Source organism: Lactuca saligna, chromosome 3 (assembly GCF_052625555.1).
Source record: "Lactuca saligna cultivar CGN05327 chromosome 3, ASM5262555v1, whole genome shotgun sequence".
NCBI lineage: Eukaryota > Viridiplantae > Streptophyta > Magnoliopsida > Asterales > Asteraceae > Lactuca > Lactuca saligna.
The window spans coordinates 65068723-65140811 of NC_136419.1; the positions used below are offsets into that span (position 1 = coordinate 65068723).

At 35.2% G+C, this 72089-nt stretch overlaps 2 protein-coding genes and 3 long non-coding RNA genes across 9 annotated transcripts; 1 reads left to right on the plus strand and 4 right to left on the minus strand.

The window, feature by feature from the left end:
- Positions 1-17503: 17503 nt before the first annotated feature.
- On the minus strand, positions 17504-19649 carry LOC145033729 (trans-cinnamate:CoA ligase, peroxisomal-like). The gene is made up of 2 exons (XM_078982285.1): positions 19338-19649; positions 17504-19188 (listed from the first exon to the last, which is right to left on the minus strand). The coding sequence occupies exons 1-2, from the start codon at positions 19533-19535 to the stop codon at positions 17695-17697; spliced, it is 1692 nt and encodes a 563-aa protein (XP_078838411.1). The 5' UTR covers positions 19536-19649; the 3' UTR covers positions 17504-17694.
- Positions 19650-25812: 6163 nt separating this feature from the next.
- On the minus strand, positions 25813-27404 carry LOC145033730 (uncharacterized). 2 transcript variants are annotated; one of them, XR_013677673.1, is made up of 4 exons: positions 27186-27404; positions 26880-26973; positions 26713-26792; positions 25813-26047 (listed from the first exon to the last, which is right to left on the minus strand). It is a non-coding gene; the product is annotated as an uncharacterized LOC145033730 (long non-coding RNA). The 2 variants fall into 2 exon arrangements; XR_013677672.1 differs by lacking the exon at positions 25813-26047 and having other exon boundaries at positions 26204-26792.
- Positions 27405-33825: 6421 nt separating this feature from the next.
- Positions 33826-43318, plus strand: LOC145036732 (uncharacterized). Of its 3 annotated transcripts, none has more exons than XR_013678536.1 (6): positions 33826-34208; positions 34302-34458; positions 34542-34865; positions 35253-35372; positions 36068-36138; positions 43151-43318. It is a non-coding gene; the product is annotated as an uncharacterized LOC145036732 (long non-coding RNA). The 3 variants fall into 3 exon arrangements; XR_013678535.1 differs by lacking the exon at positions 43151-43318 and adding an exon at positions 36291-36538; XR_013678537.1 differs by lacking the exon at positions 36068-36138.
- Positions 43319-50985: 7667 nt separating this feature from the next.
- On the minus strand, positions 50986-52290 carry LOC145035626 (uncharacterized). Its single transcript, XM_078984142.1, has one exon. It carries the CDS (start codon positions 52288-52290, stop codon positions 50986-50988), a length of 1305 nt encoding a protein of 434 aa, XP_078840268.1.
- A 16231-nt stretch (positions 52291-68521) lies between these two features.
- On the minus strand, positions 68522-71937 carry LOC145033732 (uncharacterized). 2 transcript variants are annotated; one of them, XR_013677674.1, is made up of 4 exons: positions 71569-71937; positions 71066-71170; positions 69269-69395; positions 68522-68723 (listed from the first exon to the last, which is right to left on the minus strand). It is a non-coding gene; the product is annotated as an uncharacterized LOC145033732 (long non-coding RNA). The 2 variants fall into 2 exon arrangements; XR_013677675.1 differs by having other exon boundaries at positions 69269-69410.
- Between the last annotated feature and the right edge of the window lie 152 nt (positions 71938-72089).

Consider the following 72089-nt stretch of genomic DNA (forward strand, 5'->3'; position numbering starts at 1 on the left):
ATACATACCTCTTTGATGGTGCTTTTCTTCATGAAGCTTGAGTGCCTAGTGCCCTAAGTGTGACACCTCAAATGGTTCACAATCATCAAAACACTTAGAATAACTTAGAGAGAATTCTACACTTCATGAAATCGGCTAGCCCTTTCTTAGTCTCACTAGTGGCCGATTTTCCTCAAGAATAAGATGCTTATATAGTTATACAATTAGGGTAAACCCTAATTGTCATGACTTTCCATTTCCTTGGATCCATGGGTTCAAATACACCATGGAGCATCCATGGAGCATCATATGGGTTTTGGCCCAACTAGATAATCCATGGAGCATTAGCCCACTATACAAGTATGGATGATTTACACAATCAACCCATATATTTAATTAGTCTTCTTTTGATCACTCAATTAATGCTAGATTAATTCTTGATCAATACTAATTAAATAATCTCATCATTCTTATTATTAATATACTAGAACTTATAATATATTAATAATCATAAGTGTCTTATTTCTCTCATTTAGTCTATCCAAGTGCATGATGGTATGTAACCCAAATGGACCATGCCGGGTCGGGTCAAGTCTTACCAATTATAGTTATGGACTTAGACATTAATCCAACAGTTTTTGGCCTTTAAGAACTTAGCAACTCAAATGTGATGCATCTAATAAGTCACAAACACCACCAAAAATTGGATGACTTGAGAGAGAGGTTCCAACGCACTAAAAACGGCTATAGTATCTCTAAGTCAACTAGTCCCGAATTTTAGGCTAAGGGTTGTCATATATATATATATATATATATATATATATATATATATATATATATATATATATATATAGTGTGATATACAGAGAGTCATGGGTATTAGAGCCTTGGTTTGAGGGATTTGGGCATTCTCTCGAGTGTGCATGAACTCAAACCGTGGGTTTGGTGAAATTTTTTATAAAATAAACATTTAATTAAAAAGGAGTTTTCAAACAAAGAAAAGGGTGTGATGCGTGTAATCGGGTGAGCTAAAGTAAGTGGTTCCCAGAATACTAGTACACATTTATTATGATATGATTATGTGAATTGCATGCTAGATTAGGGCTAAGGATCTACTAAGTATCATATGATAAGGGAGATGCCTTTTATGTGTAATCGGGTGAGCTAAAGTAAGTGGTTCCCAGAACCATTGTTACTCATTTGGACCATTGCCGCTGTTACTGCAGCCGTTACAGAAGCTATCAATGCGGCGTTTTCCATTGATGGAGGCGGTGGTGGTGGAGGTATCGTGCCCGGTCTGGGTCTTAGGTTAGGATGCGGAGGCATCATGCTGCCAAGAAATAAATATAAAAGATTATAAGTTTTGGTGGTTGAGAGTTAAATGATAATTATTTAACTATATTTAATAATTCAAGGATTTGGTTTGACCAACACAGGACTTTGAGTTTGATTCACCAATGGAGTTTGAATAACAATAAACAAACTCATGAACTCGAATGAAATGCACAAATTTAACACACGAAAGAGGTATGCCCTATATATATTAAACATATGGTTGTGTTACATCCGAAGTTAGAGAATTTTGACCTTTCTAAAGGTCTCTGATTACAGAAAGTTAAAGAAGGTAAGACTTTTAACCGATGGTCCTATTCTATATCAAAATTTAGGAGTTAGGCGAGCGCTACTTGCTGCGTGGATTATGCTTGGAGCTTGACTCCGCGTGTGATTGTTTGGCTCCCATGAGACGCCTGTCAAAGGCAGCTTGTTGCTCCCTCAAATCTCTCATTTTGGAGAGAACTACAGTCATTTTTTCCTGGAGGGATTGGGTGTGGAGTTGAGCATTCCCTTGTAGCATGTCTAGGTGATGAATATCAACTGCGTTCTGTATCATCCTTATGGCAACCTCGTAAATCCGATTTGCTTGGACTCCGGATTGATAAGCCTGATTGGCAAGTTTGCCTACCACAACTGGGAGTGCTCGATTAGCTGAACTTCCTCCACTAACATCGTGGAAGTCCCGACACATACCGTAAGGAGGACGTAGTCCTTGCTGCTGGCTCCAATGGTGGATGTGTCTTCCCCAGACGGGAGTTGGTCCTTGAAATCCCATCCTAAAAGGAGGTCGAACCGATGGAGGTCGGACGGCTGGTGGATTGATTACCTCGGGCTCTGAAGTTGAGCTATTTGAGTCTTCCTCTTCCTCGTCTTCCATGGGTTCCTCCTCGGGGTCGTATACAATCCATCCTTCATTACCTTGGTTGGGGTAATAGGGGTCGCCGGGGTGATGAAATCCAGCCATTGCGTCTATACGTGAATAGGATTAAGAATTGACTATAAGCTAAAGCACGTAAAAATTACCCTTGAGTTTGACGGTTGACGATACCCAAATACTCCCATAGTATTTAAATTTGTATGTTTTATACTAGTGTTTATTTTTGGTAAGTTTTGACTTGTTTACGACCATTCCTCGACATACGTTAGTCCAATCTCGGATAAATATAGTTGATCAGGCTATATTTGTCCCAAATCCAATTACATATTTCGAGGCCTAATCGTAGTGTCCAACTTGTCTTAATACTTTTTGTATAGTTCTAACCATGAAAATATATTGTTGTATGCATGTATTTTTACTTTTATGGCGCAAAATAATCTAAATTAAATGAAATGAGGTTTTAAATGTAAAAACGTTTTGTCAGAGAGTTTTAGTCCCTTATGCATTTATAGTTTGTATATCTTATGTGGTTCCATATACTTAGTTCACTATAAACAATACTCTGACACCAATCTGTCACACCCCCAAACCAGAACGGCGGAATCGTTTGAGGGTGGATGACTTCATGTAGTATCGAAACAGTTGAATACATAGTAAAGAAATCAACACAACCATCATATATATAATTTAATAATTCACATTGTATAAAAGTACTTGTTTCAAAAGAAATTACAATATGATGTCAAAATGAAATTAAACTAACGCCGCAACATCCTTTCTTTAAAAGTTGTAGTTTACCTGTATTACTGAATCCCTGAGAAATACAAGTGGTTTTGAAAGAGTAGGTCAGTATTTAAGCTGGTGAGTTCATAAGTATTTAGTGACAATGTTTGTATGAAATAGAATGAAAATGGTTTGTACATGTTTAAATGTTCCTAGAAAATCCTGTATTTTCTACTATAGTAGATGGTAGTTTAATTGTTCCAAAATTGTAATGCAATAGTGCTTTTCATGCCTAAAATAATAGGTTTATGTATAAATCGTTAAGGCATTTGAAAAACCCCGTAAATCAATGTGTTTTTAATACTCCATGTGAGTCTTATAACCATACTATTTGACCAGGATGCCTATAACAACGTTCTTCAGGCGTTGGAAAGTTATGATGTTTGTCACCCCAGGCCTGTCGGCCTAGCTATAGCTAACAGCTTAGGTGCGGGATTGTCAATCCTGTATAGATCTATACACAAGTATCACGCTCCCCCTACAAGGGATTATGGTATATAATACAAGACTTAAAATGCATACTCGAAAGTACGTGAAATATCTCACAAAACTTAGTATAAAACAGATTTACGTATGAAAATGTCCCTTTGTTCTTGTGTATGAAAATATCTCTTTGATGTAGTGTTTCTAGTATGTACATGTTCATGATTTTCTCATAAACTATACCTATTATAGTTTTTCAAAGTGTGTGCTTCGTTCGTATAGTAAATCCTAGTGTAATGCTCACTTGTTATGTAAAGTATAACATTTAAAGTGACATAAATGATCACATGTACTTAAAGTATAAATAAAGTGTTTGATTCCTATATATATAAACATGTTTTATTTCCAAAAGACAAGATGTTATCAAGAATATATATTGCATAGTAAAGTTCTCATGTAGTAGTTATGAATCATATATGATTTTCTTGATAAAAAGAGTAGATAGTGAAACTTTAGGTTACACACGATAATAACTGTGTGTTTACTTGTATCCCCCCCCCCCCCTTTAAAAGTGTATAAAAAGCATTGATAAAACATTTGAAAGTGTAGTTTAGAAGGGTATGAACTCAGTTGATAGATTGAAGAAAGTGAGATGAAAATCGAGCAAAACTTCGACTTGGAAAAGTGGATTTTCTCGGGATTCTCGGGAATCTCGAGTGTCTCGGGAGTGTAGAACCTTCCTTCGGAACTTGAGTGTGAAAACCGGGGATTCGGGAGCTTAACATTAGAGTTTCAGCACGAGAGATAGAAGAATGGAGCACCTAAACCCGACACCCTAAGAGTTCTATTTATAGGGGTGGATTTTGTGTGCCACGTCGTGGGGAGCAAATCCTATCCTCTTCCACAATCATATCATCTTCCATTGACAAGACGCCATCAGTCATGTTGCCACGTCGCGGCCAACTGTGCCACTTCGTGGCAAGCCTGACAGCCTCGGATTTCGGGTCTCGAACTTGTAAAATCCGTAACTTTCGCGTACGAGCTCCGTTTTCGAAGTTCTTTATATGCACGCGTAGGTGAGAATATACTCTACAACTCTCGATTAGACTTCGTCGGCTAATTTTTATTTTATTTTTAATTATTGTTTTTAAAAGGCCGGACTTGGAAAAGTCCGTTTAAATTCCATAACTCCTTCATCCGATGATCATATTCGTCAGAATTTTTACTGTTGCGCTACTTTGGTTGAGATCTTTGATTCTTATTTAGGTTGTTTCGGTCAAAAGTCTCTCAATCTCTAATTCGAGTTTTTAGCTGTCTACTGCTATATCCAGATCTTGGAAAAATCATAACTTCCTCATACGAAGTTAGATTTGGACGTTCTTTTTATGTAAGCTCACGGTTTAATGATATCTACAACTTTCATTTAGATAATTAAAGCTAAAAACTATTTTATTGAAACTTCACATTTTTCGTTAATCGGTGTTGCCGGTTTTGTTGGAAATCTTAGAATCATCATAACTGTATAACTCGGATTTTAGTGTTCTTAGTATTTCTATAAACCTTGACACAATATCTAGCATAGTAGATATCCCTATAGAGAGTTTTGTACATTTTATTTTCGAAGTTAATTTCATTAATTCAAAAGTGGTTACAATACTTGACTTTTTAGGTCATTACATAGAGGCGAAATATCGAGTTGTCACAACGGTGCTCTAATTCCATGGGAAGATGACATGGATTTCCAAAAACCAACCTAAATGGAGACATACCTATCGGGGTCTTGTAAGCGGACCGGTAGGTCCATAAGGCATTATCAATCCTCAAAATCCATCCTTTCTTTTCGGATTCACTATTTTCTCAAGGATGGACTTCACTTCCTAATTTGAAACCTCCACTTGATTGTTTGTTTGAGGGTGATAGGTGGTAGAGACGCGATGGGTTACATTATACTTCTTTAATAAATCATCCATCATCTTGTTGCAAAAATGAATTCCTCTATCACTAATCAAAGTCCAAGACACACCAAATCTCACAAAGATATTAGATTTTAAAAAGTCGATAATCCTTTTTGGCATCATCCGATCTTTTGGCTTTGGCCTCAAACCATTTAGAGACATAGTTAACCGCGAGTAAGACATAAACGTTGCCAAATTAGACAGCAAATGGGCCTATAAAATCAATCTCCCACGCGTTAAAAACATCACAAACAAGGATTGGATTTTGTGGCATTTAATTCTATTGCTAAATGTTCCCCATCCTTTGGTACCATTCACAACATTTACAAAACAAATAACAATCGCGCAATATGGTTGACCAAAATAATCCACACTCAAGAAATTTTCTCTAAGTTTGGTTAGGTCCGAAGTGTCTCTTACAAGCAAATTCATGACAAAATTGAAAAATGGATTGTTGTTCTTGTTGGGGCACACATCTCCTAATGATTTGATCGGGACAATGTTTCCACAAATAAGGTTCATCCCACACATAGTATTTTCATCACTTTTCAATTTATCTTTCTAAGCACGAGTGAATGTCTAGATATACCTTTTTGTGACCAAAAAGTTAACGATGTCGGCATACCAAGGAATAGATTGAAAATGGAAAAAGAAATGATCATCCGGAAAATCATCTCTCATCAAGAGAGGAGTTTCATTTGAAGTGATTTGGCTTAGGTGGTCGGCAAAAAGGTTTTCACATCCACTCTTGTCCCGAATTTCCAAATAAAATTCTTGTAATAGTAGGATCCATCGGATGAATCTTGGCTTAGAATCTTTCTTCATCATCAAGTACTTGAGAGTCGCCTGATCCGAATGCACAATGACTTTGGTACCAAGTAGATATTTCCTAAACTTCTCCAAAGGGAACACTATGGCTAATAGCTTCTTCTCCGTGGTAGAGTAAATTCTTTAAGCTTTGTCTAATAGTGTTCTTGATGCATAATATATCATATGAGAGGCACTTCCATTCTTTTGACCCAAAACGACACCAATAGCATAGTTGATTGCATCACACATGATCTCAAAGGATAGATCCCAATTTGGTGCTTGTATGGTGGGGGTGGATGTAAGCAACTCCTTGAGCTTGTCAAAAGCTTCTTTGCACGCCTCATTGAAATCGGAATCAACAATCTTTTGCAAGAGTTGGCACATTGGTCTTGTTATTTTCGAAAAGTCTTTGATGAACCTTCAGTAGAAACCCGCATGACCTAAAAAGAACGAACTTCCTAAATACAGGTCGGTTAAGTTAAGCTTTGAATAACATCAATTTTTTCTTTATTTACCCCGATTCCTTTCTTTGACACAATGTGACCCAAAATAAAACCTTGAGTCACCATAAAATGACATTTTTCAAAATTTAAAATTAAATTCGTTTCAATGCATTTTTTCAAAACTTTAGTGAGATTGGTCAAACATTCTTGAAATAAGTTGTCATATACCGTAAAATCATCTATGAAAACTTCAGTAATGTTCTTAACATACTCCGAGAAAATACTAACCATACAACATTCGAAAGTGGTCGTGACATTGCAAAATCCAAAGAGAATTCTCCGGTATTCAAAAGTGTCAAATGGACAGATATGTGTATATATAACCCTTTGTTTAATATTAATTCTTATCATTTATTAGCTACTTATTCGCATATTATGGACAAAAGATACTTAAAAATGTGTGAATTGTGTTTTCAGTCCAAAAAGAATGTTTGGGAGAAAAAAGAAGCAAGAGTACTCATTCGGAAGCTTTGGAATGATCAAAAGAAGAAAAGGCAAAAAAATGGAAGAGACTCAGCGAGTCGTGTCGTCGACTTGACGAGTCGATACGAAGATTCGAGAAGATAAGGACTCCTTAATACCGTGCACGGGAATTAAGGGATGGACTCGACGAGTCAATCATGGACTCGGCGAGTCGAGTCGAATCTATAAAAACGACTTTTCATATCGACACAAAGAATTCTGGAGAACCCTTGGGGAGAAAAGCTGCGAATAAAAGTCAGAGAAGACCTAGAGAACGAAGATCCAGTCCTAAATCCGATTCCAAAGGAGATTAGAGGCAATTTCCATTACTTTCAATTCAATCTATTATTTCCATCATGTATAGACATATAGATTTCGTTTTTGTGCTTTCAATTGCCTCAATCATGAGCTAAAAACTTGATGTGTGTAAAACCAACTAGTTTTAATCCTACTTATAAAATGTAAATTAATCACACAATAACTAGGAAATCAGTTAATTTAGACAATTGGCCACTGCTGGAGTTAATTTGTTTCCTAAGGATTACTAATAGCGAACGTGAAACTAATCATCTTAGTCGGTAGCCAATGAAGAATTAATTTGATTCATTGAAATCATCCATGGGAACAAATGAGTCGAACCTAAACAGAATTCATCTTTATTATTGAATTTAGTTGATTTTTATTTGCTTAGCTCTTAGTTTCATAGTTTAAGTTTTAGTTAATTGTTTATGTTTCTAGTCTTGCAAAACTAGAGAAACCCCCTTTCTATTACTTGTTTTATTTAGATAATATTAGCATTTCTTTTAATGGTTTACCGTTCCCTGTGTTCGATACCCTACTTACCTGAACTAAACTGCTAATCGATAGGTACACTGCCTTTCGTGTGTTCGTCTTTGTGTTTAAGTTAGTAGGATTAAAACTGGTTCGTTTCACACACATCATGGACATGTAAATGTTTTCTTTTCTTGGTTTTCCAGTGCCACCAGGATTTGGTGAAAACCGGAATACCCGTCTAGACAACAGTAATGAGATTTCCCGACTAAATTTCTAACATTTGCTCAATGAAAGGTAATAGAAAATGATCTTTTCATGTGCTTGCATTGAGTTTGTGGTATTTTACACATACTCTCCATCCGTTTTGCACACGAGTGGGGACCATCATACCTTTGTTGTTCTCGACCACCGTGATCCCCGTCTTCTTCAACACTACTTGCACTGGGCTTAACCACTTGCTATCAGATATTCGATAGATCATCCCCAGATCAAGGAAATTTAATATCTCTTTCTTGACCACTTCCATCATTGGCGGATTTAATCTTCTTTATGCATCCCGACTTGGCTTGCATTCATCCTCCATTAAAATTTTGTGTATACAAGAGGAGGGGATCAATCTCTTGATATTTGCAATCGTCCAACCCATGGCTTCTTTATGTTCCTTCAACACCTTGAGGAGCTTCTTTTCTTCAAATTCGATTAGATGAGTTGAAATGATAATCGGAAGAGTTTCATTCTTTCCCAAGTAGGCATACTTCAAGTGTTGAGGTAGGACCTTCAATTCTAATTCTGGTGGTTGAACAAGGGAAAGGGTTAACTTGGTATGGGTTTGGGGAAAATAAATTTGATTAACATCGAATCTTGTGGATTTCTTCACTTCCAAATTATTGACCAACCTCTCAACTTTCGGATCGAATGAATAAAGCTTCAGTTTCTCGGCTAGCTTCCCTGCAATCAAACCCCCTGCTTGGGATCATCTCCAACATATCACCATTAGACAAATCAAACAGTTCTTGAGTTAGTGGCTCAACAACATCAACAAAACACAAGGATGAAACATCTCTAGGATATCTCATAGCATCATAGATATTAAGTCTTATTGTTTCACCATCAAATTCCCTTGTTAAACTATCCGCATACACATCAATCTTTGTTTTAGCCGTTTTCATAAACGGTCTCCCAAGAAAAATTAGAGTCGATTTGGAGGAGACTTGTTCCTCTAAATCAATTACATAGAAATCTGATGGAAATACCAATTGGTTCACTTGCACCAAAACATCTTCTAGGACACCTCTAGGAAAAACACTCGATTTATCTGCAAGAGAAATTATGACACCCGTCTCAATTAAAGGCCCAACATTCAACGATTCATATACTGTATAGGGCGTAACATTAATAGAAGCACTGAGATGGAGCTAAAATGGAATCTGATTGGTGTTCACGACCTAGTGTTCTTGAGTGATTGAAGAACACTTGATTATCCTAGACCAGTTTCTAAGAATATTCAAAGGTTCTCAGGGGGTTGTTCTTCGTATTCTTCACGTGTTCTTCGTGTTCTTCATGAAGACTAGTGAAATCAAAATTGAAGAGTGTTATTGGAATGATAACGAAATCTAAAATGAATACCTGCTATATCTTGTGAAGAATTAGTGATTAACGCTTGAATAAGATGAAAAAGGATGATCTTGGTGTGTTCTTGAGGAGATATGATATTCTTGGTGTTCTTGACTGATGATACTTGAGAGAAAAAGGCTTAGAAATGTGTTTGGAAGTGTAAAAAGTGAAGAAAAGTCAATTGCCTTGAATATATATATATATATATATATATATATATATATATATATATATATATATATATATATATATATATATATATATATATATATGTGAGGGTTCATGGCCGAAGGGTTCACAGCCATGAACCTCGTTTGCGGTCCGAAGGCAGTGGTGGCCGAGAAGATGATTACGGCCAAGAACAAGATCCGATGCGATAAGGTTTGATTCCCCAAGTGAAGCGATAAGATCAGAAATGATTATGGTCCGAAGCCTGATCACGACCTCGTTCACAGTCCGAGGTTCTCGGTCCTGTTCACGGCTGCAAGGTTTGCAGCCTTGGTTCACGGTCCTCGTATGCGGCCCAAAGGGAAAGAAGAGAAGAAAGGTGAGAAAGTTATTGGTTTTAAGCATTTGTCTTTTAATTTCAAACACAATTATTTTAAGGATTTTTAAAAAACAAAGGTTATTGTTTTAACCTTGATAAAAACCCAAAACCATAAAGAAGTCTTTAATTGACCCAAGTTTGACTTTGGTTGACTTTACAAACAGAAAATAACGGGATGTTACAACTTTCTTAAGGATGTAACTATATCTCCCATTTGTGCTTTAAGATTGGAGATACTAGTCCTTGTCTCTTTTTGGAATTGTTGGGTACTAGTGGTAAGAGATTAGATAATGTCTTCAAGAGACACTCCGGAACTACTAGGTTGGGATTGAGGAAGTTGTTGTTGATGATGTGGAGGATGTGGTTTGGGTTGGTAGTGTGGTTGTGGGTGTTGGTAATGGGGTTGTTGTAGAAGATAGGAAGGTCTAACCAATGTATTTTGAGGCAATGGTCTTGGATTGTAGCCCATAGTGGGATTTGCCTTCCAACTTGGAGGACGGGACACATATCTGTAAGATGTCCCATTGTTACACATATTCCACAAACCATCACTTGTGGAGTTTTTCCCATGGATAACTTTTGGACAACGGATGTTAAATCTTTGGTTTGATACTTGAGGTTTGATGTCACCACTTCGTTGACTTTTCAAGGCGTATCCCTCTTCATGTCTTGGCGCGGCCAAAGTGTTGGAAGTTTGCGCCTATAGTTTTGAAGAGTTGTCTTGTTTGCTGTGAAGTTTTGCTAAATACATCTCCACCACTTGAGGCATCAACTAGTCTCCTCTCCATTGGTAATAACCCCTCATAAAAGTGTTGAATGAGGAGTTGCTCGGAATTTGATGTTGTGGACAACTATAGCACAAGTTGTGGAACCTTTCCTAATAATCACAGAAAGTCTCATTTTAACCTTGGCGAATTCGATAAATCTCATTTCTAATACTTGACACTCTTGAAGCGGAATAGAACTTGTCAATGAAAGCTCTTGTTATATCGGTCCATGAGTTGATTGACCCCAGTGGAAGATAAAATAACCAATCATTTGCTTTATCGACCAATGAAAAGGGGAACACCCTTAATTTGATATGGTCATCAGTTGACCTTTGTGGCTTCATACTAGTGAAAATAATATGGAACATCTTCAAGTGCTTATGAGGGTCTTCATTCTCCAATCCATGAAAAGTTGGAAGGTAATGAACTAAACTTCACTTCAATTCTTTCCAAGACAGGGTAATTGATACTGGTTGGGGTTTGTGTAACATCGCTTTCCATTATTTGTTTCAAGGATCTTTCAGGAGCGTCTTCTCTGTCCCCAATTGCAATTTTTTTTTGGAAAGGGAACTTCCCTAACGAGGGTTTCCGGGCCAGCTTTCGCGTACCGACTAATCCCCCGCTGCAAACATAAAGCTTTGCCTCATGCCCTGGAGTCACTGCAGGCGAACCTCCATGGCCACAAGGGCTGAGTGGTGTCAGGATTTGAACATGGGTCAATAGGTTATCCACCATATCTTCCACATGCCTTACCAAGTCACCACAACCCAAGTGCAATTGGGTTTATGATAGGTGGGTTTTGTGGTAGGGGTGCTGTTTTGGGAATTTCTTGGCGAGGATCGGGGCTAGAATCGGGTTCAGTGTCACTAGAGGAAGCGGTTTCAACCTCCGGGTCCCCGTGAGGATTTAAAGTTTTAACATGTTCTATTCTCTTTTCCTTCGCCAAACGCCTTGCTTCTTTTTCAATTTCCAGGTTATAAACCAAAGAACCTGTACGTTGATATCTGAGCATAGAGAAACAAATTGATTAAAAATAAACCAATCCCCAACAACAGGGCCAAAATTTGGTGGTTGTCGAGGCCAAAAAAATAAATAACCCTAACTCTTTTACACTAAAATAAGGTATAGTGGTAAAGGGGTCGAATCCTCGGAGATTGACTCAAATTGTTACTCAATGGAAATCTTTTTGCAAGATACTATAAAATGACAATAAAAGTAAAAATGGGGGGGGGGGGGGGGGTTTGGTCTTTTGAAATACTTGAAATAAACTAAAACTAAACTAAGGTTTAAATAGACAATTCAACAAAAATAAGAGTTTGATGTAAAATCAATAAGAGAAAGATGGTTGAATTATTGTTTCCTCATTTTGACTATTGATGACCATATCGTTAGAATCCAGTAGTGCAATACTTGTTTTAAATCCTTAATTTGGCTATAATAATAATGAAACTTGAGATTACCTAGACTTTTCTTAGTTGTTAAAATGGTTAAAGAAACTCATAACAATTTTCTTAGTCAAAGTCACAATTTCCATTAAGCATGTAATTATTGAAAGTTAACTAGCATTAAGAACCAAAAAGTCACCAAATCCAAGAATAGTCAAATGTTTTTACTACCATGTTGGAGAACTTTTTTTTATGATTGTGTGAAGAAAAACCAACACAAAAACAATTTTTACTTGCTAATTTGAGGATCCTTTATTTAATCAAGAAATTATCCAACTATCACCCCAAGCACATTTACACTCATGAATAAAAACATACAAGTAATGATAAGATGTTAAAAAACAAAACATTCTCATAAAATTCAAGAACACGTTTATAGAGTCTTCAACATTCAGCAAAAATTCAAAGGATTCCACAAAAGTCAACCAAGATAAGTTTAGCCTAGCATGGCTTAAAAAAATAATAATAATAATAAAAAAAAAGTAAGAAAAGATTGTACCAAACATTTAAAAAATTTAGAGATTAAAATATGATGTTCTTCAAGTGTTCTTGGCCTTCAAAACCTTCAAAATCTCCAGAGAAAATGCTCCAAATTCAGATTTGCAAGAGTGTAGAAAAGTATCACACCAACCTTCCCCATATAGACTTCTAGTTGAAATTCTGAAATTGCCCTTGTAGTACCATGCGCGGCCACACCGCCTTGCGCAGGTGGGTTGCACAGATGGCATCTAATTATGGCTTCTTTGAGTATTGGACCCCCACAAGATAGCCCATTGGCCCAGTTTGAGTCAAATTAGCTTCTAGCCCATTTTCTTCAAGTTTTCTTCATTTTAAGCCCAATTTGGCTTATCCAAATCACCCATAGCTCTTGAACTTGCCCAATTAATAATCTCCACACACTCGAATATTCTTCCGGTTCTTGCAAAATTAAAGTTCATTTTCTCCAAGCCTTCAAATAATCATCAAGTCCGCTCCATGAATCAACTCCATTATTATCAAGCCCAAGATCTTTGTTGTCCTTCAAATCCAATCGCTTTCCACACGTCCCGAACATTCCCGCTCTACTAGTCTCCTTGAAATCTGCAATAAAGCTCAAGAAACTAGAAAGTACTTGAAATAGCTATAAAATAAGAAAAAGGAAAATATGTATGGAAATTAACTAAAAAAATGAATTAATCCTTCCTCTTAACTCATTTCAACGTTCAAACCTTCCTATCCACTCAACCGAAAACATTTCTAATCCTTCCTCTAATCATTGCACCAATTGATCAAGGTGCTCCTATTCAGAATGATGATGATTTTCCTCCTATCCTCTCCATTCCAACCAAATTAGTGACGGTGACTCCTATCACTCAACTCATGAAAAGTCTTTCAACTCCAGCTCTAGGAGCTCAATCAAAAGTATAATGGCAAAGGGAAGGAAAATGAGAAGATTAGTCTGATGAAGTCATTGAATCACTTTAAGGGATTTTCCAAAGAGCAGATCGAACAAGCCATCAAGAAGAGTCTGATCTCTCAAAACCAACGAGAGTATCCTAATCCTCTTCCTGGAATCTCTCCTTATTTTCCTGAATGACGGCTTGACGATTTTCGCTATGTTCCTCGCGAGGCCTACACTTTAAATGTTTCTGAGACATAACAACTAGATCTTCCATTATCTCTTCATTGAACACTCTATAAAATGTTTTCGAGTCTGTATCCAAAGGATCCGATGGAAACTCAAGTCCGAACTGAAAGGGAAAGAATTGAAAGTTTATGTGCTCTCCATGCCTTATTGATTAGATAAACTTGGTCTCGAAGAAAGATCTTATCAATTATAGGTTGTAGTAAGAAATCAATCAACAAATTCAGATTAAAGATTCATCTCCACTATCACCACATCGTTTGAAATCACTATTGAAAAATCATTATCTCGGATGTTGATTTTATGACGATGAAACTGTACGATATTCTCATCATTTCCTATCATTTCCAACAGAAGCAAGTTATAGTTCTTGGCCAAAGTTCCATCCAAACTGCCTCGAACTTCCTGAAGGGTTATGTCATATTATTTGCAAGAACTGATGTTGAGCTTTATATTCTTTTCAAAACAAAAAAAAACATTCTTCCTCCTCTAATCAAATCCACACTTGAAGGCATTGAAGATTTACCTCTCGGATTAACTGGCAAGCATGAAATCAAATTTGTATTAAACATGAATAACTCTCCACAAAAGCATTTCTTCAGACTAAGGCAAATGCATCTTGTTCACAACCATGTGCTTAAAAAGTTTGTAAAAAGAGATGAAAAGTCTCTTATATTTGAGGATGCAAAGAAGGAATTTATTGATCAAATCAACTGGTGGATTGAAGTCAAGACTTGGCTACAGAAGGTGCATTTGTTTGCCTTCAATGATGAAGATTGAAGATGAAAGGATATCTAAGGTTACTTGGGGAAAGGGGGGGGGGGGGGGGGGGATTGATAGAACAAGTAAAGTGATCCTTAGCTTATCTAAAATATGTGGAAAATTTGAACTAAAGTTATTTCTAAAGAAGAGATGTATCTGATATTTTGATCATCTTGTACTGATGTTTATTTTGTCTTGTGTATGTTATTGAACAGGGGATAAGATCAATTGTAATCTTTTGTCTGATGTACTACTGTTGATCTGTCGTTCCCGTTTGTACCTTTTGTTCCCTTGTCTTTAAGTAAACTTATTTCCTATAAATAGAAAAGTCAATTTTTGTAGTCAATACACCTTTGAGCACATTTACAAGAAATACATCAATCATTCTCAAACATTCTTTTTGTGTTTATTGCTTACTTTGACTTATTTACTTCTTGTTCTTTACTATTGCATTAAATACGTTGGTTATTAGTGTTCAAAGCTTGATTGGTTCTTGTTCCAAACTTGATTAAAAATTTATTAATTGCTTCTATTATTGGTTTATCATTTCTATTCCTTTCATACATAAACCCCTCGATTCTGTTCTCGTTGAGTAGATTTGAAAAGGAACTTGGAGAAGAATGACAACGCAAAAAGGAGTTTTGATTCTAATCTTGTGGATTTTGATTAGGAGTTTATTGATCGTAATTTGGATAAGGATCCAATGAAATTAACAATTTGATCTTGTCAAATTCATCGTCAACAGGATTTATGATGCTTGGAGCTGTGAAATGCGATCAATTATGCTATAAAGTGGGGGGATTTATGATGCTTGGAGCTGTGAAATGTGATCAATTATGCTATAAAGTGGGGGGATTTATGATGCTTGGAGCTGTGAAATGCGATCAATTATGCTATAAAGTGGGGGGAACGTCAGATTTCCTATGTTATAAGTTATAACACCGATATTCTTATTTTTAAAAATAATTGTTGATTCATTTTGTGGGAAATAATAAGAGGAAGTTCAATTTTTTTAGTAGCACAAAAACAAATGTGTAAAATCACACCCTAAAACTTTAGTGGTATATAAATGAATATATAATATAAAATATAGAGCTTTTAGTGGCATTTTAAATTATTATATAATTAACAAATATTAATACTATTGACATAAATTAATAAATATCATTAAATCTATTAACTTTACGGACATTTAAAATATGCCATTAAAATTATATTATAATGACATAAAATAAGATGTATCGTTAAATAACATTTTTTAACTTATAGTTAGAGAAAATATTTATCGACTTTTTATATTTGGTTAACGGCAAACTAACTAACCTACTTCTAAATAATCATCTATGTCTCCACCGAGACTTGAACCCATGACCTTTTCTATGAGAGGATTGCTCCTTACCACTAAGCCATTCTAATTAAATTTCTATATGTATATGTTTGTTATCTATTTATTACTTCACGTGCACATGCTTTAAAGTTTTGTATACATACGAAAAATGTTTAGGAGCTTTCTCCTTCTTTGCATCTCTTTTTCTTGAAGTGTAAATGTTTAGGAGCTTTCTCCTTCTTTGCATCTCTTTGTCTCCGATCGATGTAAAGTTCAGCAACCAAGGGCAGACATAGCATTCCACGTTAGGGGTGACACAAAATAAAAAATCTTTGCACTGCATATTAATAAGTCAGGCGGGTGCCACTACTACGGGCACCTATACAAAACCGGCCCTCAAGCAACCTTCCAATTTTTAGGGCATGGAAGCAGCTCTCGTACAGGTAACTCTTATCATTTAGTTTTGTGTTGTTGACGCTTGGTGATCGTTTGTTTACGTATACTCTAACCTCAAAATCCACCCATTCGTGCTCAAATTCAAACCACATCTTATTTTGAATGTGGAGTAGAGTAGCAACTTTAATTTGCTTTTTATTAATAATATATATTTAAAAAGAAAACAAAATGGTTTGTCAAGCCATGTGGAGAATACGGACGTCTATAATTATGAGATCTCTCAAGCTAATTAAACGTGTTACTCAATTGTGGCACATAAGAACTTCATGATAATGTGTAATCTTTTTTGGCTAAAGACTTTTGTATCTTATATTCTTCTAATTAGAAGTCTTTATCGGTTTAAATTGAATGGATTTTGATGCAACCGGTTCAATCTAATTGTTCATTGAATTTTAGATTTTTATCAATTGATCCAAGCAAATTATTTATATGTAAGAGATCCGACCAAATTGGATATTGGAATCAAATTATTTATATGTAAGAACCTGTCAAATTGGATATCGGATTACATTGGTTGTTATACATCGGATATCTTTGATTGGTTATCCATTATCCAAAAAATATAATCATTTTTTTATACAATAACAACCAACTATAATTATGATAATTAAAACTAAAACCAGATATAATTATGCCTAATAAGACTAACTAACGACATTTCAAATCTTCAACTTCAACAACCAAGGTTCAAACATGAAAAATCATCAAAAGAATCGTTTGTTTCGATCCGTCATCCATTGGATTTTTAGGATGATATATCTACTGACCGATTTTATTCAACTGGATATCGAGATTTCGAAACGGATCCAATACAATTGTGATTGGACATCCAATCTAGTAGGTCGATTTGTAATTAGGTGGGTTGATTCCGATTAGATCGGTTAATCCCTAGTTCTAATGTATGTTCAAAAGACAACCTTCTTTATTGGATTTCTATAATTAACATGATGACTATAGTATGAAGAAGCTGAACATAAATTGGAAAAAGAACCACACATCAAAGATGGGAAAAACCCGGTTTTATGTTATTATATTTTATCAGTAATTTTTTTTTGCTATACCTAATGAAAATTTTCGTGTTCATCCTACATACACATACTGTCACACACGTCACATCATTAGAGTACATCTACTAACGGAGTAACCATAGTAAAAACTGAATCTGGTTGATTGTATATGTGTAGTAGAGAAAATATTTTTCAGTGAAATATTTTTCGTCTTATTGTCACCAAGATTGATGGAATCATGGAACTACACGTTCATTTCCAGATCTATCGTTTTTCTGGTTGTGTTGGAGATATTAAGGGTTTTCGCCACTTCTCTAAGCTCTTTTTTTAGGACCTTACCTGTTTCTGTTTTTGGTAACACCTCCACAAACTCCACCTTCTTTGGAACCATAAATTTCGACATATACTTCATGCAATATGCCAAGATTTCTGTTTCAGTTGTGCTTCCTGTCTTTCTCAAAACAACGAAAGCACAAGGGGTCTCCCCCCACCTTGGATGAGGCATCGCCACCACTGCTGCTTCGAGTATGACAGGGTGTTTCAATAGAATAGACTCTAATTCCACGCTACTAATATTTTCTCCGCCAGATACGATCACGTCTTTCGATCTGTCTTTGATTTCTATATATCCATCCGGATGTATAACTCCAACATCTCCGGTTAAAAACCACCCTTTCCGAAAAGCCTTCGCAGTCTCCTTCTCATCTTTTAAGTACCCTTTCATGATGCTACTTCCTCGGAGTACGATTTCTCCCATTGTCTTGCCATCGTGTGGAACGCTCTCCATTGTTTTCCTGTTCTTGACATCTACATCCGCGAGTGTGAGTATACTAACGCCTTGACGAGCCTTCAATCTCATCTGCTGATCTCTCGGCAGCTGATTCCATTTGGATTGCCACTCGCACACAAGAGCAGGTCCGGTGGCCTCAGTGAGGCCATACGCATGCGTTATGTGGAACCCAAGGTCCTCCATCTTCTCCAAGAGGGCAGCAGCCGGAGGCGCCCCACCAGTGAGTATGTTGACTATAGAGATTATTCGACGACGCTCATGCGCTTTAGCCTCTAAAAGGATGTTGAAAACAACAGGGGCACAACACATGTGAGTTACGTTGTGGGTCGAAATACTTTTGTATATTTCTTCGGCGGTGGTGTTGCGTATGCAGACATTGGTGCCACCTCTAGCTGCAACACCCCAGGTAAACGTCCAGCCGTTGCAGTGGAACATTGGCAGTGACCATAGGAACACAGCTTCGGTACCCATTTCCCACCCTTGAATTAAGCTCATGGTGCTCAGAAATGCACCACGGTGGCTATAGACCACCCCCTTAGGCTCGGAAGTGGTTCCAGATGTGTAGTTCAGGGCGATCGCATCCCACTCGTCCTCAAGTTCTTCACCTGAGTACTCGGGGTTGCCGTCGTTGATAAGCTGTTCATACTCCAACTTTTCAAGACTGACACCCTTGGGCTTGTTAATATCATCAATTTCAACGATCAAAGGCATTCTATGCTGGCCTTCAGAACTGTCTTTCGAACCCATCATCAGCAACCTTAGCGCCACAGATGCTTGGGGAACGTATTCATAGTCTACAAAGAAAACCTTGGCTTCAGAATGACGGAGGATGGTGGCAATGTTTTTAGCATCCAGCCTTGTATTAATTGCATTAAGCACAGCTCCTGCCATTGGCACTGCGAAATGCATCTCATATAGAGCGGGAATGTTTGGTGCGAGTACAGATACCTATTCAATCAATCAACCAAAAATTCAATTAAAGGAATGAACCCAGTCGTACGTATCAGAAAAATGTATTTGTTTACGTGTGTAGAATTAATCGTGTCTACAAGCCATGCATGATGACGAATATTGAAGACTAGAGTGAAGAAACTTACAACATCGTTCCTGTAAACATTAAGCGAGCGGAGGGAGTAGGAGAGACGACAACATCGCTCATAAGTTTGTTGCCAAGTGAAGGTGGCTCTGCCGTATATGATGGATTTACGGTTGGAATAAACCATGGAGGCTCTCTTGATGAAAGTTACAGGAGTAAGAGGGACATAATTTGCTAAAGACTTTGCAAGTTTATTCATTGCGGTCGCTTCGATAGATCGTTTGTGACTTTGAGAGAGATGAAAGGAGAGGAAGAATATGGTTATGTATCTACAGGATAAAGGTGATGGGGAAATTGGTTTCCCTCTATCCTATCCAAGACATTTAAGTAAGACATTAAGGTGATGTTTGTTTTTCTGAGGTAAAATATCTGCAGTCTGCGGATCACATCTGTAGACCTCTGTAGTAGAAGAGGTGGACCAAACGTCTGCAGTCTGAAAAAAGAAGACTGTTTGTTTTTTTAACATCTGCGGGCTATTAAAATAAACTGAAATCTGAATAAACTGATTTTTTTAAACTTCAAAGCAAATTTTTTATATATTTTTACGACTTTATTATAAATATATAACGAATCTAGATCAACTTTTATGTATTATTATATAAAAAATAAAAATAAAAATGGTATTAATTCATATACATATTTGATAAAAACCAACAACTTTGATTGCAAAGTTATAACTAAACATTGTAATTAGTGATCAAAGAATTTGATACATAAATAGATGGAAATAAACTTCGATTTTTTCAAATAAATCTATTAAAAACGTACGATAAATATTTTCTCGAGAAATTGATGATACTCTATTAAATAAAGTTTTACAAAATTTTGGCAAAAAAATATAAGAATATATTATGATTTTTTTTCATATTTATATAAACAACTTCAACGACTATTATTATAATAAATTTTTATTTATAAATTTGTTAAAAATATCATGTTTGTATTGTCAAATGTTTTTTTTTAAGTTTTGTATTTTTTTTTTCATATTGTTTATCATTAATAAAGTTGGAAAAAATATAAATTAAAAAAAAAAAACTTAAAAAAAATAAAGATATATATATGTTTTTTTAAGCTAGAAGATGTCTGAAGACGTTAGAAGACTCTGGTCCACATCTGCGCCAAGAAGAGGGCGCACAGACATTTTTAGGTCTGCAGTCTTCAAAAAAACAAACAGTCTGCGAAGACTAATGTCTGTGCGTGGTCTGCGTGACGCAGACAGAAGACGTCTCGCAGATCTGCAGACAAAAAACAAACACTACCTAAGTAGAGGCTGCACATGCTCTCCCTTTTAATCTCTCCTTTCCTATCCAAGAAATTAGTAGTGCTAAAAATTGGTTTTTCAAAACTCAAAATCCTTTTTTTTTTTTTTTTTTTTTTTTTTTTTTTAATTTTAACCTCAAAATTGACTTTTAGTCTTAAAGCTAATAAAGATACATTTTAATTTTGTTTTAGAAATAGATTTACCGGCAAAAGAGAGGATACAAAAACTGTTGGCGAGAGCTTAGCTGGATAGGGATAATTAGATAGTTGTAGTTTGTTCTGTAAATAATGTAAGATCCGATCAATGAAGTATTGAAAAACTTCTTTCATCTCTTTCTCTGATCTCTAAAACCACATGGTATCAAAGCGTAAGAGATCCTGAACCATCGCATTAAATCCACGTAGTGAAAATCCTTGAAATCATCGAACCAGCGAAGCATGATGGGAATAGACGATAACTCTTCCAGTTCCTCCGTGATTGTCCAGAATGTCCAAGACACACCATTCCCCACAGGTGTTACCCTTGACGATACGAATTACCCGCTGTGGTCGCAATTGATGGAGATGAGGATCGGAGCTCGTAACAAATCCGGTTTCCTCACTGGCGCATCTGCGAAACCTACCACCAACGACAAGGCAATTGAAACATGGGTCACCGAGAACAATAAGGTCAACAGCTGGCTCATTGACTCGATGAACCCAAACCTAATGCGCCGATTCATACGTCTCCAAACGGCTGCAGAAATATGGGAGGCAGTGAAGAAGACGTTTTACGATGGGTCTGACAAAACCCAACTCTTTGAACTAAATCGCAGGTCCTTCACAACCCGACAGAATGGTAGAAGCCTACCCACATACTACAATGAATTGATCAGCATCTTTCAAGAGATTGATGCCCGTTTGGTAACTGAAGAAGCGACTGTGGCTACGACGGTGGCAGTAAACAAAACCCTATCTCGGTTTAGGGTCCACATCTTCCTAGCCTGATTAGATCAAGAATTCAATCAGGCAAGGAGCGAAATTCTGAGGAAGGATCCAGCTTTGGATCTTGAGACCTCATATGCTTACATCCGTAAGCACTACACTCAGCGTCAGTCCATGTAAGAACCCAAGCCAGATTCGGATAGCATAGTCCACATGGCTGCACGAAATCGGAATCAAAACAAAGGAAAGAGCAACAAAGGGAACACGTTCACATGTACCTACTATGGTGTAGATGGACATTCAAAAGCAAAGTGTTATGAGCTCATAGGCTACCCGGAATGGTGGGATTTCACAAAGAAACCAAGGAAGAAGATTAGTCAAGCGGCTGTGGTTAAGTCTCCCCAGACTGAGGAAACAACAACACCCATGGCAACTCACACTTCGGCAAATACGGGTATGTCATACACTACTAAAACTGATCAAAGTGATAAATGGATTATTGATACAGGAGCTACCGATCATATGATAAATGATCTATCCAAATTAATTACACATCACACTTTAAAACAAACAAATATCCGAACTGCAAGTGGTGAAATAGAACCAGTGATTGGTATGGGTACAGTAAAAGTCACAGATTCTATGAATTTGGATTCTGTCCTTGTAGTCCCTTCTCTATCATCAAACTTATTGTCCGTTAGTCAAATCACTGAAGCTCTAAACTGTTATGTTATATTTTGGAAACATGACTGCGTATTTCAGGACTTGGTAACTCACCGGACTCTTGGCTATGGTACTAGACGTGGCAGACTGTATTACCTCGAAGAAAATCATCAAAGTCAAGCGTATCATGTAGGGGTAGCTCAAGTAAATAAGTCTGGTGCAATGCTTTGGCATCGAAGACTAGGGCATTTATCTTTCACGTACCTTAGAAAACTTAAACCTAATTTGTTTTGAATGAAACGGATCATGATTTTAAGTGTGGTGTTTGTGAGTTGGATAAAAACACGAAAAATTCTTATTCATCAAGTGATAATAAATCTACCATTCCTTTTATGAAGATTCATTAGGATGTATGGGGGCCTGCCCAAGTACTTACTCCTGATGGTGCTAAGTATTTTGTAACTTTCATTGATGAATGTACCCGTATGGTGTGGGTATCACTCCTTAAAACCAAAGGAGAAGTAGTAAACGCTTTTAAAGAACTATACCATATGATTAAAACTGTATACCGAATGGAAATTCATATACTCCAATCCGACAATGGAAGAGAGAATATAAATTACCAGATGAAAACATTTTGCAAAGAAAAGTCAATTCACCATCAAACTTCTTGTGCAAGGTCACCACAGCAAAATGGCCTTGCCGAGAGACGAAACAGGCAACTAATGGAAGTTGTTAGAGCTTCCCTCTTTGACATGGAAGTTCCTCGGAAGTTTTAGGGTGAGGCATGAGATCTGCAGCGTACCTTGTCAATGGTACACCATCCAGGGTATTGGAATTCAAGACACCATTGCAAACACTATGGTAACTAACCGAGATACAAATCAGTGAAGGTCTTGAGCCTCGAATATTTGGCTGCACAGCTTATGTACATCAAAACTTAGGGAAGTTAGAACCAAGATCTGTCCGGTGCATGTTCCTCGGGTATGCGGATGCCAAGAAAGGGTATCGGTGCTTTGACCTAGTTGAAAACAAAGTCCATGTTACACATGATGTAGCATTTCATGAAACCATTCCATTTTTTGGTCATGCATGCTCTCTTCAGGGGGAGAGACAAGAAAAAGGAAAAAAGGAAAAATACATGACGTATTGGAAATGTGTAACATAGAACATGTAGTGCATGATGTCGATGTCGAGGAAGAAGGTAGTGGAGACTCAACAGATGACAACACAGCACATGCTCACGTTGATACGTCTAGTACTAGTACTGAGCCACAGTCCAGTACCCAAGTCGAGTTACCAGATCTGGAAGGAATAGAAGATGAACTGAAACCGGAAATCCCAGAACCGGAAGTGAGAAACACCACTAACAGTCCAGAGGTTGACCCCGACCCTGGTTATTTTGATACTATTTTGCAGGATATTAACGAGGAGGAGGAGGCTGGAAGTGAACGAATGTACCCTATGAGAAATAATCGGAACCAACCTAAGAAGCAATATGTACCAGATTTGAAGGCAAAGGCAAAGTATCCAATCGGAAACTTTGTTTCTCATCACCGACTATCGGATACACATGCACTAAGAGTCGAATGCATTTCAACTATCAACATTTCAAGAGATGTACAAGAAGCCCTTAAAGACGAAAAATGGAAGAAAGCAATGAATGAAGAAATGGAGGCACTGCAAAAGAATGAAACGTGGGAATTAGTGAATTTACCAAAAAAAAAAAAGATTGTTGGGTGCGGGTGGATTTATAATATAAAGCTTGATGAAAAAGGCAACATAGACCGGTACAAGGCTAGGCTCGTAGCCAAGGGGTACACACAGAAATATGGTATTGATTATGGGGACACATTTGCACTAGTGGCAAAGATGAACACTATTCGAATCCTAATATCTATTGCTGCAAACAGAGACTGGCCCTTGAAACAATTTGATGTAAAAAACGCTTTCTTCAACGGGTACTTGGAGGAAGAAGTGTACATGGATCCGCCACCAGGAATTGTGAGCAATGGAAAAGTATGTAAATTAAAAAGGGCATTGTATGGGTTGAAACAATCTCCAAGAGCATGGTTTGGATGATTCTCCGCCTTCATGAAGAAAATCGGATTCAAACAGAGTGATGCGGGCCACACACTCTTTGTTAAGGGTGGAGGACAAAAAGTGACAGCACTCATAGTGTATGTAGATGATATGGTGATTATTGGGAATGACTCTGAAGAAATATCAAATCTACAAAAAGTTCTCGCCACTAAATTTGAACTAAAAGACCTCGGACACCTTAAGTACTTCTTAGGTATCGAGGTTTCACGATCTAAAGCTGGAATAAATCTGTGTCAACGGAAGTATGTCTTGGATCTACTAACAGAAACGGGAATGCTAGATTGTAAACCGGTAAATACCCTTATCGAAACTAACCATAATCTTTCTATTATGGAAAACCAGGTGTCGGCTAACAAAGAGAGGCATCAAAAGTTGGTGGGTAAACTCATATATCTAGCTCACACTAGGCCGGATATTGCCTATGATGTGAGTGTTGTTAGCCGGTTTATGCATGCACCGGGTGAAGAACACATGAATGTTGTACATAGGATATTAAGATATCTTAAAGCGTCTCCTAGAAAGGGATTGTTTTTTGGAAAAAATGCTGAACAGAATACCGAATTGGAGGTGGCTGGATACACAGATGCCGATTGGGGTGGAGATAGGACGGATGGCAAGTCAACCTCAGGATACTTCACGTTTGTGGGGGGTAGTTTGGTGACTTGGAGAAGTAAAAAACAGAAGGTGGTAGCTAGATCAAGTGCAGAAGCTGAATTTCGTGGAATGGTACATGGAATATGTGAACTATTGTGGATAAGAAGAATATTGCTAGATCTAGGTATATACTTGAGTAAGCCTATATTACTCTATTGTGATAATGAATCTGCAGTCAAGATTGCAAACAACCCAATACAACATGACCGAACGAAGCATGTGGAGATTGATAGACACTTCATTAAAGATCATCTTGAGAAAAGAACAGTGGAATTACCACATGTAGCATCAAAAGAGCAGCTGGCTGACATGTTGACTAAAGCTGTGTGTGGGAAGATTTTCGAAAATTTTCGAAAGCTCTCTGGACAAGCTGGGAATGATAGATATCCATTCTCCATCTTGACGGGGAGTGTTGGTGAGAGCTTAGCTGGATAGGGATAATTAGATAGTTGTAGTTTATTGTGTAAATATTATCAAATCCTAGAATAGCTGATAGATAGTTATTTTCTTTGTTGTATAAATATTGTAAGATCCGATCAATGAAGTATTGAAAAACTTCTTCCATCTCTTTCTCTCATCTCTAAAACCACAAAAACATTGCAAAATAAATTATGTATATATTAACTTATGAAGATGAAGAGGTTAATGAAAATAGTTAATAATAAATTATTTTTCTTTTGTATGGTTTCCTGTACTAAGGTTTATATATATATATATATATATATATATATATATATATATATATATATATATATATATATATATATATATATATATATATATATATATATATATCATTTTGTAACAAAATATGATTTTTTTTTTCAATATGAATTAAGTATAAGAATACATTTTTCCATATATCCCCCATAAATATATTAGAATATAACTAGAAAAAAGACCATGCGTTGCATGGGTCAGAAGGAAATATTTGACATTACAATAGGTTTAATATCCGAGGCATGAACAATCCAAAACAGGAAAAGGACCAAAAGAGAAAACAAATACCAAAAAAACTAAGAACAAAATACAAGAACTAAAAAGGAAGTGACACATGCACTAAATGGTATACCATAAGATATGGAGGAAATGTTCACAGTATGTTACCTACAATATATAAACAGCAAAGAAAAACTATCAATCGAAATTCATCATAAGAAAGATACAGATTACGTCAATGATCAGTAAAAGAACTTCTGTAGGTTGACACCAAATGAAGCATATGTTTCTTTCAAGGTAGATGTTTATGTAGATGTAGTCAAGGGAAAATACAAGGAACCAATAATTATTTAAAAAAAAAATTACATGAGATAATTGAAAGAAAATCACAATAATGTTATTCCTTACAACTTTGGTAACACCAACATGTGACTTCGGTTACAATGTCATCAACATAGTCAAATTTCTCGGTCTAGAAAAAAAAATTATCGCATTTAGAGGAGGTAATTAAACATTTTCAATTTACATGTTATGTTCATATAGTACACATATGTATGCCCATAAACACAAAAATAATAACCAGGTCAAACATCACTAAAGTTAACTTAATACATATTGAACAATGACTACATGCAAGTTTGAAAAAAAAAATACTTTTAGAGAACAAAAGCTCTTCTTAGACAGTACCCAAAATGCCCTTACCTTGTCGAGAGGCTATTCTCTCCAAAAGATTTGTAACTAACAAAATCATGTTTACTCCATATTTCTCTCTACTACTAATAGTGTGCATTTTCATAAGTAAAAATAAGAAGCACCCAAAATGACCTTCTCACCTATAGAATGCCAATTTCTTTCTTTTATCCCAAATGCTTTTTTCATCTCTTGCTATGCTTGTTGCTGGAAAGCACTTCCTCTGAATCAAATACAAAAAAAATAAAATCATAAGATATAAAAACCAAATAATGAGATATGAGTTTTCTGGTCTTTTTCCTCTCCATACCTCAAATTGTTGCTCTGATCAACCCAACAGTTTTGTCACATGATAGAGATGGTAGAAAAGTTAATTATAATATTTCATGCATCCTAGTTTGCACCTAACATGAAACAGTTGAATTAGTTCAAATTAAATGGTAACTGACCAAAAATATATCAAATGTTCCATTTCTGGCTTACAACATGCATATACAAACAATATACACCGATACCACAAACATCACATAGACACATACGATTAACAACCACATGTTCAAGTGTAAGCAGATGAGAGATAAGCAAAATTTGGTACCATATGCAAAAAAAATTGTACCTTATCCAGAAAATGTCTAGCCCAAATTAAGCAGAAAGATATGCTTCAAGCTACATCATTGCTGCCACCATTATTAGCTGTTGGATCCGTTGCAGCCTTGGCTCGAACAAAAAACTGTCACCAGCCCCAATCCAAGAAAAACTAAATAAAAGGGATGTTGAAGTATAAGAAAGATAACCCAACAAATTCTTGAATCTTTTTCATTTCAAAATAGCAGAAAACAACCCTTTGCTCCAAAAGGTTTATGGTGTTGTAAAGCTCTTCAATACAATTTCCTAAAGTCTTAATCTCCTTTTCCTTGTAGACACGTGGAAAATGCTAAAAAAAATAAAAATAAATTGTACATAAACACTACGTCTCATGAAAAAAGGTTGCCTAGTGTGCTTTTCCTTTTGTTATTCAAGTTTCTCTTCGGGGAATTACTTAACCCTCTTCAATTTATCTGCAATCCACCTTATGATGAAAATTAAATACGAACTGTTCTTATACTCAAGAAGCTCCACAATCATTTTCTTTTTTCTAAAGATTTAACCATACGACTAATTTGTCCATACTTCTAATCTATTTCCAACCTGCTGATAAAGATATCGACTCATACTAATATGATTATGGTCAAAATATGAAATTTTGACGAAAATCAATCCTTCCCTAAACAACGAACATCGGACCAAAAAGAAAAACAAAATAAAGAAAAATACCTGAATCATCGATCTTAGCTTCTCAGTTATATTGGGTTATATGCTTCTAATCTATTTCCAACCTGCACATAAACATATCGACTCATACTAATTTGATTATTAACAAAGTATGAAATTTTGACCAAAATAAATTCTTCCCTAAACGACGAACAATGGACATAAAATAACAAAAAAAGAAAGAAAAATACTTGAACAACCGGTCTGGGGGTCAAAAAAACAAATCAGAAAAAACAAAAATAGGTTTTATCCTTTTACCTTGACCATCTAGGGTTTAAATACGGAAAGAAGTAGAGTTGAAGGGTCAATGAAAAATAGGTAATTGTAGAATTATAACTGAAAATAACAGTATTAGGTCTGAGATGATTGAATATATACTTTAAATAGCCACACCTCAACTCGATATTGACACCTTCTGATGGAAAGAAATTTGTGATACCCACATAGGCGTTTCGTGAGCATCGGCATTGTCAATCGGCGGGGGAAACGCCGACAAAACGAAAGCAATAGTAATGAGGCGGTACACAAAAGTTCCAGAAGTTGGAGGGATGAGCCATGGGAAAAGAGAGTTCAACTTAAAGAGAGAAAAGAAAGGAAATGGGAGGAAATGAGAGGAAAGCAAGAGAGAATGGTGCTCCCAATTTTCATTAAAGGAAGGAAGTGGAAGGAAATGGAAGGAAAACTTTCCCTCCTACCTTTCCTCCCGATTTTCATTAAAGAACAAAATATTTAACTTTCCTTCCATTTCTCTCCAACTCGGGAGCACAAATGACAAATCCTTTTTCCTTTCTTTTCTCTCCTTACTTTCTTTTCTCTTCTCTTCTTTTCTTTGCTATAACTCGGGAGCGGGGTGTTAAAGATAAGAGAGGGGTGAGGAAGGATCGAGAGGTACAAAACACCAAATCAAAAATGAAAATGAAGCGATAAAACGAAGAAGCGGAAAGTAGAAGATGGTGGAGCTAATGGCGAATAGCATCAAGAAGAAATGAAGATAATATAAATCCACCAAGCTTTTCCAACAATACAACTGTGGAGGCAGTGAGAAGAACGGGAAGGAAAGTGGATGTGTTAAACACACATTTAGGATTTAAACAGATGGTAAGAGAAGCGGAGGGAAGAAGCACTCATTCTTGGAACAACCGATGACATCAATCGCAATATGATTCACTTATCGAGTGGAGGAAGCGGTGGTTAAACTGATAGCACCACGTAGCAAATGGGTAAAAAAAGTTTTAAAATTTTTTTTTAAAAAAAGAAGAAATTAAAGAAATGGTCTAATCAACACCAAAAACTGTTCAATTGAGAACTTTTTTTTTTTAATATAATTATATAATTAACACATATATTTTAGAAATACTGACACAATAGGGGATACAGAAGCATAGAAAATTAAATTGTGTATATATTAACTTTCAAAGATATTAATGACAATAATTAATAATAAATTTAACATTGTGGTTTACTATACTGAGGAATTTCATATCTTATAACATAATTTATATTTTTTATATCATACTGATTTAAAATATGCACAATTTATCAAATCCCTAACTAATTAACTATCATTAATTTAGTTATAATATATTAAAATCCTTTTTAATTTTAAATAGAGTGCCTTCTTTTCGATTTTCCACATAAATATACTTAAATTATTGATTTCTCATGATTTGAACCATCTTAACTCTTTGTCTTTCACTAGTTAACCATTATTAATTTAATTTTTAGTACATTAACCTCATTTACTAATTTGAAATTTACATAACTCATCAACTTCCAACCAATTAACTATTTTTAATTTGATTTGTGTTGTTCTCCCTACTTGAGGTTGAGGGTTCAAGTCCCCTAAGGAATATAGGTGGAGAATTAAAAGTAGTGTATGAGCAGAATAGATTTATTGTTCCAAAAAAATAATAATAATAATAATAATAAATAAATAAATAAATAAACTCATTTGTAATTTTAATTTTAATGATAACTCTACAACTTCAACATAAAATGATTTCTTACATGTATTTCCTTGAAACTTAAACAACTTCTCAACTCCAACTAATTAATCATCATTATTTGATTTTAGTACATTAAACTCATTTATAATTTTAAATTTAGTGATAGCTATTCAACTTTCAACATAAAATATAGACAAAATTGCAAAAATGATTCATGTGGTATGTATTTTTTAGGGTTTTAGTTGAAGTCACGACTTTTTTTTTAAATTGGTGTTTCTTTTAGACTAGTTTGTATGTGAAAATAATCCATCTGAAAATTGAAATGGACTATAATACCTTTGGGGTATTTATTTTATATTTTTCTTTCATTTTTTTAAAATTTAATATTTATTTATTTGTATTTATTTTATATTTTTCTTTCATTTTTTTAAAATTTAATATTTATTTATTTATTTTAACAATTAAAAATAATAAAGATCTCTCTCTCTCTCTCGCTCTCTCTCTCTCTCTCTCTCTCTTCCAAAGAAACTTAGATTCAAATAAACAAGTTTACGCATGTGCTTTCACTGTTAAATCTTCCCTTTCCTTGCTTTTGCTCACATCCCCCACCTCCATTACAACCATCAGAAAGAAAAAATTATAGACCACTGTGGAAACTGGCCCGTCCGAACACCATCACCATTTTTCAATTGCCGACCGATTGGTGCACAACTATGTTAAAATTGATTCACTCCAGTAAGATCACACCCCTCATTCTCTTGCAATGGATCGATTTTACATGTAACCCACAAGAACAACCACGAAATTAGGGAAGAGCTGAGTAGGAGGAGGATATAAGCTACCAGAAACCACATCAGGATTTCTAAAAAATGTTATGTCACAAGTTTCATTTTGATTACTTTAGAAGAGGAAAATGACGAACCTGTAACCTAAGAACTCTTGAAAAAAAATTGATTTCAAAACTCAACCCCAAGAAACCATAGTTTTTTTTTTTTTTTTTTTTTTTGCAGAAATCAAAAATTGATCTTCGTTTCATCTGTTTGTAGAAATCGTGTAGAACATCAATTTCACCAATGGAATTAGGTTGAACATGTGTTGATCTGTATGCATAACTTTATGGATAAAGAATAATGATTATTCTTGATTGATTGGTGAACGTCGAGGGTGAAGAAGGATAAGGAGTTGTGATGTTGGTTTCAATTGGATTCTCATATAGGGTTTGGGATATCAGGTTTGTTCTTTGTACTCTAACTTTGGGGGAGATGGAACTGATCCTTGAAATTGGGAAGGTAAGATGAGAAGAAGGAAGACAAGCTGTTATAGATTAATTGGGAAGTGAGGATGAACAAGAAGATGATTCGATGTTCTTCTTTCATCATGAGAGAGAGAGAGAGAGAGAACACGAACATCATATATGTAATGTTACTGCTTGCATCGTCTTCATCTCATCTAGGTTCAAAGAGTTCAATTGTGATGATATTCTTCCCATAACCAGTTTTAACCTTCATTTTCCAATGATTCTTCTTTCGTTGAATCCATTTGTGGCAACATTGATGTCTACTAACATGTATAATGATGCGCAAATCTTGATGGAAGGACTTTCTTCATCGGACTTTTGATTGTTCACTGTCTCATTTGAGTTTGCATTCTTCTTGTTCTTCCATATGATGAAGATAACTAAGAGGATGAAGATGAAGATGGCTACGAGAAGAAGGGTTGGTTTGATGAGAAGAGGTACAAGATGAGAAAAATCAAGTCGACAGATAGAAAAAGAGGAGAGAGAGAGAGAGAGAGAGAGAGAGAGAGAGAGACTTTTATTTTTTAATTAGTTAAATAAATAAATAAGTATTTAGATTTTAAAAAATGAAAAATAAATAATTCAATGGTATTACAGTCATTTCACTATTCAGAGGGATTAAAAATACAATGAAACTAGATTAAAAAGACCATCAATCCAAAAAAAAAATCTTGGTTTTGACTAAAGCCCCAAAAGAAATGCATACCACAGAGATTATTTTTGCAATTTTGTCTAAAATATACTTAAAACTTATTAACTTATGTCAAATAAAAATAAAAAAGATTCAAAGACTATTTTTAAATATTTACAAAAAATAATAATATAGATTAACAGTAGAACCTAAATCAAAATGTCAAATTAATTAAAAATGTTAACTAAAACTAACTTTTTCAATAACAAAGATTTTCCAAATTGATATTTTTTGAGTTAATTAATGATACCATTAATTTTTTAAAAATAAAAATATATATTATGTAATTTTGAAAACAGTGTTGATATTTAAAACAATAATTATGATCAAAACCAAAAAAATAATCAAAAACTTTATTTTTAAAATAAATAACAATAATAATAGTTAAAAATAATATTAGTTCCAGACATATATTTAGTTTTATTTGTTTATGGACCGCATCTATGTACTATTGCGATAATAAGAGTATAATATATCTATCTCAATTAATAAATTCTAATGATAGTTAAAATATAATAATAAATAAGTAATTTAGTTTAAAAAATATGATTTAGATGATATACGTAGTTTTACTATATCTTTATCTTATTATATATTTAAAATATTTTATATTAAATTAATGATAAAACTATTATTTTATAATCAATGACAACAAAATATTTTGTTAGTTTTAGCACAAACACATGGATATTAAAAATATGAACAATAGGTCGCATGCTTAGAATCAAACCGTCTTTACCCCCATTTATTTTTATTTAATTACCAATTAAATTTATATTCCACTAGGTGTGAGGTCCGTGTATTACACGAGTTGATTTAAAAAAATTAAGCATTAAATTAAAATGTAAACAGAACATATTTTTTAATGTACAACTTTAAAATAAAAAAAGAAAAATATATTTATTACAATTTAATATCATATATATAATATTTAATAATTTACATATATAAGTCTATGACTTTAATTTTAAAAATTGAAACAAATAAAAAATGATAAGTATCAAAACTTATTGGAAATTGACAAGTGGCAAAAAAAATTCATTTATTAAACAGGATTCGTCAATTAATCATTCTTGTTCATAAATAGTTTTTTAATTTGACAATTAACGAACGAGACTTCTATTAAAAAGTTGCTAGCTACATTGCTATTCAAGTCTCTAATCAGAAGATAAAGTTTTAATTTTATTATACATTTTATTTTTTCTAACTTAAACGAAATTAAGCTAAAGAAAATAAAATATATAATAAAAATAAAACTTTAAATATAAAGTATGTTGGCTTCTTGTTCATAAATAGCTTTCTAATTTGACAATTAACGAAGATATTGTATCTATTTTATTTGTCAACGAGGTTTCTATTAAAAAGTTGCTAGCTACATTGCTATTTAATTCTCTAATCAGAAGATAAAGTTTTATTTTTATTATACATTTTATTTTTTCTAACTTAAACGAAATTAAGTTAAATAAAATAAAATATATAATAAAAATAAAACTTTAAATATAAAGTATGTTGCTTTAGAAACAAGGTTGTTAAGATCGGGATCCTACCTATGATCGTTTTTGAGTTTGTAAGATTGAGATTGAGATCCTAAGATTCCACAAAATAGAATATAATTTTAATTTATAATACTTAATCATGAAAAATATTTCAAACATTTAATTTTTCGTTCAAAAATTATAAAAACTTCAAAATATTAGTCATAAGTTACAATAAAAAATGATAAATGATAGATTGGTAAATGGTAAAAGACATAAAATGGTAAAAAGAATCATTTGCAAAAAAATAAAAAATAAAAAAATCAAAGGAAAGTAGAATCGGATCGGATCTCGATCCTACGATCCTACCCCAAATACGATTATTTTACGACCCGGGTCGTTTTTCATACGTAGGATCGTAGGATCGAGATCGCGATTTTGACAACGATGCTTAGGAACAATACTTTTGTTTTGTTGGTAGGTTATTTATTTATTTATTTTGTTATTTTTTTTATTTCTCTTTTTGTTTCGTTCATCATTGTTTCCAGTCTTCTCTTCGTATCATATTTCTTTCCCACTCTCTCCTCTTCCTTTGGGAGAGTGCTTTCCATGTCGTTTCAAACGAAGAATGCTTTCAACGTGGTTTCAGCAGGATAGAGCCACCGTATATGTGTTGATTTTTTGATGTTCTTCAATTGTCTACTCACACCACCATTCTTCTGATCTAATACTTGCACAAAGCCAACAATTTCATGCCCACCAGACCACCACCCCATCTAGCTGCTCACTCTACACACTGCGCCTTCTCTCCATCGTTTCTCAAGCTTGCTGCTCTAGCGAAGCGATTACTGAGTAGGACGGTCGATTCACTGTCTTCACAAAATCTACCGGAAAATTGCTCCCAAAGTTCCAATCTCAGGTATTTTTGTATATTTCTATTGAAAAAAATTTGTTTCATCCATAATTTCGTCCTGCTTCTCCTCATCTCGAATTTATTTGTTGCCGTTTTTAGATCGAATTGAGCTTCGGAAGAAGACCGACTCAAAGAAACCCACTTCAATTGTGTTTTTATGTTGCTCAACCTTTTTTAAACAATAAAATTCTTCCACAAACCACTTCCCACCGCTTCTCATTGTTTTGTGTTCACAATCGACTCCTTCCTTTTCTATGTATGTTGTGTTCTCAAAATTCTCACTTTTCTTTCTATTGTTTCTTCCCTGTCTTACTATTGTTATCGACGTTGGGATTCAAGGGTTTTTAGGGTGGCTGCTTAGCTTGTAATTTTGGGTCGGCTGACTTGCCGGTTAAAATACCGGTACCGGAAGGTTTAAGAATTCTCTCCCCTCACCTTGCATTCTCATTTTTTGTTTCGATTTCATTTAGTCAGGTAAGATTATCTATAATTTCTGTTATTTGTTGATTTTACGCATCAATTTTGGAGCTTGGTCTTTTGTAATGGCATCGATGGTGAGGACAAACATGTACCAATTTGTGATTTGGTCAAAGGGTTGGTTACTGAAGGGAGTCGATGGTGAATGGCATCACATATTAGATTGATAACAAACGGTCCATATGGGTATGTGTATTTCTTTCATTTGATATGATGAGATAATTCTGAATTTATCCTATCAAAAACCTTGTATTTGTTTGTGTAAATCCATAGAAACCCTTTTTTAAAGCATTTTCTAAATTCTATATCACGTTTCTCATTCAAATTTTGTTTAAAGTAGTCTAGTGAAGAAAGATTTTCTATTAAGATGGATGAAAACAAACAATTTTGGTAGGAAATACTTTCCCTCTCTGTTAGTATGCAATTTTATTATATTAAACATGAAGTGGGTGTATTTATATGCCTTCTAACTTAAATAATGTTTGCAATGGGTACTCGTCAATACATTTTCTTAATTTTTAGTTATAAAATGTTCCATGTGAAATTTTATAATTTGTTTAATGATTGTATTAGGCGGTACGAAAGGTGTGAATGGGGATGAGGCAAATCTGAGGGAAATTAAAGCAAATAAACATGTAATGCGGAAAATTACTAAACCAAAGACTCTATATCATGCAATGCTTGATGTTGATGGTAAAATTCCATTTATACCCTCTTCATTTCCAATCTATGTATTGTTTATCACATGTTTTAGTTTGAGCTTTAATAAATTTTACACAAATCCTCTTAATATTAGATTTCAATCACCCTAATTAAATTGTATCCAATAATGAATTTTAAGAAATTTTGGGGTTTATATATTTACCTTTTTTATATTGTGATCATCTCAACCAATTACACCTGTCTAAACGGGTCCAAGAACCCTTTTATTTGATAGCTCAACTTTGAAAGACTATAACACATTGAATATAATACCAAAATAAACAAAATTATAGTTTAAATTCATCTACAAACTATAAATTAAACGTTGGAAATAACCGCGTGTCAATCTGACTTTAAACAAATGAGTTATAGTTGTTTAAAAATTTTCACAGATTACAATTTTTTTAAAATCGTGTCGAACCAATTCTAAACAAGGTAAAAACCGGACCGGGCAGGTTTTGATAAATTCCTAGAACCGACAACCGACCCGGGGATCCAAAAAATGGTTTGGTCTGGTCCGGTTCACCGATCCGATCATGTCCAAATGTTCACCCCTATTATCGTCCATGTATAAATAAATAAAACATTATCCTGTTTACTAAAGTATCCCACATACTAACACTAATTAACCCTTCTTCTTAAATATTTAATCAATTAACAAATACATTTTAACCCTTGCAACGCAGGGATCCTTTCCAAGTTATAGGATAAATTAAAAAACAAAGACAAAGACACTCACAACTTAAAGTAAAATAAGGTATTACTTCTTTTATTTTTATAAATTTTATTTAGTTGCATTCTTTTAAAATGAAGCATAATACTATATATATATATATATATATATATATATATATATATATATATATATATATATATATATATGTTTTAATTATTATTTGTTTTCAATAGGTTAATAAATGACACCGATGATTATGATCTTTTGAGATTGAATTTTCCAAACATTGTTCCTATTTAGATGGTTTTTTTTCATTCTCAATTTCTTTCTGAATTTTACAGACTGTATAACTATTTGTAGATGTAAAAAAATTAATATTTTATTATGATGTAAGCCTTTTTTATCTTAAAATTTTGTCACCACCCCTTACAAACAAACAAATTTCCAGCATCTGTTGTCACCAAGATGGACTATGATTGTAGTTGTATGTTTCGGCCATGTATAACTTGTTTTGATGATAATTCCCGATGAAGTAGGTTTTGTGATGCGAGAGCATGACATACGACAACTGACTATGACTACATGCAAGCCTTAACTTTGGTATAACATCATTGTGACTATCTTTTTTTTTTAAACAGCTAACCACCAATATAAATATAAACTAGTAAGAAGCTAGAAAACAATTACAAAAAGTTTAAAGGATTTTGAAGCCAATTTATCCAACCTAAAGGAACATCTATGTTTCCTATTTGAAAATTACAAAAACAATAACTATTTAATAGAGTCAACAATTTCACTTTTTTGTATCTTTCCCATCTGAAACACCATGTCATTTCTAAACCTCCAAATGTACCATATTGAGGTACAAACAATCGCATCCACCACCACTTTCTTCCTTGAACTTAACTTGTTATTATCAATGACATTAAACAACCCATGAACGAAATCTATATCCAAACAATCAATATCAAGTAAAAAAAGATTGCATTTCATGTTTTAGCCCCCACTACACAACTAATAAAGTGGTGATCAAGTTGCTCTGTGTTGAGCTCACAAATTGGACACAACGCCGAGGGAACATCCATATTTCTATTTGCTATATTTATCATAATCAAAATTCCATTCAACAAAGCACGCTAAATTATAATATTTATCTTTCTTAGGACATAAAGATTTCATCTAGCTTCCATATCCAGAGAAGGTAAAATGGCATCATTAATCCACATCCTAGTATCTCTAACCTTGAAAGAACCATCATCACCAATTTTCCACCACTATCTGTCCACTTGTTGATTGAAAGACATATTCTGGATAACTTCTATAAGACTCGAAAATTGAATAATTTCTTCACTCCTATGATATGATGCCATTAAGACCAAATCCACTCTTCATTTATTCCTCTATCAACAATTGTACAATCTTTATCTTGGTCCATTTTAAATAATCTTCAGAATCTTTATCGATTACCAACAATTCTCTTAAAAGGAGAATTGACCTCCACCCCATAGTTTTGAAGCCAATAATTAAAAGCCAAAACACGAGCCAAGGGTCCTGACCTAATATAACCAGAACAATTAAAACCCCCATAAGACCCATAAAACTGTTTAGTGACATTAACCCAAAGAAGATTATCATTATTTAAAAATCTCTAGTGGCACTTCTGAAGAAGAGCTAAACTAAAAGAAACCAAATTACCAATAGAAAAACCTCTATCTTTTTTATCAGTGGGAAAAACATCCCATTCAATCCATTTTATTTTTAGATTTTCCACTAACACATAACGCTTCTAGAGTTTTTCCCACTCTAACAGACATAAGAAACAAGGGCAGGAAATATATACCAAGAGATCCTAAAACTGATATTATGAGTATTGATTTAACTCCAATAGAAAGAGTTGACACTTTACATTTAAAGAGTATATTCTAAAAACCTACCAATAATGATTTTCCATCCAACCACACTAGACATTTTTTAACCACTACAAGACCCAAGTACATGAAAGGAAGTTTGTCTATTCTACAACCCACGAATGAGGCCAAACCATCTACCTCTCTATTCAAAACAAACACTCCATATAGATTCGATTTATGCTTGTTTATTTTCAGACCCGAAACCATGTAGAAACAATGCAAAACTCTAACTATATTTTTAATATTATATCTCTTCCATTAGACAAAAAATATGGCATCATCCGCAAATAATAAACAGGACAAACTCATATCCCCTTTCCCAACATGTACCCGTTAGATTAAGTGTCTAAAATCTTAACTAAATTGGTATAATCTTAGTAAATAAAAGTAAAGTCCTTTTTGGATTGCCCTTATAATCAAGAAATGGATTGACTTGATATTAAGAAATAGATAAATGATTTATTAATATATTATATTATTAATATACTAATTAGAAACAAATATTAATTAATTAAGAATTAGTCAGAATTAATTTGAATTAATTTTGGATTAATTAGAATTAATTAAAATATGCAGTGGGTGAATTGCAATTGTTCAATAGTTGGATAAGGAAGGCATTTTTATATCCTACCGAGGGTTGGACGGTTTTGAATAAGCTTAGAAACGGTTCTGGAAGCCTCTTGAATCAGATATGGTAACTATATTTTAAAATCAGATTAAAATATTACTTCCTCCGTCCCATATTAATAGTCTATGTTTCCTTTTTGGTTTGTCCCAAAATAATAGTCTACTTCTAAAAATAAATATCCATTTTACCAAATGTGACAACCCGTTATTTTCTACTTTGTAAAAGTCAACACAAGTTAAACTCATCAAATAAAAGTCAAACTTTGTAAATTGTTAATTTAATAAAGTTAAATTGATATATTTTATACACTTAAGCACTTGGTAAAGTGTTGTTGAAATAAGAAAGGAAAAATCTAAGAAGAACCGAGGATTCTCGGTAGGACCGAAAACCCTCGCATGCATTTCATTCTTTATTCAGACCGCAAACTGTTCGCAGCCGCAAACAGCTCGGACCACAAACATGCAAGACTCCTTCTAGAAACCTTATCTCAACAGGATGTGTTCTCCCCTCCTCGGGATGTGTTTACAGCCTAAAATCTCACATCTTATCTCCTTGGTTTGAGTTCCTAGCCGATAACCAAAGCCTCGGTATGTATTCTCGACCGAGAACCCATAGACCGACATGCTTTATTACTCCATATATATATATATATATATATATATATATATATATATATATATATATATACAACCAAAAATAAAGCTCATTTCTTCACACATTAGCCGAAATCTCATCATTTTCTCTCAAAAATCCAACCAAAAACTCCCTCCTCTCTCCTCAAGAATATGTGAAACTTCTTTTCTTGAATTACATTCAAAATTCTATTGAATTCAACTTAGAATCTCACAAGTATCACACCTTGATCTTGTAAACAGATCATAAACACCTTCCAATCATCTTATATTGGGCCGAAAACGCATAAACACACTAGTTTTCACGAAGAACACAAAAAACACAGAAACGATATCCTAAGTATTATTGTAAGTCTCCTTACGATAATTAAGTGTTGTTTAACACTTTAAGCAGTATTATAAAATCTAATTTATATTTAATTTTGATATTAATATAAATTAGGATTCGAGTTTTATCCCGAGTTCTAACTTGGGGATTTCGCTTTACAACACCGTATCTTCACCGGGAACTCGCAAAAGGTAAGTTCATACCCCTTCATTTTCACTATTTTTACAGTTTTAGGGGGGGAATACAAGTCTAACACAAGGAAATTGTGTTACAAACAAATGGTTTCTAAATATTTCAAAAATGACATCAAGTCACCAAAAATCTTTTAAATATTGTTAACTCTTTTAAATGTTTTACAAACTCCTTTCAAACTTATATTTTGCCAATAATCATATTTACATAGATATATTTGTATAAATAAGATTTAAATGGCTTATGACTAATAACTCGCTTTTTTTCCGTTTCCTTTTTTGGATGTAGGCTTAAGGTATAGTTATTTGTCCAAATGTCGTTTAAGTTTATATTATATTATGACATCCCCAATTTCTCGTCCAGAAAAGACCAATTTAGTTTATAATTGCAAAATAAAATATGAGTAATCTCTCCTATAAAAATATGTGGAATTTGTCCCAAAACAAAGTATGATAAAAAAAATATTTTTATGAAAGCATTTCTTAAATAAATGTATTTTCATTTCATTACAAAACTCGGGATGTCCACATTGGTATAGACCAAAAGCATAAACAGTACATTATATGCATTACAACAGTTATTTACATCTACTAGCCTATAATCCAAAAATCTCTCATCATCATCCAACTATGCTCTGGGTCCACTGCCTGTAATATAAAAAGTTGAATGGGTCAGGCTTGGGAGCCTGGTGAGCATATAGGGTTTTTCGACCCACAAATAATAAATTTATTAACTTCAACAACCTACAATAAATTTTTTAATTTCATCAACCAACAATATCCCTGATTACTCATTCCTGTTATCCTCACTTTACGTCCCTAAACACCTATCACAAGAGACTTAGTCTAAGGATTTATCATCGGGATGGACTTTACTGCTAAGAGGACTTTACTGCCAGTGTTCCACTCGACTGTCTAGAAAAGTCTGTGGTCTTCATCTATACTCCGCTAGATGACTGGAACAACAACAACATCGAGGTCTCTCATCATTTTATCACACATCAATTATTTCATCTACCCGTGTTATACCTAACATATTTGTAGATTATATATATATATATATATATATATATATATATATATATATATATATATATATATATATATATATATATATATATATATATATATATATTGTGACAACCCGATATTTCAACTCTTTGTAATGGCCTAATAGGTCAAGTATTGTAAACATTTTTGAGTTAATAAAATTAACTTTGATAATAAAATGTCCAAAAAGTTTCTATTTAAATTCTTCTATGTTTAAATCTCATTAAACCATGATCGTACGTAAAAAGAACGCCCAAATCCGACTTCGTATATTGAAGTTATGATTTTTCCAAGTTCAGCTTAGCAACAGACAGCTAAAAACTCGAAACGGAGATCGAGCGACATTTGGCCGGGATGACCTAAAAGAGAATCGAAGGTCTCGACAATAGTATTTCAACGGTAAAAAGTCTGGCAAAAACCGACGTCAGATAAAGAAGTTATGAATTTTTAAAGAAATTCCTTAATCACGTCATTTTAATAAATAAATAATAAAAATAATTTCGGAATTTGCCAATGGAGTCTAAACGAAAGTTGTAGATTGTAGTCTCACCTTCGCGGGGATATAAAGAACGTCGAAAACGGAGTTCGTATGAAGGAGATATGAATTTTTGAAGTTTGATAAATAATTTATATATAATTATTATTAAAAATTCGGTATTATCCGAAGAGGAGTCAGCCTAGGGCCGAGGTACGCGCCGCGTACCCTCGTACGCCCCGCGTACTCGAGGGCACGGCCTCGGATCGTCCACGTCTCCCTATGCGAAGCTACCCAACCCGCCGTCCCATCCGACCCGCTCCATCTGAAATACGTAAGCGATGACGTACGGGTACGCGCTGTGTACGCCCGTACGCCCCGCGTTCGGAGGCGGTTCAGCACCCCTATAAAAGGGATGCGAGCCTTTCCGAAAAAGTTGTTCATTTTCTCTCTTTCTCTCACGATCTTGCCTCGATTTCCGTGTCCGTTCAAACCCGAAGCTCTGGTCTTTTTGCTCAAGTCCCGAGAGTCGATTTTACTCCCGAGATTCCCGAGAATCCCGAGAAAAATCCGTTTCCCGAGATGAAACTCTGCCCGGTTTTCGATCTCGCTATCTTCAAACTCCCAAGTGAGTTCATACCCCTTTATTCAACCTTTGAAATGCTTTTAAATGTTTTAAATACTTTATGGGGGGGGGGGGGGAATACACGTTAAACACTTATAGTTATTGCTTCGATCACATGTAATTGCATTAATCACATGTGATTAATAACTACGAAACCAATGATTTTATCACTGTTCAAACTGTTTTACTTCAAAATGTTTTACAAACTCTTTTACTTATCAAATGCTTTATTGTAAACTTTGTTTTACTACCTATAAATTTGCATGCTCATATATGTATAGCTGTATAAATAATGTTTAAAGGGCTTAGGAAAGCCACCTGTCCTATTTCCTTTTCCTCGATTTGGATGTGGTCTGGTGGAATTTCGGGTGACCATCCAAGGGTCGTTTCAATATTAGTTATATATCATATATACATGTATTGACATAAAAGTACTTCCATATTCATACTTATCATCACCTCGTTAGTAAGTTACCATCGGGGTAACACGGGATCATACTACTACAATTTCTAGATCAACGAGTCAGTTCATTCAGGAGTCAATACTTATTACTAAGAGAACATATACAACGATACTAGAACAAGTAACATTATATTGCATATACACGAATACGTTAACAATTGTGATCCACTGTATGGGAGCATGTCTTAATTGACATGACCCGAGTTGTAGCCAGAGTCTCTTGGAGGGAGAGCGTGAGTTTGCGTATAGATCTATACTGGATTGACTATCCTACACCTCGCTGCTAGCTACAGTGGGACCGACAGGTCTGCGGGTGCCAAACGTCATACCTTATTTTTCGACTATACGTTGTCGATGTTACCAGTCGATAGTATGGTGCAATTTATCACACGATACCTTAATATAAACCCGGTTTAAGGTAGTTAGTACAACAGTAGTTCATATAAAACAAAACTACCGTACTACAATAATTTACCCATTACATTTTGGTGATAACCTCACTTAAACTTTAATGTACAAACTATATTTTGTTAAATGATAGTTACACTTGGGAAATTACACACTTTTACATCAAACGAGCATACAAAACAGTTAAGCCTTGGTAGAGGGCTACTTTAACAGAAAATATAGGTTTTTCTGAGAGATTCAAACTTTTACAAACACTTACATACATTTACAACTCATACTTGCAACAGGTTCAAACGTTTTGATAACAAACCTCGACACTAAAATATTTATGAATTCACCAGCTTAATGCTGATAAACTCTTTCAAAATAACTTGTATTCTCAGGTCATCAGTAGTCAGGTACCGATGCTAGCTTTTGAGAAGATGGAGCGCATTCAAGACTCATCATACTATTTTGATTTAAATTATATTTTTGGTGTCTAAAACTGTACGGAACACGCTTGTATTAAAATTTTATATTTAACGCAATGGATGATGTTGTTTGCTTATTTACATTTACTGTGTTGTGATACTTTACATGACGTCCTCCGCCCCAGAACGTTTTCGCCATTCTTGGTTTTGGGGTGTGACAGATTGGTATTAGAGCATTGTTTATAGTGAAGCAAGTATATCAACCCATAAAAGATATACTAAACTATAAACCCATTTGGGATTAAAACACTCTGACCAAGAGTCTATACTTTAAATACTAAAATAGTTAATTAAGTATACTAGTCTGCATTCATACTAAAACCAGTGTCACAACGACAAGAACAAGAGTATTACGATTGTTAAATATCACAGGTAAGCTAGGGGATGTATGGTCAGTCCTGGGAATGGCATAGCCTGATCAACTATGCTGGTCCAAGGAGTGATTAGCATATGCCCTAGAATAGTTGTGATGTGTTAACAAGTCTAAAAACTTACCAACAATGCCACAAAAAGATCAGTGAAACTTAAACTTAAAATACTATAGGTGTATTTTGTACTATTAACTACATACATACTATATCTTTATACCTCTCTTCTCGCGTAGATTTAAATGGCTGGATTCCATCACGACGACCCGTACTTTCTAAATGAAGGCAACATAGGAATGCTCGAAGAAGAGTCTGACAATGAACACCAAATTCCGTTGGATGATCATCAAGCTGAAGGCTTCTCAGATGGATCAGACTCTGAGCCTGAAGTCAACAACCTACCGCTCGTAGGTCAACCCCCGAACAACAACCCTCGACCAGCTTTTCCAGGTCCTACTCCCTTATGGGCAAACAACTTGAATCGTTGGAGTGATGAACAGGGTCAACCCTTACCATACTTTGGGGACCGAAGCTTTTACAACGTCAACAATGGTGGCTCTGCTGACCGAGCCCTGCCTGTCATTATCCGTAGAATAGCTCGTAATGTCGAGCAAGGTAGAGCAGCCATCGACCGGGTCATGGAGATTGATGCCAACTCAGGTGTCAACACAGTTCGCATCCTCCGTCTTGAAGAAGACATGGAACGGACCCGGAGAACCAATGAAACCCTACAGCAACATCTGGTTGCCTCTCAAGCTGAAGTCATGGAACTCCGAGCTCGTCAAAGTGCTCATGAGCAACACCTTCAAGAGGTGGTCCGTCAAATGAGAGACCTTAGGGTTCTCCCGAGGAATATTCATCGCCGTTAGATGATGTCTAGTACATCATTATCTTTAGGGTTAAGGATTAGCCTTTAACATCTGTGCTCTCAGTAGCACTTGTCTGTAAAATATTCCTAACTTTCAGTACTCTAATTAGGAATCTAAGAATTGTCAAACTTTTCTATATGGTATGATGTAAGACCTACTGTTAGGTCGATTTTTCCTTGAACTTATTACATCAGTAATACCAGTATTATTGAAATCTATCTAAATTGTGGGAAAAATCTATACACTTGTGTTTTCCTACTAATATTTCTTGTTGTGATTTCAAACACTCATTCAACTGTTGGGCTATGGTTAGTTAGTCCATGTATCACTCTCACGTTGCTTACAAAATGATTCTTACCATTTTTCTTACCTGTATAAACTTATAGCTGAAAGATGCCTCCTCGCAAATCTCCCAGGAATAATCCTACACCACCACCTCCTCCGCCTCCGGTCATCGATACTGCAGCCCTAAATGCTGTCGTAGCTGCAGCAGTGGCAACTGCCATGGCTCAGTATCACTCTTCTGATGCCAGCAGAGGTGGAACCCCTGTGGAATCAATCCCGGTTGAAACCCCTGTGCGCTCGAGAGAGTGCTCTTACAAGGATTTCACCAACTGCAAGCCGAAGTCCTTTCATGGGACCGGTGGAGTCATTGCTCTCTCGCAATGGTTCGAGAAGACTGAAGCGGTCTTCGAAATATGTTCATACCTTGCTGCGAGCAAAGTGAAATATGCCGCATGCACCTTTGAAGGAAAGGCCCTGACGTGGTGGAACGACCACGTTAAATCTCTAACTCTTGTCGTAGCCAACGACATAGGCTGGGAAACGATGAAAGACCTCATGATTGAGGAATACTGCCCGAGGGGCGAGATTTAGAAACTAGAGCAGGAGCTTTGGAGCCTGACCATGAAGGGCACCAACATTGTCGCTTACACCGCCAGATTCAGCGAACTGGTGGCCCTCTTCCCTAATATGGTTCCCACTGAAGGGAAAAAGATCGAAAGATACATATGGGGGCTTGTGCCTCCGTATCAGGGGAATGTTCTAGCATCAAACCCCGCTACCTTCGACAGTGCCAAACGATTGGCACAACGACTCATTGACAATGGAGTTAAAACCCCTGTAACCACAACCACCCTAGCCATCCCAGAACTCTCCAAACCCGCTGATACTAAGCGGAAATTCTGGGATGAAAAGAAGAAGCAACAGGCTACCAAAAAGCAGCAAATTGTGGCAATACATGCCGCAATAACCCCTGCTGCTGCTACTACTACTCCGGTGGGTGGGTACGCTGGAAGTTCGCCCAAGTGCAACAAATGCAACTACCACCACAATGGCCCCTACCATGAAATGCAGTGCTCTAACTGCCACAGGAGAGGACACACAGTTCGTTTCTGTAAATCTCCAGCGAGACCGATCGCCCAAGTCCCCGGCTCTGGCGCGAGCCCGACCTGCTATGGATGTGGCGAAATAGGCCACTATAAGAGGGACTGCCCCAAGGCGAAAAATGTTGGCGGAGCAGGGAGGGTACTAGCGATAGGCCACGGAGAAGCAGTTGCTGACCCGACAGTGGTGACTGGTACGTTCCTCCTCGATGACTCCTATGCATGCATTCTATTCGATAGTGGAGCGGAGCGAAGCTTCGTAAACCATAAATTTACTCGCATGCTTAATCAACCACCGCACGCACTCAAAGAACTATTCACAGTAGAAATGGCTAATGGAAAAACTGAAAGTACGAGTAGCATATATTTAGGTTGTACCCTAACTCTAGATAACCGTTCATTCCCAATCAACCTCATGCCAGTCTCAATAAAAAGTTTCGACGTTATCATTGGCATGGATTGGTTAAGCCTTCATCGCGCTGACATCATGTGCTACGAGAAAGCAGTCCGTCTAAACCTTCCGTCTAACGAAACTCTTATAGTCTATGGCGACAAACCCGGTGCAAGTCTTCGCATTATATCAAGTATTCAAGCACAAAAGTATCTGCGTAAGGAATACCATGCATTCCTTGCTCACGTCGTCGACACGAGCCTCGAAACGAAAGGACTAAAGAACATCCCTGTAGTGAGCGACTTCCCCGACATTTTCCCAGAAGAACTACCCGAGTTACCTCCGCAACGACAGGTCGAGTTCAGAATTGACTTAGTTCCAGGAGCTACCCCAGTAGCCAAGTCGCCCTACCGTTTAGCACCAGCTGAGATGCAGGAACTCTCTGGTCAACTTAACGAACTACTCAGCAAGGGCTTTATAAGACCGAGTTTCTCACCTTGGGGAGCACCGGTCTTGTTCGTTAAGAAGAAAGACGGATCATTCCGTATGTGTATTGACTACAGAGAACTCAACAAACTAACGGTCAAAAATCGTTACCCTCTGCCTCGCATAGATGATCTATTCGACCAACTGCAAGGGGCGAACTATTTTTCTAAGATTGATCTGAGATCCGGATATCACCAGTTACGAGTGCTAGAGGAGGATGTGCCGAAGACAGCCTTCCGAACTCGTTACGGACATTACGAGTTCGTGGTGATGCCATTCGGATTGACCAATGCACCCGCAGTCTTCATGGATCTGATGAATAGAGTATGACGACCTTATTTGGATCAGTTCGTCATCGTTTTCATTGACGACATCCTGATCTACTCCCGAAGTAAGAAAGAGCATGGCGATCACCTGCGACAAGTTCTAGAGACATTACGAAAAGAGAAGCTTTATGCGAAGTTCAAGAAATGTGAATTTTGGATCCGGAGAGTCGAATTCTTAGGACACGTGGTAAGCGAAGAGGGAATCCACGTGGACCCATCCAAAATTAAAGCCATTGAGAACTGTTCAGCACCTAAGACGCCGACAGAAATTCGTCAATTTCTAGGTCTTGCTGGCTACTACCGCAGATTCATTCAGAACTTCTCCCGAATAGCGAAACCTCTTACAACCCTGACCCAGAAAGGCGTGGCCTTTGACTGGGAAGAGAAACAAGAAAGAGCGTTCCAAACTCTCAAACGAGCCTTGTGCACCGCACCAATACTATCCCTTCCCGAAGGGATAGAAGACTTCGTAGTCTATTGTGATGCATCGAACCAAGGGCTCGGGTGTGTTCTGATGCAGCGAGGTAAAGTCATCGCCTACGCCTCGAGACAGTTGAAGACACACGAGGTTAACTACACGACCCACGATCTTGAACTAGGAGCAGTGGTGTTTGCTCTGAAGATCTGGAGACATTACTTGTATGGAACGAAGAGCACTATCTTTACCGACCACAAGAGTTTACAACACATTTTCGATCAAAAGGAGCTCAACATGAGACAACGACGGTGGGTCGAGCTACTCAGTGATTACGAATGCGATATTCGTTATCATCCGGGTAAAGCCAACGTAGTAGTAGACGCCCTAAGTCGGAAGGAATATTCTGGTCGCAAAATCAAGTCATTGTCAATAACGATCCATTCACACTTGTCTAATCAAATTCAGGCGGCCCAACTTGAAGCCATGAAACCTGAAAAGGTGACAAGTGAATCCCTCAGAGGAATGGACAAGAATTTAGAAGCCAAGGGTGACGGAGCCTTATATTTCATGGATCGGATCTGGACACCGAAACACGGTGGTTTCCGAGACTTGGTCATGACCGAGGCGCACAACACTCGGTATTCCGTCCACCCAGGTTCAGATAAGATGTATCTGGATCTTAAAAAGCTATACTGGTAGCCTAATATGAAAGCAGAGATTGCTACCTTCGTGAGTAAATGCCTTACTTGCGCAAAGGTTAAGGTCGAGTACCAGAAGCCATCTGGTTTATTGCAACAACCAGAGATCCCAGAATGGAAGTGGGAGCGGATCACTATGGATTTCATAACCAAGTTGCCCAAGACAGCGGGTGGACTTGATACCATATGGGTCATCGTCGATAGATTGACCAAGTCTGCACACTTCCTACCTATCAAAGAAACCGACAAGATGGAGAAACTTACGAGAACATACATTAGGGAAATCGTACGGCTACATGGTGTACCTATGTCCATTATCTCCGATAGAGATAGTAGGTTTACCTCAAGATTTTGGCAATCACTACAACATTCCCTAGGAACAAGGCTAGACATGAGCACAGCCTACCATCCTCAGACCGACGGACAGAGTGAGAGGACCATCCAAACACTGGAAGATATGTTGCGAGCCTGCGTGATTGACTTTGGGAAGGCATGGGATACTCATTTACCCCTTGTCGAGTTTTCCTATAATAACAGTTATCACACGAGCATCAAGGCTGCTCCATTTGAAGCCCTCTACGGCCGAAAGTGCAGATCCCCTCTGTGCTGGGCTGAGGTGGGTGATACCCAACTAGCAAGGGGGCAAGCTTCCGACATTACTCTTACCGGTCCGGAAATCATTCGGGAAACGATAGAGAAAATCGTTCAAATCCGTGAACGATTGAAAGCCTCTAGAGACCGATAGAAGAGCTACGCAGATAAACGAAGGAAACCTTTGGAATTTCAGGTGGGAGACCGAGTCCTTCTCAAAGTCTCACCCTGGAAGGGCTTGATACGCTTCGGCAAGCGTGGGAAGCTTAATCCGAGGTACATAGGGCCTTTCGAAATTCTTGCAAGAGTCGGCCCCGTAGCTTACAAACTCGATCTACCAGGCGCACTTCGTAACGTACATTCTACATTCCACGTATCTAACTTGAAAAAGTGTCTATCCGACGAGACTCTCGTAATCCCACTCGACAAGATCGAGATCAACGAGAGCCTCAATTTTGTAGAAGAACCAGTAGAAATCATGGACCGAGAGGTCAAGCAAACAAAACAAAGTCGCATACCCATCGTGAAGGTTCGCTGGAACGCTAAACGGGGACCTGAATTCACATGGGAACGGGAAGATCAGATGCAACACAAGTACCCACATCTATTTCCCTAATCCACGAGTGTTCTCTTACTTTGAATTTCGGGACGAAATTCCCTCTAACGGGGGGATGATGTGACAACCCGATATTTCAACTCTTTGTAATGGCCTAATAGGTCAAGTATTGTAAACATTTTTGAGTTAATAAAATTAACTTTGATAATAAAATGTCCAAAAAGTTTCTATTTAAATTCTTCTATGTTTAAATCTCATTAAACCATGATCGTACGTAAAAAGAACGCCCAAATCCGACTTCGTATATTGAAGTTATGATTTTTCCAAGTTCAGCTTAGCAACAGACAGCTAAAAACTCGAAACGGAGATCGAGCGACATTTGGCCGGGATGACCTAAACGAGAATCGAAGGTCTCAACAATAGTATTTCAACAGTAAAAAGTCTGGCAAAAACCGACGTCAGATAAAGAAGTTATGAATTTTTAAAGAAATTCCTTAATCACGTCATTTTAATAAATAAATAATAAAAATAATTTCGGAATTTGCCAATGGAGTCTAAACGAAAGTTGTAGATTGTAGTCTCACCTTCGCGGGGATATAAAGAACGTCGAAAACGGAGTTCGTATGAAGGAGATATGAATTTTTGAAGTTTGATAAATAATTTATATATAATTTTTATTAAAAATTCGGTATTATCCGAAGAGGAGTCAGCCTAGGGCCGAGGTACGCGCCGCGTACCCTCGTACGCCTCGCGTACTCGAGGGCACGGCCTCGGATCGTCCACGTCGCCCTATGCGAAGCTACCCGACCCGCCGTCCCATCCGACCCGCTCCATCCGAAATACGTAAGCGATGACGTACGGGTACGCGCTGCGTACGCCCGTACGCTCCGCGTTCGGAGGCGGTTCAGCACCCCTATAAAAGGGATGTGAGCCTTTCCGAAAAAGTTGTTCATTTTCTCTCTTTCTCTCACGATCTTGCCTCGATTTCCATGCCCGTTCAAACCTGAAGCTCTGGTCTTTTTGCTCAAGTCCCGAGAGTCGATTTTACTCCCGAGATTCCCGAGAATCCCGAGAAAAATCCGTTTCCCGAGATGAAACTCTGCCCGGTTTTCGATCTCGTTATCTTCAAACTCCCAAGTGAGTTCATACCCCTTTATTCAACCTTTGAAATGCTTTTAAATGTTTTAAATACTTTATTGGGGGGGGGGGGGGGGGGAATACACGTTAAACACTTATAGTTATTGCTTCGATCACATGTGATTGCATTAATCACATGTGATTAATAACTAGGAAACCAATGATTTTATCACTGTTCAAACTGTTTTACTTCAAAATGTTTTACAAACTCTTTTACTCCCTCCGTCCCATTTTAGTTGTCCAGTATACTATTTTGGTTTGTCCCAAAATTATTGTCACCTACTAAAAAAAGACTAGTATAATTAAGAAAGTTTCCCATACTACCCCTGGTAATAAATACGCCTAATTACTACCGTGCATTAATTAGTGGAATAAAAAAGCAAAAGACATTTGCATCTCATAATTACGTATGCTACTCTTTGCTTACAAATGCAAATAAACATTCTTTTCTTTTTTCTTTTTAAGAAAGCCAGCAACGTGTTACACATCAAATGAAAATTTGATTTGTTTTCATGTTTACATCTTACTGACTCAAATATGGAACTACTTCATCTATGAGGCTTTGTTCACACTCAATTTGTATTGGCAAAATACCTTGTCGTTCCAACCTACTTTTACCGATATGCGGTATTCGATAGTTGTTACCACCTTTAACCTTTATGATTTCTTTCATGCATGTTTGCAAAGTTAAGAAAACATTGTTAAGCTCATGAGATTGCATCTTGTCAAATGAGGTTTGAACTGCAGTAACCAATTCATCCACTGTATGGAGTACCTCTTGTTCTTGAAGTGATTGAATGGCCCGAAAAAACCCAAGGTCCAACACATTTAAATCTGGACTATTTGGGGGCTGAAAACAAAGTCGAATATCAAACCCATCTTGAGACGATGCTTCAAGAAATTTGCTATCATTGACATCAATATGAGGTTTTGCATTATCCTGTTGAATGAATATTGGACCAATATGGTTTGGAGGCCATTTAGCTTTAATAGCGGGTAAAACTTTTTCAATCAACCACGACCTCGTTATTTCTTTAGTAACCGATAAAATTGGTTTTGTCTCCAATGTTCCCGCAACACGGTTCTTGCTTGAACGCTTAGCGGGTTCTTTTGTTGTAAGTGGGAAGATGCCAATCTTTCTGGAAAAAATTTCATTTCCTAAGGCATCAAATCTTGGCCGAGCAACCGCTGCGAGAAACATGACTTTTGTAATGAACTTTTTGCTTTTACATGTTCTCAACGGTTCATCCTCACCGGGAACGAGGTAGTATCGTTTTGATGATCTTGATATGTAAAACCATTTTTCATCAATGTGGATGACATTAAACATATCATGGAATATGGTATTGGAATTAGGTAATGACCGAGTGATCATAGATAAACAAAATTCTAACCTCTTTGTTTTATTTGCATCGGTAAGGTCCGGCTTGATAGCATTTGTGTGTGGTCTAAGGTCACCTTCTTTTATTCGTCTATGCAAAGTTGATTTTGCAATACCTAATGACTTTGCAATAGACCGAATGGTAGTTCGACGACGTAATGGAATTTGTGAAACTTGATTCAAATCGAGTTGAACCCTTTTTCGCCCAACAACTTTTAGCTTCTTTGAAGAAAAATCAATTATTGATCCATTCTCCACTTGAAGTTTAGCCCGATTCCAAATACGAATTACGGTGCGTTTAGAAACTCCGAAAAGTGCAGCTACATCATTTATGGAACCCCTTCTTAGCTCTCCATTAGAATTGTGCTGCAACAAGGCTTGAAATATATCTTGACGTTGGGCATAGGTTGTGTGTTTTTTAGTCAATGAAGTTAAAGTGTTCTCCATGACTTACGTAGGAAAAAAAGATGAAGGAAAATGGTTTATAAAGATTCATTGAATTGTTTTTGGTGGGAGAATTTGGAGCCAAATTTTGCTACTGCACGGCTTAAATTTTTTTTTCATTACGAGGTAAGTTTGGTTTCAATTTACAGTAAAACAAAAATTGGTGGGAACATTTTGCTTAATTGTATTAATAGCTCATAAGAAGGGTAGATAGGTCATTTTGTTTACAAAAAGTTGCATTAAATGTACTTTTCTTAAACAATGTGTTTTTTACTTGTGGACAACTAAAATGGGACAGAGGGAGTACTTATCAAATGCTTTATTGTAAACTTTGTTTTACTACCTATAAATTTGCATGCCCATATATGTATAGTTGTATAAATAATGTTTAAAGGGCTTAGGAAAGCCACCTGTCCTATTTCCTTTTCCTCGATTTGGATGTGGTCTGGTGGAATTTCGGGTGACCATCCAAGGGTCGTTTCAATATTAGTTATATATCATATATACATGTATTGACATAAAAGTACTTCCATATTCATACTTATCAGCACCTCGTTAGTAAGTTACCATCGGGGTAACACGAGATCATACTACTACAATTTCTAGATCAACGAGTCAGTTCATTCAGGAGTCAATACTTATTACTAAGAGAACATATACAACGATACTAGAACAAGTAACATTATATTGCATATACACGAATACGTTAACAATTGTGATCCACTGTATGGGAGCATGTCTTAATTGACATGACCCGAGTTGTAGCCAGAGTCTCTTGGAGGGAGAGCGTGAGTTTGCGTATAGATCTATACTGGATTGACTATCCTACACCTCGCTGCTAGCTACAGTGGGACCGACAGGTCTGCGGGTGCCAAACGTCATACCTTATTTTTCGACTATACGTTGTCGATGTTACCAGTCGATAGTATGGTGCAATTTATCACACGATACCTTAATATAAACCCGGTTTAAGGTAGTTAGTACAACAGTAGTTCATATAAAACAAAACTACCGTACTACAATAATTTACCCATTACATTTTGGTGATAACCTCACTTAAACTTTAATGTACAAACTATATTTTGTTAAATGATAGTTACACTTGGGAAATTACACACTTTTACATCAAACGAGCATACAAAACAGTTAAGCCTTGGTAGAGGGCTACTTTAACAGAAAATATAGGTTTTTCTGAGAGATTCAAACTTTTACAAACACTTACATACATTTACAACTCATACTTGCAACAGGTTCAAACGTTTTGATAACAAACCTCGACACTAAAATATTTATGAATTCACCAGCTTAATGCTGATAAACTCTTTCAAAATAACTTGTATTCTCAGGTCATCAGTAGTCAGGTACCGATGCTAGCTTTTGAGAAGATGGAGCGCATTCAAGACTCATCATACTATTTTGATTTAAATTATATTTTTGGTGTCTAAAACTGTACGGAACACGCTTGTATTAAAATTTTATATTTAACGCAATGGATGATGTTGTTTGCTTATTTACATTTACTGTGTTGTGATACTTTACATGACGTCCTCCGCCCCAGAACGTTTCCACCATTCTTGGTTTTGGGGTGTGACATATATATATATATATATATATATATATATATATATATATATATATATATACACATATATATATATATATATATATATATCTATATATGTATATATATATATACATATATATACAGTTCAAAACCTGTACAAAACATCCATTCAACAACCATCTCAAATAAACAATCAATATATATACACATAGCATGTATTTTGTAGAAAATACTTCATATCTATGTGTAAGATGAAAGTGACTATACACTAACTTGATTAAACGATAATTGGGCAACACTTCGTTTCTTAAAACGATCGTTACCAATAAAACCGGGATGTTTTCCCAAAAACTGGGTTTACGTGGACAGAGTTTCGACTGAAAAATGTTATTTTCTCGAGGACTTCGGGCTCCAGGGCTTGCTTCGGGTTTTCAGGATGTTCCTTAGGCTTCGGGGCTTGGGATAGGCTAGAAATAGAATATAGACTGAAAGAGATTTAAAAATTGTAAAACAAATCTGGGGACCTCACATCCCTTTTATAGGTGGTCGAAGCCTCACAGTACGCTGGGCGTACGAGGCGTGGCACCTGCTCGGTTCCCGGGTCCCGGACATGTCATCATCGCGTAATACATGTCTTCGTGCGAAGGAAAGGGAAACGTAGCTGGCTCCGAGTCGATGACATGCAAAGTACATTGGGCGTAGCCTTGTGTATGTTGGGCGTACGGCTTTGGACCAGCCTCGAAGTTTGTGTCAAAAACTTCAAAAATTCATATCTTTCACATACGAGCTCCGTTTTTAATGTTCTTTATATCCACACATAGGTGAGATTATATTCTACAACTTCCGTTTAGACTCCGTCCGCTAATTTGGATTTTATCTTTAAAGTTATATTTTTAACAGGCCAGGACAGGAAAAGTCCGTTAAAAATTCATAACTTCGTCATTTGACATCCGATGTCGTCTGTCTTTTTACTGTTAAACTACAATCAACAAGATCTTCAATTATCATTTAGGTTGTTTCGGTTAAAAATTGTTCGATCTCATATTCGAACTTTGGGTTGCATATTGCTAAGCCGAAACTTAGAAAAATCATAACTTCCATATACGAAGTCAGATTTGGGTGTTCTTTCTATGCACACTCTCGGTTTAACAAACACTATGACTTTCATTTGGATCGCTAAGGCTAAAAATCAATTTATTGTAAATTCACTTTTTACGTCACAATGCGACCTGTCGACAGGTCATAACTTCTTCGTAATAACTCAAATTTCGGTATTCTTTATATCTATGGAATCCTTGTTTCAACCACTACAACCTTATTCATAGATATCGGCTTTATATAACACTTATTTTTTATGCTTATTTTTATCCTTAATTTATTAAATCATAATAATTAAGTATAAGCACATAATATTCAAATAATACATCTTTATTATTTTAAAACAAGTTACAAAGGTTGACATAGACTATTACATCATATTTAATGCTTAGCCCAGAAACATGGGCGTTACAATTCTCTCCCCTTAGGATGGTTCCATCCCGAAATCATACATTAGCACACAAATGCGGATAGTGACTCATCATGTCACTCTCCACTTCCCAGGTTAGATTTGGCCCATTTGTATGTTTCTATCGTACAAGCACTAAATCGACTATATTGCATCGCTACTTCTTAGTCTTACGGTCAATAATTGCCTCTGGTTCTTCAATTAGCCTCTTGTTTTCATCCACCCTTAATTCAGAAATTGGAATTATGTTAGGAACTTCACCTGTTAACTTCCTCAAATAACACACGTGGAAAGTGTTATGAATATCCTCTAGTTTTTCTGGTAGTTCCGGGGCGGAGGTGACTTCATGTTAAGTATCATAACCAATGTACATAGTAAGCGAAGTAAAACACAAAACATTACATTACATAGATTCATTACATCAGTTTGAAAGTAAAGTAGTACAAGTTTCATAAATACATAAGTTTAAACAAAAGAAAGACGTGACTTCCATACGCTTCGTCTTCTGCAAAAGAACGTGGGATACCTGTCTAAGGAGAACCTGAGAATACAAGAATTTTAAAAATCAGCATAAAGTTGGTGAGTTCATAAGCGGTTTGTTTTATGAAAATGAACAAGATTCATTTTGTTTTCTGAAAAAGTGGTTATCCAAGAAAATCTCATATTTTCTTAAAAGTAATGTTTAGTTTTCCGTTATGTTACACAATTCTGGTTATGAATAGTTATTACCCCAGGAAAATCCTATATTTTCCTAAAAGTTGGTTACCAATCCGAAATGTAATGTAAAAGATGTATACTGAAAACCTGATTATCCTTGTGAAGTGTGTGTTAGTTTACCAACCCAAAATGTAATGTAAAAGATGTATACTGAAAACTTAATTGTCCTTGTGAAATGTATGTTAGTTTTAACACATATATAAAACTATCAACATAGTAAACTAATTCTTAAGGTTATTAATTTACTATATCCATTATTACTAAAAAGTAAATCTCTGTTATCAAAATTGCGAGTTCCATAACCATATGATAGACTAGATATGGAAATAAGTAGTGCATCAAACTTATGACTTCCGTCACCCTTGGACCTTTCGGTTCGGCTGTAGCTAGCAGCCAGGTGCGGGGTAGTCAGCCCCGTATAGATCTATACACTCAAGTCACACTTCCTATCTAAGAGATTCTGGTTACAGTGGCGGTCCTCCACTCGCGTATCTCTGTGGAGTGTTTTCCGAGGACGTGTCTCCAATTTATAGGAATAACAAATCTACAAGTAATAATGCGGAATATCCTGTTTAAGTTCTATCTACAAAGACGATCCTCCACTCGCGTATCTCTGTGGATTGTTACCGAGGACAAAACAATATACTAAGTTTCATGTTCAAAGTTCAATGGTTATGTTTTTAACTATTATAATTTGGAAAACCATTTGTGAAAAATATAAAGTACAACAATTTATAACGTTTTTCACAATTACTACGATAATGTGATCTGCAAGTTCAAACGGTTATCTATTATGATTGTCAGTGTTAAAAGCATATGTAATATGAAACATAACACATATAAAACAAGTTTTGAGTACAAGTATTACTTGTACTTTGCTTGTATTCCCCCCTGAAAACAGTGAAAAACATTGAAAAAGGGTAGGGGTATGAACTCACCGGACGAGGAATGTGTCGACTAGGATGCTAAACATCGGATCGAGGCTTGAAAGCGAGCGAGGTTCCTGTGTAATATTAATTGATACACAAATGTATCTAATTAGATTTAAAATTACTAATTAGTTGAGGATATACACTTCTAGTTGCGAAAACACTTCATTTTAAGTGTTTGGAGTGACCCGGGTGACATTTTTGGACATATATGGCTTGGGTATGGAGTTTACTCTTCAAGAGTAAACTCTTAGAAGAGTTTTCGGCCCTAAAAACCACATCCTCATCAGTTTATGGCCGCAAACTCATGATTGGTGTTCTTGAGTGCTAAATGGTCTTATATCATTTGAGGGATGATGCTAGGTTTGGTTTTAGGGCATTAGAAAGGGATTAAATTAATCATATGGACCATTTGATGAGTTTACGGCAGTAAACTATGAGTTTACGGAAGTAAACTATGAGTTTACGGCCGTAAAATCTCACCCACTCAATTCTTATGTGCTTTGATGGTCATAGGTTAATCACATGTGATTCTACTCATTTTTACAAGCCAAGGGGTGAATTTAGGGCACCATTTAACCCATTTATAGGATTTTATGGCCCAAGATCCCATTCTTGGGGGGTTTACGGCCGTGACATCCTAAGGGAAGGGTTTTCATCAAGTTTAAGGCTTCTAATTCGATTGTGGTTGCTTCTAGTTATTAGTTCAAGGCTTAGGAGGTGTGTAAATGACATTTTAACACCTAAAAAAGAAGTTTACTACCCATGATATGGAGTTTACGGCTCAAGCATGTTCTTAGGTAGTAAACTCATGTTTACTCCCCAAATGTTGAGTTTAAGGTGTTCTAAGTCCAATCCAATAAGTCCTTAAGTCATATCTAAGCTCCAATGGTGGTTTGGAAGGGTTTTAAGGCTCAAAACCCCCCCTTTATATGTGTTCACGGCCCAAGAGTGTTCCAGGTCCATAAACACATGTTTATGGTCCTAAATCATGATTTGAACACGAAAATTAAGGCTAAGGATGTTATACTAGAAGCTAGGGTAGTTACCTTGGTGATTTGAAGCTTGAAATGAGTGATTTTTGGACCTAGATCTTGGATTGAGGAGAGAGGTTAGAGAGAGTGTGAAAAGGCTTCAAATGAGGCTTAAAAAACTTTAAATATGGTTTGGATTTGGGACACGGTGGAATTCTACCCGATACTGACGTTAACCGAGGCTTTTGGTCGCACCCGATTAAGTTGTCGTAACCCGATATGGTCGAAACTAAAAATTTTCTAATTACTAGTTTGGGGCGTTTTCATGTGTTTCTAACGTGTTTGGATACTTACGAGTTCAAAATAAAAGTTTTAACTTAAATGACCTAATCCAAAAACGAAATCGGAACAATTCGCTTAAGACGAGTTTTACGGATGGAACGGGTTGCGGCGATGGAACAACTTCGGGTTATCACAATTTCCCAAGTTAGATTTGGCCCATTCGTATGTTTCTATCGCACAAGCACTAAATCAACCATCTTTCATCGCAACTTCTTAGTCTTACGGTCAATAATTGCCTTTGGTTCTTCAATTAGCCTCTTGTTTTCATCCAACCTTAATTCAGAAATTGGAATTATGTCGGGAACTTCTCCTGTGAACTTCGTCATATGACACACGTGGAAAGTGTTATGAATATCCTCTAGTTTTTCTGGTAGTTCTAGCTTGTAATCTTGGTTTCCAGTCCTCTGAAGAACTTTAAACGGTCCAATAAACCTTGGACTCAACTTTCCCTTTTTACCAAATCTTATAAGTCCCTTCCACAACGAGACTTTAAGTAACACCGAATCCCCAACTTCGAATGTTATCGGTTGTCTTTTCTTATCAGCATAGCTCTTTTGACGATCCTGAGCTTCTAACATCCTTTCCCTAATTACTTTCAACTTTTCAGCAGTTTGATGGACTATCTTAGGTCCCATAAACTGCTTTTCTCCAGCTTCAAGCCAACATGACGGCGTTCGACACTTTTGTCCATATAAAGTGTGATAAGGTGCCATCCTGATGCCTGAGTGAAAACTGTTATTGTAGGAAAATTCTACCAAAGGTAAATGTTCATCTCAATTACCTTGGAATTCCATGGTATATGCTCTCAACATATCCTCTAGTATTTGAATCGTTCGTTCGCTCCGACCATCGGTTTGTGGATGGTAAGTTGTACTTAAACACAATTTCGTACCTAATTCCTCTTGTAGCCTTTTCAAAAACCTTGACGTGAAACGACTATCACAATCTAATACAATCGTTAAAGGAACACCATGAAGTCTTACTATCTCCTTTACGTAAGCATTAGCAAGTTTATCCATGGACCATTTTTCATTGGCTGCTATGAAGTGTACACTTTTAGTAAATCAATCAACGACCACCCAAATCATGTTGTGACTGCTCTTAGTTATGGGCAGTTTAGTCACAAAATCCATGGTGTTGTCTTCCCATTTACCCATGGGTACAGGTAAAGGTTCTAAACTCCCTTATAGTTTCTGATGTTGTGCCTTAACCCTCGCACACGTCACACACTCGGCAGCATACTTTGCAACATCGAGTTTCATCGTTGACCACCAATAATAGGGTTTCAGATCCCTATACATTTTTGTGCTGCCGGGATGAATCGAGTATATGGTCTTGTCAGCTTCCTCCATTAGAAGATGTCTTATTCTTCCCATTGTAGGTACCCAAATCCTATCTTGGAACACCTTCAGTCCTTGAGCGTTTGTATTGAATACTAACATTTTGCCCAAATGTTCTTCTTTTCGTTCATTTTTCTCTAAAGCTTCTATCGGAGCTTTCTTAATGCTTTCTACAATCGTTGAGACAACTTTGATTCTTAATGCTCTTGTCCTTTTTCTTTCAAAGCTCACTTTTCGGCTTAAAGCATCACCTACAACATTTGCTTTACCAGGGTGGTAAAGTATTTCACAGTCATAATCCTTAAGCAACTCTAGCTAACATTGTTGGAAATCAGTTAAACAAATGATATTGTAGGTTTGTATTGTAACTAAATTTATTTTATACTCAATGCAATAATCTTACTGTGGAACCTTGAATGATATTTGTAGTAATATGTATTGCTATGGGAATAATAACCAAAAACTTGATATAAAAGTTAGTGTTATTAACTTACTTTAAATTCATGTGATCCTTTTATGCATCAACCTAAGTATCACTATACTTATCAAGACCTCTGACCTATAGACCTTAATTGCAAGAATGTAAATGGATGGATATGAGAAGAAATAAAAGAAATCTGTGTTCCCAAGTTTCATTAAAAGAAGGAAATGGAAGGAAGTTGAGAGAAATGGAAGGATCACTTTCCCTCCTAACTTTCCTTCCGATTTGGAAGTATTTGGAAAGAAAGAACAAAAGGATTAAGTTTCCTTCCATTTCTCTCCAACTCAGAAGCACAAAATAAATTTTTGTTTTCTTTTCCTTTCTCTTATTTTCTCTCATGACTTTCTGATCTCTTCTTTACTTTTCTTTTATTAAACTCGGGAACTAGGCGTAAATGTTTTTGTTAAACCTTGTGTTTGGTTAAAACATAACTTTAAATTTGTTTTGGAAATATGGGGTGTTACACCCACGACATATGTAATTATCATTGTCCCACTTGTATCTTCTTCTGGTGTGTTCCAAATTTTCACCTTCCATTGTTTGTGGTGTAGGAGTTAAAGGTTCTTAAGTTAAACTAAAAATGTCCAAAAATTATATCTAGGTACCTTGATGATTATGGATCTTACGGGTCACTGTGAAATGGGAAAATCAATTTCCAAATACTAAGTTGAGTATGTTGGATTTTTATTAGCACACATCCCCTAAAAATCACATTTTCATGTGTATGTGCTATGTACCATGATTTCATGTTTGACTGTATGCTATGATGTCATGCTATGATTTTAATGATCTTATGTGATTATTTTACGTAGGGGTAAGTATTTAGACCTCTGGATCGGGAACCACACCTAGACTTGGACCTGGTAAGCCTTAATAAGTTCGATCCAAGTTCCATAAATTTATGCAAAACAGGTCATGTCTAAGAGTCGGTCCGGTCCAAATGCTTACTTTTACGTGCAAGAACTACGAACCGGAAACTGGACTTAGTAAACCGTATTAGGTCCGGTCCAAGGTCCACCAATTTCTATAAAACTGGTTTGGTCCAAAAGTTGGTCCGGTCCGGTCCATTTGATTACCCCTAATTTTAGGAGTCTTTCCATTAAGGTGTTTTAAAATGTTATTTATGATGAAATATTTTTTCATGTCATCGGCATGTGTGAATATGTGAGGTGTGGATACCTACTATTAGTTGTTGATAACACCTAACAATTATACCTATTGGCATTTTCTATGGTCTTTCTTTTTGATGTATTATATAAAAAGTTCATCATCTTTCTTACGTCTATGGTCCTTTCTTAAATTTTGCCTTCTCACTACACCTTGTTTACCTTATTTTATATAACTTTGAATCAAAATCCTGCTTGGATTCTCTATTTAATTCATACTTTTTTTAGACAATGAAATTCTCTTACATACAAACCAAGGAGGTTTGTACAATGTAACTAAATTCCGTTCATTTCAAACTACACTTTCTCATATTGTTGATTTCTTGATGAACTTTTGTATAATTAAATGTCACAGAGATACACTATGTAACACCCATAATCAGAAAGACCAAGAAAGGAAAGAAAACCCTAAGTTAAAGGGCCAACTCATCAAGTCCAAGTAGGAACTTAGCGAGTCCGAGAAGGATCCGGGTCGAGGGATAAATGACCGACTCGGCGAGTTGGAGAATGGACTCGACGAGTCTGGTCTGAAGAGGGAAACCATAAATCCGAGACTTTGTGCACTATTTAAGCACCTCATTCTCTTCCTTAGGGTTCCTTTACACCTCTTCTCATCCAGAACATCAAACCCTAGCCACCATATTCGGTTTTTAGAAAAGATCTAGCCTTGGTGTTGTGATTTGAAGCTTGGAAGAGAAGGAAGTTCATAGTGGTGCAAGAGGAAGCCTTGAATCCAGTGTTGGTGTGGCTTTTCAGAGCATTTGAAGGTAAGAAGTCATTACCTTCACTCCTTTGCTCATAGTTTCCTTTTTGTCATGAGATTTGGGGATTTTATGCCTTGTCCTAGAGCCAATTGGAGTTAGAAGTCCAGATCTGAAGTTGGTACTTCAGATCTAAGTGTATTCTAGCCTAGGAGTCATAAAATATCAATCTTGGGGGTGTAAGTGAAGCATGGTTGTCTTAAACCCGAGTATGGAGTGTTTTGGGCCTAGATCTCCTTAGCTACACGTAAATTTTGCTACTTTACGTGAGGAATAGGCCTTGGAAGAGTGGATCTACAGTTTGGAGTCCCTACATGACTCAAAAAGCCTCTGGATGCATGAAGGATTGAATAGACTTGGCGAGTCCTTCGAGTGGACTCGGCGAGTAGTATGAAGATTGGGAGGAACTCGACAAGTTGGATGAACAACTCGGTGAGTCTGTTGAAGTTTGCTTTAGACTCGGCGAGTCTGTTCTTAGACTCGGTGAGTCAGGTTGCGAAACCCTGAACCCTTTCGAGTTAAGACTCAGATCAGTGAGTTGAGTGGGGACTCAGTGAATTGGACAGGTTAGGACTCGGAAATCGGTGAACTCGACGAGTCAGTAGGCAGACTCGGCGAGTAAGGTTGACCTGGAAGGTTGACCTTGACCAGGACTTTGACATTGACCAGAGTTGACTTGGTTGACTTTCGGGGGATAGTTAGACTAAGTGTTGCATTGATATTGGTAGCTCGGGGAGCTGGTGGAGTAGGAGTTCAGAGAGTTGTCGGGCAGCAGCTAGAGGGGTTATCAGCAAGTTCAGCAAGAGCAGGTGAGTTTCCCTTTGTGTGAATGGGTCTAAGGCCACAATGCCGGCCCATGTACATACGAGTAGGAAGACCCGGGGGTTAGCCCTAGGCACAGTATGCTAGTATGATATTCAGGACGAGGACCAATAATAGCGGGCAGGTGCCCAAGGAATGGTTTATATGATAGTTTATACTTGTTGTCTGTGTGATACATATATATGCCTGGTAGGGAGGTGAGTGTGGGCGAGGTCCCGTATCTCACCAATAGTAGAGTGTGGATGGTGTTCTACATCTCATTAGTAGAAGAACAGGGGCGAGGCCCAACTTAGGGAAAGAGTGAGTGTGGGTTGGGCCCGTATCTCACTATCAGTAAGGGTGTGGACGGGGTTCCATGACTCATCAGTAGCAGGACAAGGGCGAGGCCTTAGGACAGGATTTGTGAGTATATGTTAGCTTATGTGTTGTTATATGATTATGTGTTATTATATGTTAGCGGGTGGGGCCCATTGACAGGTGAGGCCTAAGTTAAACAGATCTGTATCCGAGCGGGGCTCGAAGCCAAGCGGGGCCTGGAGTGGCGGGGCCGTTGTAATGGGCGAGGCCCAGGATAGCGGGCGTGGCCCAGTATGTGCAGTATGTGGTTATGCATGGTATGTGGTAGGGTGGGGAACTCACTAAGCTTCGTGCTTACGGTTTTTAGTTTTGGGTTCAGTTACTTCCGGTAGCGGAGGGAAGAGCTCGGGGTGATCGCATGGCACACACCATAGATTAGATAGCCTGCGAATGTTTTACTCTGATAACGAACATGTGTTTTGGAAATTAATACTCTGTTTATGTTTTGTAATGATGATGTTGCTTTAAGTAATGTTTTATTAAAATAAATTTTTAGTCTTGAATTTTGGGTCGTTACACAATATTCGTCTCCTAATTGATTCTCGAGTCATTCAGTGAATCATATACTTTTTCACAATCGTATATTACATAACATTCAACGAAAGTATAAGGTAGTTTCCAAAATCACCGGTCCAATGTAGAAATTGAATTTATCGAGAAGGTCAACTCCTACTCTTTTTCATCATAATGTGGTATAATGTTACCTTTAATCCTTACAAACTTCTATACAGGCTTCTTAAATCCATTGCCTTGCATTTCATAACATTGCTAAAGTTAGGTCAAATCTCTCTTATCGACTAATCATCATTCCAAATCGTACTCTTCGCATTGACTCATGAGATAGAACCATTAATGGTTAATCTACTTCATAATGACTGATACTCGGTTTTCCGTCGATATGATATCATATAAACTGAAAGTACAGTTGTACTCTTCGTCATACACTCACCAATTATCATTCTTACAGACTTATTCACGTCTTACTGATCAATTTAAAATTTGATTGAAATAAAATAAATATTATACCCTTCTTTTGTTGGTTCCCTTCTTGTTGATGTGCACTCTTACATCATTCCATAATTACATTTATATATTTCTCTATTTACCTCTAACATATCACATTAGAATATACCATATATGCATTTTTAAGTGTCATTGGTGACGTTAATACTTCATCTAAATTTTCTTTTTCTTACAGTTTACCTACTGTAGAGTTTTTAACTAATTGTAGAGGAATTTAAGAATCATTCTTGTCCTCCTTTCTCCACTCATTTCCTTTCTAGCACAATCCTTTCTTTTATCAAGCTTTTTATGATTAAAATCATTATCATTCTATCATACATCATAGGAACTTGCTTCACGATAGGTGAATACCTTGATCACAAACAATTTGAATAACTAAAGACTTCCTCTTCCTTAAAGACCATAAGTCATAAAAAAAATCATTATGTTGGTGAATCTGTTAGTTGAATTGTATCTTGACCTTCTATTCCTTTTTTAAAAGCAATGAATTCTCTTAATTTCTTTTATACGGTGATATGTGAAATTCTTCATGCTAAACTTCATACTCATAATTCATCCGTGTTATTTTTGCTTTAAATCAGCAAAATACTGAAATATTAACAAATTTCTAATTCAATTCCATAATTAATGTCTCGTGTGTATATATATATATATATATATATATATATATATATATATATATATATATATATATATATATATATATGATAACATGATAACACCACAACTTGTCTTGATTTTATCTTATATAACAATTCACTCAATTGTTTATAAACAACAATTCTAACGACAAGTACCTAACTCGATGGATTAACAATTTTCTTGAGCTTTGCAAACTATCGGACTTACTGAGAAAATAATAGTATCGTTTACTTATAATCTATAATCTGATGATCGATTATATGATTATAAGTGCATTTCATACCAGACCAGATAAAAATAGGGTTATATATTCGCATTTTGAGAAGGGATCATTTGAGTGTATGTTTACGTATTGATCCCTAGTTACATTCCATTTAGGATTAAAAATAGGCGTAATTGGACCTGTTTTGTACGTATATCTTGTTATTCTGTCCACTGTATAGCCCTGTCCACGCATATATATATATATATATATATATTTATATATATATATATATATATATATATATATATATATATACAGAGAGAGAGAGAGAGAGAGATGTTCATTTGAGACCACCTATATTTTGTGAGACATGGGGACCAAATCTGAGCCTTTGATCAACACCGATCTTGTGGCTCATAAGAAAACGTGATTAACACTAATTAGTCTAAAAGATTAGTTAATTAGGGGTAGATTAGGCACTAGGTTAAATTTTAGATCATTAGATCTGTTATCTTCACGTTATCACAAAACCCAGCTACTTTGATTCTTTCTTCCAATTCACACTAATCGATCAACATTCCTTCATCTTCGATTCACACTAATCAATCTTTTATTTGCTTTGATTTGGGTGATTGAGGGTTATGTTCATCTATCGACATCAACAATTCATTACAAGATTTTTATCGGTTTTAGCTCTGTGATCATCGATTTCATCCAAGGTAGAAGTTCAAGTGCTCGGTTGATTTCTACTAATCTTCATCTTCAACAATTGTTAACGATCTTTCAAGTTGTGCTTTTTACTCTACATCATGATTTCATCAATTGATCAAGGTTTGAGTTTTATTCCCCTGAGTTTTCATCGCTTTCAAATCAACAATTTTTAGCCATTCATCAACATTGGTAATCAATCATCAATTGATATCGATTTCCATCAGATTGATGCTTCGAGTTTACTATCAAATCAGGTGTTTTATCAATTTAACTTCATCTTAAATCTATTTTCATTTCAAGTATTTGATTTCAGCCATCGATTATCAATTTCAAGATTTTGGTTTTTTCTGTACATTCGAGCACATATTAATGAAGATAAGCAAGCAAAAATAACGTATCTTCATGTTATTTTGTGCTCATTCTATAAAGTTAATGAGGTGTGTACATAAGTATTATTGTTCTAAAGCCAATTATCTTACATTATACACGCACTCTACCTGTTTGATGAAAGTCCTGAATGAATAAAGAGTGTGATGTAGAGTCTGATATATCACTCCTTCCTTCACACCCTTAAACTTTGTTACTATTTAATGATATTGACCCCAAATTCCAAGCTGATTTTTCTCAACTTAGTGATGAATGGTGTACTTCTTTATTGTCAGTGATTGAAGGACATACAACTATCATCAATGCATATGTTTAGTGCATATGTTGGAAGAAGCATATCATCCATATCTTGCCACCATTAATTAATGATGAGAACTTCAAGAAGCATATTGACATGTTGGTTTCAATGGTGTTTGGTCTATAAAGAGTTAAAGTAGCTAAAAAGTTGATGGATGATGAGGACTTGGTTCATCTTTCTAATCGAAATCTGTAATGAGGATATTGGTTTAATTTACTCCCTGCACTCTCTTTATTTCTTTCTTGATGAAATTGTTCTTTACATTTGTGCAACTTTAAACATTGTTATTGCATCAGATATGTATACTAATACCCTTCAAACCCTTTTCACCCCTTTCACAGTGTAAAGTGGTACATACAGTTATGAAATTAGATAAAACTTTCATGTTTTCTATAATTACAACTTTTTAGGTAAGTCTTGAATGGAACTGTAGAGAATGTGGTTCAATAATAATTTCCTGGAGTCTCTCATTCAATGTAGTGGGATGTTGTAAATTTACTTATATTTTTTTTGTTTGGTTTCAAGTGATGTATTTGGGTAATTGAATAAAACGATAACACTATATTCTAAGTTTTTACTTTTACATTGGTATTTCCAAATAAACTGTGCATTATTTTAATTTTCTTACATATATATTGTTATATTCTAGTTCGATATTTGATGTTCATATAATTATTTAGAATGTTCTGCTTATACAAACATCCTATAGCATTATTCTATAAGAATATTAAGTTGTGATTTGAATATAGACAACCTAATTAAATTATTCTATTAGAATGGTGTATATATATATATATATATATATATATATATATATATATATATATTCAAAATATTAAATATAACATTAGAATCTTATGTAATATTAGTTTATTTTATATGTTATAACACAATTTAGAATATTACATTTTAATATTAGAATATTCCATACTATTTCAGAATATTACGTATCAATTAACAACATATTAGTAAATACTGTAACCTTGTGATATATTTTGTATAATACAAACTTGAAATTTGGTTTTTAATTTATGAGATTTTTAGAATACGTTTCAACTTCCAGAGAAAAGTTTGATATTTATCCTAAAAGTATTCATTTCATTTTATAAACTTATATGTTTCTCATTCGTTTAAAAAGTTTATTAGTCTAGGTTCCTACATATTATTTGGTTTCCTACACACTCGAAGGGAATGATGGTCTGAATTAGCATATTTCATCTTATAATATAATATTACATCATATAACAATCTTTCAAATTATTACACATTAACATTATAAACTTTTCTTTTCTACAAATCAATTTTTATTCTATATGTTATTCTAAATATTCCTATAACACTCTAAATTGTAAATTCAGAGTATTACATAATATTTCATATAATATTAGAATCTTACATAATGTTAGTAATTGTACACATTACAACATAATTTTAGAATACTACACTTAAATTTCATAATATTACAAATAACTTCATAATATTATATTAACAACACATTATAAAAATATTGAATAATTTAAATAATTAGATTAATATCATATCATTGAGTATTAAAAAGCCAAAATTTAATTATACATTGTTGTGTTAAAATATCTTGCATATAACTTAGAATATCACGGAATATTATTCTATTAAAATATTCTACATATAGAATATAAAAATCTATATCTTTATTTTATTAGATTATAATTAAACATCATACATCATAAACTACATCATTCTAATGATTTTAAACATCATATGCTCTACTTATAAAATTTACCTTGAATAGTGACTTAAATTCTAAAAAAGATATAAACATCAATTGACGATAACAAACAACACATAAAAGTATTTTATTAGAATATTATACATATACTTATTATAACATATAACATACAATATTATTCTGATGGAATATTTTATATAGAGACTTTAATTTTAAACTCGTCTAATATGTGAAAGAGATTACTACCATTATACGAAATAAACTACAAAATTACATGTATTATCATTTAAAACATAACTATTGTTCAACCACAATATTGTTTTATTAGATATTCACCAATCTTCAAACATTCAAACATTCAAACCATAACTATTATTTGATCAATTGATGAGCTATATGACGAGGCACCATGAACTACAGATTTTATAGACATTGTCGTACATTCTTTTCTTTAGGATCAAAAGCTAATTTTTCCCTTGATTTGGTAGTTTCAATGTCTTATCTGCATCAAAAAAAATAAAGCATACTTTTGTTAAAACAATAAAGTAGGATATAAACAATACATTTTTAAAAATGTTCTAAACATGTTGTTTCCAACTAAATGCATTTTGTTTAAAATCATATATTACACATTATTTAACAAAAATGTTCAAAACAAGTTATTTCAACAAAATTAAGATGTCTAAAATAATATATTACATATTGCTTAACAAAATTTTGAAAGAAAGTTGTTTCCAACAAAAATCAAAATGTCTAAAACTAGAATATGACATATAATTTTAAAATATTTCACATAACTGCATAGTATATCAAATACTCTCTGAATATTACACATTACTTCATGAAAACGTTCAAATCAAGCAGTTTAGATAAAATCAGAATATTAAGATAGCAAAACCCATATCACTCTATTTGTACTATATCTTCCAATTAAATAATACAATAACATTTGAAATTAGATTATACTAATAAGAGTACATAGAATATTAAAATTGAAAAAACCTTTTTACTAAATTTATACCAGAAGATAAATAATTAACATAATACCTAGAATAACTCACATATGGTTCTCACTGGAATCATAATGTTACTTTGTTTGAGAAATTTCTTTGAATCCTTTATCCTCAACTTTTTGGTATTGAATTTTCTGAAAATCTGAAATTCATAGCTAAACCTGTTGACAATAAAACTACATCATAAATGTAAAAGAATTCAAAAACGATTACACTTCAATGTTATAAAACACTATATCATGTAATGAAATAAAGTTATGAAGCAACATATGACATCATATTAGAATAGCTAGAATATAAACTTATGAAACATCAAATTATTAAACTTTTCTTCAATATCCAAATAAGCAGCAAAATAGCAATAACATCTAAAGATTATATTATAGTTCAAACACTTATAACATCTTGGAAAATTCTAAAATTCATAGCAAAACCTATATACAACAAACCTATATCATAAACTCTAAAGAAATCGTAAACAATTAGACTTCAATGTTATAAAATACTATATCATATAATAAAATAAAGTTATGAACTGACATATGAAATCATATCAGAATACCTAAAATATCAACTTCAGAAACATCAACTTATTAAACTTTTTTCTAGAATATCAACTAATGAGCAAAATAACAATAACATATTAGATTAAATTATAGTCCAAACACCTGTAAAAAATCTAGAAAAAAATTATATGATGTTTTAAATTAATTGTTAAATGTAGCTAAAGTACAGAATTTCATAAAAAATGCTTCATAAATCATAATCCTTCAATAATCAGAATCAAAGTCAAGGATAACTCAAGAGCATGTAGAATACAAATGCTTGAACTGTTGTTGATTTATAAATCAAAAAAACTATATCATAAGCCCTAAATACATAAATAAAAATAATTTTATTACCAAGTTATAGTCGAAATATAGAAAAAATCAATACATTTTTGTGAATTGGAGAATGATCAGGTGTATAATCCGAATATGAATCGATAGAATGAAGCATTTCTATGACCGGTTTAGTGTTTATCGTGATGAAATCTAAAACAAATTATAATCACAAAAAACGTGTTGATTCAGAAATAGATGAAAATTAAGCTTGGTAATTCTGTTTTCTAGGGTTTTGGATTTTTACAAAAACACAAAATAGCAAGCATAATATATATAATTTTATATTAAAACACACATTTCAATTCATAGACTAACAAGATACCATGTAATAACATTTCAGAATATCTAGACTATTTTACTAGAACATACATTATAATAATTAGAATAGTTAAATTTTAGCATAATAACAATCAAGAATATATAAAATAAATATCAATCCAAAGAATTAGAATATCACATAAAAACATTCCAGAATATATAGACTTTAGTGGAATTATAAAAGTTCATGTTTTGCAAAGTGGAGATTCATCATGTATATAATCAGAATATGATTGTGTAGAATGAGCCATTTTTGTGATCGTTTTAGTGTTTTGTTGTGATGAATATGAAGCAAACCGACTTCAATTAACCACAAACATCAAATATTAGTAACATTCTAAAGCTTTACAACATACAAGAGATTCAATTAAATGCCAAAACAAAAAATTAAAGTGATAATCCATTGATTAATATAAATCAAAATCATATACAAATCATAATCATATAAGAACATTTGGAATACTAACATATCAACACATATTATACAGATTTAGTACCACGTCATGTCATTAATCAACAAATCTACTTTTAAAATCAAATCTATAATTCATCAAATAAGCAAATCCAATATTATTAAGACAATACAAGAATATAAAACCTAATTTATCAATTATTGAAACCTAAAATACCTGCAATAGATGTAATTTCCTCATGTTCTGGATCTTTTAAGTCATCAGGGGAAGTTTTTGTATGACAACTTAGATCTGAAGCCTTTGATTGAGAATCAACTATTTCTGATGGATCATCACACAAACCAGAGCTAGAATTAGAATCAATTTTAGCAAAATGAGTCACGATTAATGCCCGATTAGAAAAAAGATCTTCAAATTGGTGTACCCGAGCTTTGATTTGGTTGAATGAAATCGTAGTTTTTAGGATAAGAATCATAATCAATTTCTTTGTGTTTTTATTGAGAGATTGGAAACAAAGTTTAATCATGAACGAACTTTGAATCGATGAAAGCAAAATGTAATCACGATTCAACATCAGAATATGAATCAGAACATTGAAAATCAAAATGATAGTGAATCATAATCGATTTTAGGGTTTTAACAAGAAGAAATTAAAATATTTTTACTCAAAATCACTCACAGATATAAAATCAAGAAGAAATTATAGTATTATACATCACCTGGATTAACCCTAGATGCAAAATCTGAATCCGATTTTGAATGACCCATTTGTTGTAAAACCAAGCTTCGATTTCGTTTGATTCAGGAATGTTGATGCTCGAGAACTTGATCCGATTTTATGATTAATCCGAAACAAATTTTGAAGGAAGCAGAAGATGTGGATGATCGAGATTTGTATCAAATGGGTTTTAGTGTTCGTATCTAGGGTTTTTAGGAAGAATATTGGGTGTTTTTGTGTGCTGAACAAAAAAGAATGCAAAATTCTATTCCTGCCCCTCCATGTCTTGATATAATCCCGAAGTTCCATTAATTTACAAAAATATCACCGCCTATTTTATGGTTTAATCTAAATTAATATCATTATTCAAGATGAGTCCTATATATATATATATATATATATATATATATATATATATATATATATATATATATATATATATATATATATATATATATATATATATAAAATAAGAATTTTCAAAACGATACTCTTCAATAAATATTCAGCCTTCATATATGC

Bases quoted from the DNA above. Each gene is read 5' to 3' on its own strand.
- LOC145033729 (XM_078982285.1), bottom strand. From the start codon at position 19,535: ATGAATAAACTTGCAAAGTCTTTAGCAAATTATGTCCCTCTTACTCCT. The intron at 19,189-19,337 runs GTAAGTTTCTTC...TTGATTGAATAG, and splicing joins ATGTTTACAGGAACGATGTT to GTATCTGTACTCGCACCAAA.
- LOC145035626 (XM_078984142.1), bottom strand. From the start codon at position 52,290: ATGGAGAACACTTTAACTTCATTGACTAAAAAACACACAACCTATGCC.